Source organism: Carex rostrata, chromosome 11 (assembly GCF_964058835.1).
Source record: "Carex rostrata chromosome 11, lpCarRost1.2, whole genome shotgun sequence".
NCBI lineage: Eukaryota > Viridiplantae > Streptophyta > Magnoliopsida > Poales > Cyperaceae > Carex > Carex rostrata.
The window spans coordinates 1,466,671-1,533,874 of NC_135928.1; the positions used below are offsets into that span (position 1 = coordinate 1,466,671).

Consider the following 67,204-nt stretch of genomic DNA (forward strand, 5'->3'; position numbering starts at 1 on the left):
CAGGTTTAGCCTGATCGTGTCAGGTATACAAGGTGATCCAATTTTTTTTTTTTTTTTGATTGTAAGCCCTTAGGCAATTTTATTAAACATCAGAGCAAATTACAAGTTTATTTTAGTGTAGGTATTTCTATTACACAAAGATAGTATCCTATACACTGAATTATTTGTAAAATCTCTTATTGCTAAAAACTAAAGAGAAGAGAAAAAGTAAAACCAGTAGTTGCGAAATGTTCAGTTCGTGCCATATTAGAAAGTCAATGGGCATGTTCATTATTTTCTCTTGATATGCAATCGTGGCAGTAGAGCGAGTGCGACTACACCATGTCAACACCGCCTAGAAGAATGCGCATCCGAGAGGCACTGAATCATACTGGACTAGGAAGTAGGAACTAAATCAACCGGACCAGGATAGTCATTACTTCAGCCGAGGAGGCACTGAATCAAACTGGATAGGGAACTGAATCAATCGAATCAGGACAGTCACCACTTAGCCGACGAGGCACTGAATCAAATCAAACTGAAAACTGAGTTGACCGGACCAAGATAGTCACCTCACAGGGGGCCACAACAGTGAAAAGAGACAGAAGGAGAGGAGGGGAGGAAGGAGGAAGAAGAAAACACATCATTATCATCATCATCATCGACTACAACCATAACAATACGTACCTTATTCATATATAGTTGTATAGATACTATGGCGGGCGGAGCGAATTCACAGCACTCTCAGTCGAACCTGAAAAGTCGAAGCAGATCGATAAGCAATGACCAGATTCGTTAAACGGAAGCACCTGCTCGGTTGGAGTAAGTCGAGATGGACCGATGAGTGATGACTAGATCCATTGGACGAAAGCACCTGCTTAAACGTGAGATGGAACATTAAGTAGCGACAAAATCTTCGCTCGAATGAAGTGAGTCGAAATAAACCGAGCTGACGAGAGGAGGGATAGAGATGGCGTGGCGGAGCAGAAAAAAGAGGTGTACGGTCGACTCTCAAAACTGCTTCTTTAAAATTTTCTAATCTTTTGAAGTGGAGGTTACAAGGGAGAAGCGGAGCTTACGAGGGGAGCTGCTCTGCTGCGTACAAATAAATAAATGTGATCCAAATTCTCAACTTCAATTACTTGGAATTTTTTTTTGATAGAAATTAATAAAAAGGTAGAGAGAGAAACAGAAAGAGTACAGGTGTTTTAATATTGGTAGAAAGATCGTTACAAATTCTACCGATCCTAAAAATATGGGTACGTTTGGAGGAAACAAGGAATAGAGCTAATTTCAAGTTTGAGAATAGTAGCTAATTCAACTTTTAAGACTATGTTTGGATGTACTGAGAATAGCGCTGTTTCGATCCATCTAAACAACTCAATTGCTATTTGGAACATCGAGAATAGCATTGTTCCGCTATTCCTACAAAAAGTCGGAATAGCAATTGGTGCTCTCTCAAATGTTCAATCCAAACAACATTTTCGCTATTCCGAATAACACCACATCAACACTATTCTCACACTCTTCCAAAAAATACTATTCTCAAATAGTAGCTATTCTAGAGTGCATCCAAACGTACCTAATTGAGTTAGTAGAATAGTAAGCTAACTCATATAAGACAAACAAAGAATAGTGAATTAGTGTTATTCTTGTTCCATTCAAACATCGAATAACACAAAAAAATAATACTATTTTAAAATTAGTGTTATTCTTGCTCCATCCAAACACACTCAGATATGATCACAATCCCACAATGCAAAAACTTGTACAGTATGACAGGAAAATTTTGCTTGTCTATATTTGCTTTGAAAATTAATGAAATATGCAGTCTACAAGAAATCACAAAAGGGAGAGGCCACTCGTACAATTAATAAAAATTTCTTTTAGTAGTCACGTCAGCAATTATTACAAAAAAATTTGTTTAAATAAAAAAAAAGGGAGAGTCCGTATGTACACGGTCATATCATTTGTACGGTCAATATTATTCAATTTATACATTTAGACTTTAGAGAAAGACCGTCTGATAAAAATATATTTTTGTACGATCAATATAATTAAATGTGGAGTTAGGCTGGGTGCTATGGATAGCATAGTGGTCTCTATGCTACAGCTCAATATTTGAGTTTTCAAAATCCAAACGGTCGATCCGAACCGTTCATCTTATTTTCCATATTAATATCTGCTTGGAGACCAAATTTTACATTTTTCTGAATTTTTTTACTAGTTATTAAGTATTTTACAAAATTGTTGATCCAACGGTGGCTGCACAAAACAGTAAAACCGTTGGATCAGCGATTTTCAAAGTGGCTTAATAAATAGTAAAAAAATTCAGAAAATTATAAAATTTGGTCTCCAAGCAGATATTAATATGGAGAATAAGATGAACGGTTCGGATCGACCGTTTGGATTTTGAAAACTCGAAAATTGAGCCGTAGCATAGAGGCCACTATGCTATCCATAGCACCCCAGCCTAACTCATTAAATGTGTGCAATTAGAGAAAGAATGATATGCTTCGATTAGAGCATCTGAAATGGAACTTTTTCTATTTCTAAAAGTATTCGTAGCACTTCTTATTCTAAATTTTAAAATGTAGCGTAATTTTTAGTTTAGGAATATTTTTTTTTTTTTGGAAATCAATTTCTAATTTTTTATAGCTCTTTTTCTCTCATCCGTAGTAATAATTGCTGACGTGACTACTAAAAGAAATTAAAAATTAATTGTACGAGTTGAGATGTTTAAAAATGGATAAATTTTGCTGTAGGTCACTAAACTTTGTTATTTGTCACGAATTGGTCACTCGAGTTTGATTTGTCTCTTTTAAGTCACTCAACTTTGTTATTTGTTCCAATCAAGTCCCTCTATTTTTTCCATCCAAAATTTTAACGGAATATACTAATTCCGTTAGTATTTTGGATGGAATATGCTCATTCCGTTAATATTTTGGATGGAATGAGTATATTCCGTTAATTTTTTGAACGGAATAGGAATATTCCGTTAAAATTTTGGATGGAAAAGTGTAGAGGGACTTGATTGGGACAAATAACAAAGTTGAGTGACTCAAAAGGGACAAATCAAACTTGAGTGACCAATTCGTGACAAATAACAAAGTTTAGTGACCTACAGCGAAATTTACCCTTTAAAAATAATAATTAACTTAATTTTTATTTATTGTTCGACATTTGTTTTCAATTTATAATTAATTTTTGCCACTGAAATAATTTTTTTTTTAATATCTCACCGTAATAAACTAATCAGTATCACTTTCAAATAAGAGTTTTCTGCACCAAAAAGAGAGAATAATTTTAACATTATATCCCGTTGGGAATGATTGATGTTTTAAATTAAATTGAACGGTGTCGCATCATTATCCATTTTACCTATTTTGGAAAGAGAGAATCAAATCAAAACATCCCCACACTCTTTCCATTTGAAGGAATGGCGATGAAAAAAGAAAGAACAAAATAATGTCAAGTCAATCCCCCGCAGCCCCCCATTCAACCAAATCCCCTCTTTAGATTTAAGTACATTTTATCGAGAATATTATCTAATAAAACATGTTAAATGTATTGAGAATTTGAGATCCTTTGCTTTGATCTTTTTCATGTTTAGCATCTCATTGAACAATTTTATTACACGAAAAACTTAGGAAGGTTCAATTTTAATACGGATGAATTGAGTTATTGAGGCCCATTTTTTTTTTTTTTAAAAGTAGTATTATTTACTGAAATTTTAGAAACAAAACATCCGAGAAAAAAAAGACGTTGAGAATTATTTTTTAAATAAACTATTATGAGTGTTATTGCGGATATTTTAGTTAGTAGTGTCTAATGTAAACACATTTTGTTCATGATGTTTTTGTCAATTTTCGAGATTATTGCAAAATGATGTTATTTTTTAATTTAATTTTATTAATTTTGCGGGAAAAAAAAAAGACAATTGAGGATGGTTCAATATCCCTTTTATATTTGATTCAACAAAAAGACATTGTGCCAATTTTTTTTTTAAATGAATGCTTAAAATTTGGTGTCAAACTGTCAATGCGTGTCAAGCTTGCCAAAAGGGGGAATTTTTTAAATGAATGCACACCTTTCATCTTCCCTTCGGAGAGATAACTGGTATTAACTTCAAAACTAATTTAAATGAATCTGTTCTTCGTGATAATTTACTGATAATTAAAATGAAGAAATTTATATATTTTTATTTGATAAATTACAGTTACTTTGGAGGATGTGAGTTGTTTGTGGGGTTTGCCCATTACGGGGGTCCCAGTGACGGGGACTACAGACGGTAGGAATGCAAAAGGCCGGCTCTTCGAATTGTTAGGAATCAAAGAGCATGAGCAAAGTGGACTTATGAAAAAACGGGGGCCTGAGGGAAATGAAAGAAGCATGGAGTTGATTTTCCTGAAATCTAAGTTTCGTGAACGATTTGAGAAGCTACCGGCAGATCGTAACGATCAAACGCTGAAGTGGTAACTATATATATATTAATTTATTCGTGCTTTAGCATATCAATAATGTACTCACATTGTCTTAAATTTTTGTAGGTACGTCCGTGCATTTATCTTGGACCTGATGTCGTCCAGTTTGTTCCCGGACAGTAGCGGGGACCGGATACCGTTGTGGTATCTCGATCTAATTGTGAATTTGGACCAGCCGGTACCGGACAATTGGGGTGGAGCCATTCTTGCATATCTGTATCGACATCTATGTGTCGCTACCGAGCCCGATAGAGGATCTATGCATGGTCCGGTGATGCTTCTGCAGCACTGGTCGTGGACTCGCTTTCCAGTTCTTCGGCCCGAGCCTCAAACTAAAAATTGGGAACCTGCCTGGGGCGCTCCAATGCTTGATACATGCGCATCTTTTGCGTACAAATGGTGTGGTCCACACAAATACGTGTCATCCTCCCACTTCAAGACCCAGGGTGCACGTATCCCGCGGGGCCAGTTTCAGAGTTTGACGGAGGATCATGTGAATTGGGAGCCGTACGGGAGGGTCTACAGCAAGCTTCCGACAGTGACCCAGCAGGGAAGGGTATGTTTCAATCTATTTATTTATTTAGTTATATGTTACCGTATTTATAAATTATAACTCACATTCTTGATAAATTTATCAGCACTACTACTTGTATCGCGGTCCACTGATATTTTATTGGATCGTTGAGCATACCTATCCGGATCGCTGCATGAGGCAATTCGGATTGTTTCAAGAGATTCCGGTGCCACAACCACTGAATAGGCACACGCATGTTGAGTTGCACAAGTAAGGTTGACTCACCTTCATTTTCCTTATTTATGTTAGTTACCTTTGGGTGTTAAGTTGTTATAAAATTATGAATAGGCTCACGGTCTCTCCATAATTTGTTGTACTTGGGGGTTACCTTATTATATTTCTGCATGACGATATCTCGGATATGATTTATAGAAGAGCACACATCCCTTCTAATGGTCTTATCAATCGCAAGGGAAACCATCTCTGCTGTAAGCTGACAATGATAAGTACGTGTTGCCGATACTGTGCACGTGTGAGGATATGCTTGTTTCGTAATAATCCAAGATTCTGAAAGACCATTCTGCTTCGCGCATACCTTAAATTTACAAAAAACATCTCTGCACCCCACCTCGTAACGTCTAGGCTCGCTCCTAAGGACAATGCACTCACAATTCTTTTCAAGATGAAACTCATTGATTGCTATCCTTAGAGCCGTTTTCGACTCATAAACTACACCCTTAGCCAATGGATTATCGAATGTTTTTTTTTAGCTGCCGAAAAAATCGACATCCGCAGGCCGAAAACCGGATATGTCATTGAAACTGTCAACCGGATGTGTCATATTTTCCCGACCAGTTATCGGGTACTGTGATTGACGGGATTGTATTTGACGGGACTGTGGTTGTGACTGGTTGGGCTGTCCGATATCATCACCGGGACCCGACGACTCACCGGAGAGCATCTCATCTCCACTCGCCAAACTATCAGAATCAATTGCATCCACAGGGACATGCGAATAATCACGTACCTTCCTACGGACCCGACTGGTAATGGGTCAGGATGTGCTTGGTAGATCCACAGAGTTTCTACTGGTACTGTGTCGGGGTCTAACTGGTAGATCCACAGAGTTGCTACCGATACTGGGTCGGGGTCTCACTGGTATATCCACAGAGTGCCGACCGGTACTAGGTCGGGATCTAACTGGTATTGGGTCGGGATCCACAGGATTCCGACTGGTACTGGGTCGGGATCGAGGTTCAGGAATATGATTGGTGTAGTTCGGTTCCAATTCTACATATAACTCCAGAATCGGTAACATTTGTGAAAACGACGACACAATTCCTAAAATCATTTCGAACGATTGTTGGTCCATTACCGGTACTAATTGATAGTCACGTTGGCCATCGGTGGACATATTAAACCTGGCTTGGATTTCCAGATTTGCTTGACTAGCATTGTATCCAACAAATTTATAAATCTCATTCTGAAGATAATCAAAGTTGTGGTTCACGGTTAGCGGTAATGAGTATTTAGCTCGGGTACTGTAAAATACCCCATCATCATTGTATTGGATTTCTCCTCCAATATAAATCTTCACACAAATAGTTCTATCCATTTTTAGTTTCAATTGGTCTGGCAATTAAAAAAATAACAACATATAAGTAATTAAAAATTGTCCGGACCTATGAAAATTATTCTATATTATTTTACAATTTCCTAAATTATTCTAGCCCATTTTGAATATTCCTAACTTATTCTGCACCATTTTGCAATATCCTTAACTATTTTCGAATTTTATAAAATATTCTAAACCATTTTGGAATATTCGAAAAAATTCTAAATTATTTGGACAATATCCTGAACCAGTTGAAATGAACTAATTAATTATATTACAAATTAAAAATTAAAATAAAAAATAAACTATTTTTAGTCCAAACAATATATGCAATTAACCTATTTTTAGTTTTGATTGGCACAAATCATAAATAATTACAAATTAATGGTAAAAAATTACCTTTTTCTTTTTTATCTTTCTTTATCTTTGCCTGAGTGTCTTCCTTTCTCTCCATCTTAGTGTGATCGTGTGCTTCGTATCTGTAGCAAATTACAAAACCGGTTAGAAGAAATAATAATTAACATAATTTCAAAAAAAAGATAGATAGTTAAAAGATAAAATAATTAACATAATTTTTTATTTATTGATAGAACAAGTAATATTTGTTTACTGATTTATTTTTGTATGGATAATTGTAATTGATTGATCAGTTCTAAACAATCTAAAAATATTCCAAATAACTCTAAACAATATTTCAAAAAATTCTAAACAAATTATATTTCAAAAATTTATAAAAATTTCGACATAATTTGCATACAAAAAACTGGAAGACAAATCTTTATTATATTTCAAAAATCAATAGTTAAAAAAATAATAACTTAATTATAAAAAAAAACTTACTTTTTTTCCTTCCGTTTTTCTCGACTCTGATTCTTCACAGCAAATTTCTCGACTCTGATTCTTCACAGCAAACTATGACATCTATCTGCGGGTTATATAGCCGAGTGAGAGGTTTGCGCTCCATTAACTGGTTATTTACTGAATTTCCGGGACACTGTTAACCGAACAAACATTTCTGGCCACCGTTAACCGAACACAAAACCGGTTATTTAATAACCGTGCATATATCACATTTCCGGTTAGCAAACAACCAGTTTCATATTTTTTCCGGTTAATCCCTAACCGAACTCTTTTAATTTTTCCGGTTATCCGTTCAGCGGAAAGATGAGTCATTTCCGGTTAGCCACAAACCGGGTTGGGTACTTTTGAAAAAAAATTACAAAACCGGTTAGAATCCGTAATTTATTATTAATTTTGGATATTTATAAAAAATTCGGAAGAATTTACAAGGACTAAGAATTCTTCATGATTATTCATGATTATGCATTTAAATGCATAATCATACCAGGACTAAGAATTTACAAGCACCAGAAGAATTTTTTTTATAGTTTATAATTATTTAAATTAAAATAAAAAAATTTGAAGGGACAAAATATTACTTCAATAACTAAAAGAGTTCAGAAAAATAATGCGTGATACTTAGAATAATCAAAATGATATATTTGAAATTTTAAAGATTAAAATGATAAACGAATAATACTTTAGAGACTATTTGTATAACTATTTTATTTTATGAGATAAAATGTTATGATTAAAGTTTCTTTTAAGTCAATGTTTAAGTTACATTAATTTATGTAATATATAATTCATCTTGGAGCATAATCCATTAGCTTTTAAGTTGATGTCTAAGTTTATTTGAAAAATTTTGCACCTTAGATATTTATGTTTATAAATTAATGTTACAGTGGAATTTTTGTTTATATATATAATAATTTTTTGAATATCCGTTAAAATGAGAAATATTTTAGATTTAATTGAAGCACCAAGTTAAATGAATATAATAGCATAATTCAAGTTTAGTTATTTCCTTGTAGTTTGGTGTATGGACTAAATGATAGACTATCCGTACCAACAATAGTGTGAAAAAGTGTGCAACAAAATCTTGTTCTTACACCATCAGTCGCACGAGAAAGTGTGAAAAGTAAAAAAATTGGTGAGATCAAATGACCCATTCGGTTTGAGAAAAAACAAATCTGAAGACCGAATGGACCATTTAGTCCTTATGGTTTAAAAAAAAAAAAAATCATATTAATTTCGTAAATTTGATTTAATTATTTATGGTTTATAAAAAAAATTCAAGGGGGAAGCTTCGCTTTATACATGCTTTTTCTGCCTATTTGGATCTTGTACCGTTTCCGTTTTCCATCGTTAATACTTAATACTAAAAACTCATAGAAAAATGTAATCTTGATCGTTCAAACGCCTTGTAACAAATATTGATTAAACTGTTTTTTTAGTAAAGTTAGGATTAAATTACAAAAGATCTTTATTCCAATTTCAAATCTGCAACTTCCGAGAAGCAAAAAAAAATATCAATTTTTTGATTAAATTTTAATAAAAGTCACATCTTTGTTTAAAGGATAAATTTTGTTGGAGATTACTTAACTTTGTCCTTTGTCACGAATTAGATATTTAAGTTTGATTTGTTCTTTTATAGCCATTGAATATTTTATTTGTTCTAATCAAGTCATTTTTTAACATTTTTCATTCAAAAAATTAACATAATATGTTCATTTCGTTCAACATACTAACGGAATATGCTCATTATGTTTAGAATACTAGTAGAAAAGTTATATTCCATTAATTTTTTGAATGAAAAGTTAAAAGTGATTGAGACAAATTAAAAATTCATTAGAAAGAATAAATTAAATTTGAGTGACCAATTCATAATAAAGGACAAAGTTTAGTAACCTTGGATGAAAGTTACCCTTACGTTTTGTTTTAATGATTTTTATTTTAATAATTTTATAGATAAATTTTTTTACTAAACAAAATGTCAACCTAAGAGGTTAAACAAATTGACTGACATTTACTGTTATTTCGTAATGGAGAGGATCTGCTGTAACCGGAGAGATGTGGGTCCCACGTATCATAGAATCGAGCCATCGATCCAAGTAGGGGCTTCCATTGTCAGCTCGTATCTCGATAATTAAATATTTGCATATGACCGGTGTATCAGTTTTTTTCATTAATCAATGACCCTATGTGATAAAAAATACTTGGACTGGTTTGAGGTACGGAGAAACGGGTACAGGCACAATTTACCTCGCTAAACGTGTCTTTTTGACTTTTAAGGGGTTTCAGCTCAGACTAAACAGTCCTTTTTTTCGTTTAAAAATTCGGTCTACAGTTGTGTTAAAATCCGGTCCAACTATCTAATTCTAATAGTCACACTAAATAAACAAAAAAGAAAAAAAAATACCACCAATTTAAAAAAAGAAGAAAAGACTACCGTTACTTTCTTAAATTTCTACGGACTAAACATTAAACACACACCGGACGCAAGCGAAATTTAATCTTAATTTAAGAACACCAGGACAATAGCAAGTCGGCGGTCGAGACACCTCTGTCGCCCCCCTTCTCTCTCTGTCTATGACATTACTGCTTAAATTCTCCTCTCTCTCTCTCTCTCTCTCTCTCTCTCTCTCTCTCGCGAGATATTAGGGTTTACAAGTAGGAGCAAGCGAAACCCTTGCCTTCCCAGCTGTCTTATCTACGAATTTTGAGGTAATCTTGCTTATCTTCGAATTTTGAACTAGTTTAACTGATCAAAATCGCTGGCCTCTGGCTGCCTTTTGTGCAATCCGACAATTCGGACTCAGAATCAAGGATGGTTTTTGACGCAGTTGATATATATATTTTGGTCCTATTTCTTGACTAGTTCTTGCCATCAAATTTCGACCAAAACTGTTGCACTCTTTTCATAAAATAAATTCTCAATTTCACAATCTTCTCTCAATCGGAGAAATACAGCTGCGAATTGCTCCCGTCTAAAATCCTTGCTATTATTTCCAATTCTAATCGATCTTCTTCGTTGATTCTCAGGTTCAACTTCTTGTTCCAATTATTTTGACCCCCGCTTTCTCAAGTCAGAATTTCCTTTGTGGTCCTGTTTCTTTTATAAATTTAATGATTTGGTCCTTTTACTTTACTGATGAATTAAAAAAGTTCTTTCCGCCATGTATTATTAGTAATATGCTGTTGTAAGTACTCTTAAAGAATCTGATTTGCCCCCGAAATCCTTGTAATTTCTCTTTTTATGCAAGCGCCTCAAATAACAACTTACATTCAGTACAGTTTTCATTTTTTTTATATATGCACTATAGGCCCATTCTTTTCCCTCTAAGGTTTTTTTTTTCTCCTGTCAATTTTGATTACCATAATATGCACTTCTTCTGTCTGGCTCAGTACGATAATAAACTCTTGAAAATATTCTGTTACTTTTATGTTAGTACCTTTTCAGATTCTAAGTAGTGGTATCTTCTGCTGACACCACGCCTCGGAAACTGTGAATGTTGAGTTGGTACCAGACCAGTAAATTATAGCAGTACTGGTTTACCTAATCAAACCAGTTCTTAATACTTAACTTGGTGTTATGTTAATTATAGTTTCCTTAATTGTCCCTATGTGTCGCAATTGACCAGCCATCTTCTCCTTGTTCCTCAAATACTCATTCTGACCTCTTTTTGTTTCACAAATCTAAGTTTCACAGATTGAAGGATGAGTAGCTCTTTGAGGCCACTTGGTAGGCAATCTTACAAGAGGCGTGGGACCCGTCAATCAAAGCGCGAAAACCACTTCATCATTGACCTTAACTCTACCGTTATTGACCTCAACTCTCCAGCACCAGGTGCTGATGTCCTCAATGTAGCTTCATCTTCAGGAAGCTTCCAACATGCTCAATCTAACCCATCACCAATCTTTGTTGATGATACTGATGATGATGTGCAGATGCTCTCTGCCTCAATTGTCACAAATCTTGCACCTTCACAAGTATGTTCTCTTCTTCTTTTCTTCATTTTATTTTTTTAGTTTTCCTTTGTCTCTGTGTTGGTAGAGGTGGTGTTGTGTCTTGTAGAAAAAGAATGAATAAGAACATACAAGCACACTGTTTCAACATGCTGTGGTCATCTTTAAACGGGAATTTTTGTTTTTTTATGTGCTTGATTTTGGTTCCTTTATGAAGGCAAAAATGAGTGTAAAATCCAAGAACTAAAGATTTTGATTTTCTTGTGTTTAGAGGAGCTAAACTTAGGCTTCAATGTAGTTATTGTTAATTACTTCCAAAATCCTGAAAAAAAAATGTATAATGTGCATGTGTGTTTGCATGAATCCGCATCCTCTGCATTAACATACCATTTGAGTTAATTTCCGGACCGTGCGATCAGAATTCGGGTCAATCCGGCCCATGCCTATAATGCACGGGGCCCTTTAATATCAGTGCAGATTTAAATAAGATGGTCCAGATCTTAACTCAAAAAATTTGAGTTAACTCTCAGAGGATACAAATTCCATTTGCATGTGTAATCTGGGAGCCAAATACCATGAAATATATCTAGGCACTGTATTGCTTCCTATTGTATATTCAATGAAGTTGAGGTTTGCAGCAGTATCTAGGAAACTCTGTGTCAGGGCTATATATTTGCATGTGTTTTTAATCCATGTACCAGCTGGTACAGTATCCAATCTTGTATTGTGCATTTCTCCGGAAGTTTTGTGTCTGTCCAGTTCCTGTAGTGGTTAATTAAGATGGTATCTTTCAAATTTTACCCTCAGCTGGTATGTTTATACCTAATGAGCTTGCACATAAAACAGGACAAATGGGTATCTTGTAATCTGGTAGTTTGTTTCGGACATAACTGAAATTGAGTACAAGAATATTTTATTTTAAGCCTGTAGGCTTATTGTATAATTAATTAATGTTATTAAATTTCAGGCGTCGATGCAGGCACCGATTGTGGTACTGGATGAAGAAGAGGAAATAACTTTTGGCCCATCAGGTTCAGGTAGTTCGATTTTTTATTTTAATTATTTGTATTACATTTAGGGCCTTTCTGCGTATGGGGGGTTTCTCTTTATCTGATAAAGAATGGCTTGCTTTAGGAGCTCAATATATGTTTCTTATTATTGTTATGACTTAGCCTATCTTTTACTTTTAGGTTTTGCGAGGGAAGCAAGGGACAGAACAATTAACTTGGACCTCACTCTAGATCTTGACATGTCTGGATCTGTGGTAATTATTAGTTATTAATTGTATTTTACTGTGAAATTAACTGTGGGTCTTCTTCCTACAATATATATTCACTTCATTTATCGCATACTGAGTAACCTGTGACTGAATCCATTGCTATGTTGCAAACCAGTCAGTGTACCTCTGAAACTGGTAATCTCTTAGTGCATCTAGTACAAATTATGTGGTACGGTGGTACCATGGACATGCATCAATTGAAATAATGGGGGAAATAATTACAATTAATTAATAGTGTGCACTTTTTTACTTAACCCACAAAAATCATTAACTCCAACCAACTTCATTTAAGTCGCAGAGAATGGAGGTGGTACCAAGCACTACTCTTAATCTGATACCAATGGCTCTGATGCGGACCTCGATACCAATGGAGCCGCCACGGGCCCCACCAAAGGAGCCAACATTTAGCTGCCCGGTGTGCATGAATGCACTAGTGGAGCCATCATCTACCATCTGTGGTCACATTTTCTGCAAAGAATGCATCAAGGCATCAATCCAGGCCCAGAAGAAGTGCCCCACCTGTCGGAAGCAACTCAACATGAAAAATTTCCACCGGGTTTACCTCCCTTCGACTGAGTAAATGGACTCCTCCATTTTACATTCTTAAGTGTTCAGATTCATTTTAGTGCTCGACTTTGCCTTTGTTTTTAAAGGATGGAGAAGGTTTGATAAGGTTTGAGCAAAAGTCCAATTAGTTTTGTGTTTTGCACTTAATTTATGTAGGTTGAGCAGGTAAAGGTTTGACATTGTGCAATATCTAAATATGTTTTTGAGATCATGCTGTGTTTTTAAGTGGAGTCTCTCCAGTTTCTATTTAATATTGGAGAGACATTAAGCCTTGATTGAGTACAGAGATTGCCTAGGGACCAATATTATAATTATGTTATATAGTTTGATTAGTTTTATTCGTAGAATGTGTTGATTCTGTCATTCTGATTGTGATAACTGAACATTAGTTCCTTAACTCTTAATTCTTTGTTACCGAATAGTTCCATTACTGGATCAAGTGATCCACACCTTGCATAAATGAAATTAGGATTATTGGGAGACTGGGATTCTGAGGGAATTGGTGATTTCTTTTTTAGATATTGTGGAGGAATTGGGATTCTGAGGGAGACGGGGTTTAAGAAACGGTGGGTCCACATCCCCTTAGTATATAAATATATAATAAATGGACTGGATCCAAACCCAAAATTTCTGACTCAGGTCACTCAGCTGATATGAATTCTATGCGAGGGTGTTTATAATTAATTTGTCAAAGCAGACCTGTTTTACTCTGGGGGCATTGATTGATACCGACCACGGCTAATAGCTCAGTCGTATACTCGTATCGTATTTGTTTTATAAAAAGAGGCAAATATATATTTGTAAAAATTAACTACAACATATTTTTAAATTTATTAGTAAACAATTACATATTAGTTAATAAAAATTAATCATTAATTCTCATTAGTAAATAGAACTGAGTAATGTGGTCTTGGTTAAATATACAAACAAAATATTTTATCTTAGTAAATAGAACCGAGTAATGTGGTCTTAATATTAATTGGATTTATGACAAAATTTTAAATTATTATTCAATGTTGGAATCAAAGTTGTATATGAGACCTCTAAAGTGATTATTTGGATTTCAGAAAATCAAAATCCGGATATTCAAATTCGTTTCCGAATCTATATCTATATTCGTTTCTAACTTGCAAATTGTATTCATGTCTGTTTGAGTATTCAAATTTTCTTTTTTTGAAATCCTGGCAGAGGCTGACCAAGAGAGTATTCAAATTTTCATCCGACAAATAACTCACTACGGATCCGAATGTGAATTGATAATATTTGACTGGCGAGAAGTGTTATTTAATAATTTAATTATTATTTAAACGTCATTAGATGGCGAGATGTATTTAGAAAATTTTAACACCGAATTGTCAAAAATTCATTCAATCCATAAAATTGAAATTTTAAACGAAAATTTTAAATGCTTGAGACTGAATAATATTTTCATTTGTCTAACTTCTCACGAGTGGACATCATTCAATGTTCGATCGGACGGTCTGGATATTTTTGTCTAATTTTTTTAAAGCAGAGAGTACCCTTAACTAATATAAACTTGGAAAATAGGAAAGCAAGATGAGGGAGACCTCTAAGCTCTTCTTATAATTTTTTTCTTTTTTTTTTTCTGTGGAAAAATAAGAATCTTGCTCTTATTCTATTATGCAGATTCAGAAAGATAGGAAAGCAAGATGACGGACTTTGTAAACTATTGTCCATTATATTTTTTGAAAGCATCATAAAATATGCAGATTCAGAAAAATGGTAGTGTTATATCAGAAATTCCAATTTGCTTGTATGACCTTGTAGTTGTACTGTGCAGTCAGTCTATGCAAAATGACAGGGAATAAAATCTGCTGTTATTCAAATTTGATGCTCTCCGTGCTATCCTCTCTATCTTTCTCTTCTTTCTCTCTCTACCCTTTTTCTTCCCTCTCTCTCTTCCTCTTTTAAAGAGAGAGATAGGCACATAAATGAAGAGTAGCAAGCTGCTATTCTTCTAAGAATAGCAGCAGATTCATATCCAAATGACAACATGCATTCACAATTTCACATAGTTGTTCTCGTACCGCTTCGTGCATAAAAGTCTTTTTTAGCCCAAAATATGGAAACCCGATAGTTGGTAATATGAGGAGGGTTTAAATGCACCCAAACTTTTGTGCACCCAAATGCACCCTATCCTTTTTTTCCGTTTTCAAAGTCCGAATAGTCAATCCGAATCGTTAGATGTGATCTATATATTAAGATGTGCTTGGAGACCAAATTTTACATTTTTTGGATTTTTTTTACTATTTATTAAGCCCTTTTGAAAATCGCTGATCCAATGGTCCAGAAAATATAAAATCAGCGATTTTCAAAGTGGCTTAATAAATAGTAAAAAAATTTCAAAAAATGTAAAATTTGGTCTCCAAGCACATCTTAATATATAGATCGCATCTAATGGTTCGGATTGACTATTCGGACTTTTAAAACGGAGAAAAAGGATTTGAAATGTATGGTGCATTTGGGTGCACAAAAATTTGGGTGCATTTGAACCCTCCTCGGATAATATACCCTCTAAAATTATTAATGTCATATTTCTCCCTCTAAAATTAAAAATTCACAAAATTCAATTTATTGTTTTTTCTATTAAATCTCATTTTAAATTTATAAAGTTATCGTATTATCTTTTATAAAAAAAAAATGTAATATATGTAGTGAAACTGTTTAGTCTTCTAATTGGTCGATTTTCGAGAGCAAATGATTCATTTTATCTACTTGTGATGCATACACAGTGGTATTTTGACATACGCTTTGTTTGCACAAAGCAAGTGAAAAATGGACCTTTCGCCCCCATACCTTAGATTTCTTTTAAACAAAGAACATGTTTTCTATTTTTAATAAAGGGTAAAATTGGTAGTTTAGAAATTTAAAATGAATTTTAATTGGGAATATAATAAATTGGATAAATTTATGACATTTAGATGAGAATGTAATATTATAAATTTTAGAGAGAAAAAATATGTAATTTTAATATTTTAATAATGAAATTTCTCCTAATAAAATTGAGGAGGGTTCCAATGCCTCATGCCTTTCATATCTCATCATATCTCTCATATTTTATATCTTTGTTTTCAAAGTTTAAATTGTCGAGCAGAACCATTCAACGTGATATCCACACTAAAATATGGTTAGGAATGAAATTTTATAATTTTTGGAAATTTTTTACTATTTTTTAAGATGGGTAGAAGATCACTGTTTTTTGAACGGTCCAAAAATAATAAAAATATTTCAAAAATTATAAAATTTCATTGCATATTTTAGTATAAATATCACATTGAGTGGTTCGGATCAACAGTTTGGTCTTTGAAAACAAAGATATAAAATATGAGGTATGATGAGATATGAAAAAATAAGGCATTGATCCCCTCCTCAATAAAATTTACCTCAAGGTAAAAAATTATATAAGGAGATAACCAAATTAATAAATCAGTAACTCTCTGTTTTTGGATGGATTAACAATTTTTCTTTTAAATTATGAGTTCGGGTTCAAGTTACCCAACACACTTTCAAACTCCTATGTATATTACAGATGATTTTCTTACTTTATGGATTTCGAACTCCATTCAGATTATATACAAGAGTAATTATTAATTCAAATAAAAAATATCCACTATCTTGACTGATCAGGGTAAGGTAAGGCAATGAATCCAGTTGCGGAAGAGAGCTGAGGCGCGGAGTAGTCCAGGACGGGTAGATTTAAAGGTTAGTTAAAGGTGCTCAACCACTAATGTGATTTTAATATTTTAATTATGTATATTGAAATTTAATTTAAGTGTTTACTTATAAGTCTATTGGTTAGAGCTCTACTTTGTAAGAATAAAAATTTGAGTTCATGAAATTTAAATTTAAGTATTCCTATCAAAATTTTATAGTTATACCCTTGCTTGCAGCAATATTTGCACAATGGAACCCAATCGATGAGCTCGGATCGAATTTATGTTAAGATTTGTGTGAATTAAGTGCAAACGAATTTTGATCTAAATCAAACAACTCTAACTGAATATCAGACTGAATTTGATTCGATGTCTATCGAAACGTCTCGACTCCTTGTGCAATACTCTAACATTAGGCTTCATTACTCAATCTATCAATCACCAGTAGTATGAGGTGATTGAACATTGCTATTGGCTAGTATGCTGATAGTTAACCTTTTGTAATTATGTTTTCCTCGCAATGGAAAATATGCTTTTGTCTCTTTTAAAAAATATATATATATATTAACATTAGGTAAGTAGTCTATATTAAAAAATAATTTTCATATTAATAATTGATTGGATATGGATATAAGCTGGGATCGCGCTCGCGCAAATCCTATCAGTGAGGTTAGGTTCCTGTATCTTTAGGTGATTATATAATTTAAAAAGACAAAGACCAGATAAAGGGGATATGAATTGGTTGATGGTGGTTTCATGGTAAAGGAGATGATACATCATTACCACATATATACTTGGGCAAATAGGGATTGAAGAAAGTGAAAGATGGGAGAATGGTATCCTTAATTAGCAATTTTTCCTTCTTTTTTCTCTCTTTTTCTTTTACATTTAATGTTAGAAAAAAGAAAAAAAAAAAAAAAAATATGGAAGAAGTTGTCTATTGATCGATCACTAGAATAAGATATTGACAAAGTCATTTTAGCTTCATGCAGTGTATCATTTTTTTTTATTTATCTTTCTATTTTTTTTTTGCCTCCATCATAACTTCATTTTTTAAAAATTTAATAACTCAAAATTTTAAACTTAAAAAGTCAAAATAAAACTGTTAGATTTGATCTATGTTATTTTCTTTATGTGCTCATAAAAACCTATCACATTTTGATTTTGTTTTTATGTGAATCAATAAGTTAAAAAATTAACTTCTAAAAATTATCCACATTAGTACGTTTTTCACAAGCTCTTGATGACAACCAAAAACAAAATTGAAATGTCATATCTTTTTACACGTGTATAGATAAAATGATGTAGATCATATCCAATGATTTTATTTTGACTTTTAAGTTTGAAATTTTGATTTATTAAAATTTTTTAAAATGAAAACATGGTGGAGACAAAAAATAGAGACATTTGATCCCTCCTCTTAATACAATTACTTACAAAAAGGGTTGCCCAACTTCTTCTTATTTAACTCCACAAAGCTACATGGGATTGCGGTATATAAACTTACCACTCAAGTGTCTGAGTTTTCAATATTATTACAAATTTTAGTTTTGAACTCCAAAATTGATCTAGAAAAATAACGAAAATTCAAACTTTATCATTTTATTCAAAATAAAATATACGAATTTACCCAAGTGTTACATAATACGGATATAAGACAACTCTGCGTTCTAACATATACGGATTGTTGAATGGGACAACTCTAAATTATGTCAATAATAAAAGCAAAAATATAAATTTTAAAGCATTTGTGGTAAATTAAATATTTTAAGCGGATCATAGGCTGAGAGCAAATTTTGTATCAACTAATGCGAACTCTTAAGCATAATCCATGTATTAATTTTTAAGTTGGACAAAACGATTGTTTAATTAAAGATTGTCATCTTACGATGTTTTAGTATAGACCTATAATTTTTTTTAAAAAAAAATAAAAGCTTAGACGCATAAACGATTTTTTTTTTTATTTTTTATGAAAAGAGCATGGTCTAGCTCTAGCTTTCATTAACCATAATCGGTTACAGTGGGAGAGTTTATGAGAAGAAACCCTAGTTTGTATAAACAAATTTTATACAAAGAAATTCGGAATCTTAAACGTGGAATGTTACTTTTAAATCGTACTTAATTAGCAAAGTTTTTTATTTGACCAATTTGAAGTTATTTGAAGCAGTGTTGTAAAAAACGGCTTTAACGGTCGTTTAATCGTTAATGGCGGCCAAACCCTTATGAATACACTCAACGGATGTCTGTTTGCGGATGAAAATGATTAATCGGCCGTTTTACCATTTAATCGTCCGTTTATTTCTGTTTATTCCAATTTATTCGAGTTAATATTTATTTTCACATTGACTTTTTTTTTTTCTGTAGTAGTGTGTGATAATAAGTTTTATAAATCATGTATTGTAGTTTTATTTGTACTTGGATATACATTCAATATTTTTAATATATGTTTTTTTTCTTACTTTCTTTGAAATTTATTAATTCTTTTGTTATTTATATACCATATATTTGTCTTACTAATTACTGTTGTAATTTTTTCAATTGGTACGATATATTCATTTATGAAACTAAGTTGTTATCGTAAACTAAATCTAACTAAATCTAGTGATTTTATGTTGTATTGTTTATTTTTTAAAAATAATATGTTATTAGTATTTGAAAAAGTTTAATTCTTGAATTTATTTTTTTATTAAATAAATATGTTACTTATGCATGTAAAGTGCTTATGCATTAAGAAAAAAATAAACATAGTGTCATGTTATAATAATGAAACTAAGTTAAATTAAGTTTATTTAATAAGTTTAATGAGTTAAATAAATTAAAATATACGCATACCGTTATTTACAACACTGATACGAAGAACAATGATTCTGAGTATTGGAATTTTTCAAATGGTAATAACAATATTAGTGAGGGGTTTGTACAAAATTGTCACTAAATTACGACCGCCCGTCCTCTGCATTACATCACTGTTTGAGTTTAAATCTAAACATCCATCCCAAATATGTAATGCACCGGAACCCTTTAAGATTGTGTTAGTATATAGTGAACGGATCAGATTCAAATTTAAGGATGAGTTACCTTAGATCATATATACCTTCAAATTTTCAATAGTGTTGATATATGAATAATTGTAAGTTCAATCGAAGTCTTGGACGTAGATATTATGTTAAAACTTATGTATTGATATTTGAAATGACAGATCATGAACAATTCAGTATGTCAACTTCACTGCTAGGAGACCGAATCCTCTGCTCCCTTAGGGTAGGAAATTTCTGTCCCTCAAAGTCACTAAATTGTCACTAAATTCCTGCCCTCAGAGTCACTAAATTCTTGCCCTTAGAGTCACTGTCGGTGGACCCTCGGTTCAAAAATTAACAGTGACCCGCCTCCTTTAACAATGACCGGCCCCACTCGACAGTGACTGAGGGGCAGTATTTTCTTGCACTCCGAGGGGCAGGTGATCTCCTTCCCACTGCTAGTACTTGAAAGTCAAAATCAATGTTAGAGAATGTAAAAATCGAACAACAACAACAACAAATTATTTATAATTTATTAGTATAAAATTTAATAATAATAATAATAATAATAACTACTAGGTATAGCACGGGTTGATTCGTATTATGAATCATTATAATTATTTTTAAAATATAAATAGTCAATTTAAACAATTCAATATGATCTTCATATAACAATATGCTTGCAGACTAAATTTTATATTTTTAAGGAAAAATTCATATTTTTTTAGACATGTAGAAAATTACTACTTTCAAATGGTCTATAATTTTTAGATCAAGTGATTTTCTACATTTCTAATAAATAGTAAAAGAGATTTTAAAAGAAATATAAAATTTGATTTATATGTACATTTTCATATGATTATCATGTTGAACTGTTTAGACTTTGAAAACGAAAATATTGATCCATAATGCATACCAATTCTCACTCAAATAATTTATAACAGTTTAGAAATTTGTATAATTTGTCTATTATATTATTATTATTATTATTATTATTATTTTGGAAAAATTGAAAGCACTTTACCAATGAAAGAGGCGTTCGAGATATATTTGATCGTTGCTTTCATCAATTGAAAGCAAAATGCAACTAACCAACAATTCTATTTAGTTCAAATTCCTCATGTTTGAGAAAATTCCAAGTGAAGATTCTTTGGATAGAGGTTTAAAATTAATCTAACAAAAGGAAGTCGTATTTTTTGTGAAGCAGATCTGTTGTGGTATTCAAGTTCAACCAAGAATATTTTGTTTGTTTATGATTAATGAATAAATACACTTGAGCGCGTCGATGATTTTTACTTGTAGACTATATTAATAATAAAAACTTACATTTTATTATTTTTATGTTACATTTAGCTTTTTACTCAAACTAATGGTGCTGATTCATAAATTGGAGTTCCTTGATATGTTTTTTTTTTTTTAAATGCTGATGATTCACAGTTAACTCGAATGGTCTTATTTGAAATGAATGATTCAAATATGTGATTGAAATTAACCACATCCAGTTAAAAGAGAGTTATTTAAGAAAAACTTGCCTTCCTAAGTTCCTTTGAACATGAATTATCATTTTCTTGTACTATGATTCCATTCAATCCTACAAAAAACGAGCAAATCAAATAATAAATTTCCTAAGCTCCTCTCTCTTCCTTTTTTTGTCTCTTCTGTAACGTGTCATCTTTTTTTTTTTCTTCTTCTCAATATTCTATTAATTCTGGAAAAGAATGTTGCAGAACCGCATATGATCCACCTAGTGTTAGACTAGCTATTAGTATATGTATATAATATTGTTAATTTTAAAGTTATTTTTAAAATTCTATTCAAATCCCGAGAAAGATTTTTGACTCTTTTGTACAATAAATGTGGGATTTTATCAGAGGTCCGGTCTTACTTTTACGGTTTTATCTGTGTTGGCTGTTATTTCATTGGAATAATTAAAAGAGATCTACGATATTTTAGACTTCATTTTTTTTTTATGTGTGTGTGTGGGGGGGGGGGGGGGGGGGGGGGGGGGGGGGGGGGGGTATTGTATTCAAAAGCTAAGAGTTTGATTTTTTTTCACGACTTTGCAGTTTTTACAAAAAAATTTAAAAAGATATTTTAGACTTGATTCTGCCAAGTTCATTTCTGGTTTTAAGAATAATATAACAAACTACATTTGAAATTGACAATAATTATAATTTTAATAGAACACATACGACAACTTTTATATCTCAAGTTTTAACATGCAACAAAAATTATATAAAAGTAAATATGAATTTTGTTGGTTAATTACTACTTGGGGCTATAAATGTTTTAATTGATGTTTGGATTATATCTGTGAAGCGAATAAGTCATAAGTTAAAAACCAATAATTTTGTTAATTGTGAGAAAGAGAACAAAGGCCTCTGTCAAAAATAATAATAGAACTGTCAAAAAATAATAAAACAACTCAAAAACACAAAACTCTCATGAATCTCCCTTCTCTCCCTTATTTTTTATTTCTTTTATTTCTTAATTTAATTACATGGCTCTTACATGTCTATTTATCAATCAAAAAATATTTTGTATATCATGTCAAATATGGAAACCAATCCTTAGAATTAATGACAAATAATCAAATACTATCTATTGCCTATTTCACTAGATATGATTGATATCCTTCAATTTATTATTTCCTTCTTTTGAGTAGATATAGATCTTCTAGATGATTCGGCTTGATCCCCAAGTTATGCTGGAACCGAGTGTAATCTTAACACTCCCCCTCACGATGGTACGTAAATGTCTACCATTCCGATCTTCTCTAGCATTTCTTCAAATGGTTTAGTCGCTACCGTCTTGGTTAAAACATCGGCCACCTGTTCTGTTGATCTAACAAAGGGAAGAGAAATAATGTGAGAATCAAGTTTTTCTTTAATAAAGTGTATGTCTACCTCTATATGTTTTGTCCTGTCATGTTGCACTGGATTATGTGAAATGTCAATTGCAGCCTTATTGTCACAATACAACTTCATCTCATTTTCCATTCCCAGTTCTAATTCATTTATCATTTTTCGTAGCCATAATAGTTCGCAAAATCCCTTTCACCATGCCTCTAAATTCGGCTTCAGCACTAGATAAGGCGACCACATTTTGTTTCTTACTTCTCCATGTTACCAAGTTTCCCCCAACAAAAGTAAAGTAACCCGATGTTGATTTCCTATCCATGATATTTCCTGCCCAATCTGCATCTGTATATCCTTCAATCTATGTATGTCCATTCTTCTCAAATTTGATTCCTTTGCCGGGTGTCCCCTTCAGATATCGTAAGATACGTGTGACAACTCCCATGTGATCTTCACTTGGATTATGCATGAATTGACTTACTACTCCCACTGCATAAGCTATGTCAGGTCTAGTATGTGACAGGTATATTAATTTTCCAACTAACCTTTGGTATTTTTCTTTGTTCGTAGGACATTGGTCAGGACAAATCTCAAACTTCACATTTTGTTCCATTGGGGTACTAACCGGTTTACAATCTAACATTCCAGTTTCGGCCAAGAGATCAAGAACGTATTTTCTTTGAGAGAGAAATATACCTTTTTTAGATCGTGATACTTCAATTCCTAGAAAGTATTTTAGACCTCCCAAATTTTTCATTTCAAATTCTTTTGAGAGCTTCATTTGAAGCTTCTCAATTTCAACTTTGTCATCGCCTGTTATAATCATATCATCTACATAGATAATGAGAATTGCAATTTTACCTTCAGTCCTTTTAAAGAACATGGTGTGATCAGAATCTCCTTGATTGTACCCATAGTTTTTCATAGCCTTGCAGAACCTCCCGAACCATGCTCTTGGTGACTGTTTCAAGCCATACAATGCCTTTTCTAATTTACACACTTTGTTTTCTGATCCAATATGGTTGTAACCAGGAGGCAGCTCTATGTAAATTTCTTCTTCCAAGTCTTCATGAAGAAATGCATTTTTGACATCAAATTGATGTAATGGCCAGTCAAAGTTAGCTGCAAGGGACAATAAAACTCGAACTGAATTTAAATTTGCAACCGGAGAAAATGTTTCCTGGAAGTCAACCCCATAGGTTTGTGTATATCCTTTTGCCACTAGCCTAGCTTTATATCTTTCAATTTTTCCCTCTGCATTATACTTGATTGTATACACCAATTTACAACCAACTATTCTTTTTCCTGGTGGTAAATCAACTATTTTCCATGTACAATTTTTTTCTAGGGCTTCCATTTCTATAGTCATTGCTCTAGTCCATTCTTTACTTTTAAAGGCATCCTCAACTTTTTCGGGTATGGCGATAGAAGATAGTTGGTCTGCAAAATTCTTTAATGGTTGTGGCAATTTTTCGGTTGAGGTGTAGTTTGCAATTGGATATGTTATTTCTTTACTCGTCCCATCTTCCGGGATGTATCTTTTTGGTGGTTTGCTACGATTAACACGTACAGGATATCTAGGCTGAGTTTCAGAAGAACATACCTCGTTGTTATCTTATCGTGGTATTGCCTCAATAAGATCTATCAATGGCTTAATTTCATTTGGTGAATGACCCAACTGACCTGTTTCTATTGGATTTTGTTGCTCAGAACCTTCATCATTTTTCGAACCTGAGTCAACTGCTGCTGGACCCGAATCAACTGCTGGGCCCGAATCAACTGCTGGGCCTATACCCGAATCCACTGCTATTGGACCCAAATCAGTTGTTGCTGGACCCGAATCAGCTGCTGGGCCTGGACCTAAATCAGCAACTAGTGGATCGGATAAAAAAGTTAGATCAAAGTCCGGTTCATCATGACTGTTGCCCTCCTGAATTGGATCTTGGATTGTATTAAAAATGACTCATTTTCTAAAAAAGTAACATCCATGGTAGTATAGAATTTTCTAGTACCTGGATTATAACATTTATAACCTTTCTGATTTGCTCCCATTCCCAGAAAAACACATTTTTCAGCCTTAGGTTCTAACTTTGTGCGAAATGGTTTTTGTATATGGATATAAGCAACACATCCAAATATTTTTGGAGGCAAATTTAAGACAGATGGTATGGCCACATGAGAAGATAGGACTTGGATGGGGGTTTTATAATCATTTGCACTTGTGGGTATACGATTTGAGAGGTATACAGCAAATGAAAGTGCATTATCCCAAAACATAGGAGGTACTTTATTTTCAAGTAGTAGTGATTAGACATTTGCTAACGGGTTACCCGTGACCCGTTCCGGGTTACCCGTTACGGGTAACGGGTAGGACGGGTAAAGGGGTAGGTCGGGTACGGGTAAAACCCGTAACGGGTAGACGGGTAATTTTTCCAAAACCTCTATCCGGTCCGTTTATTACCCGTACCCGTTGCGGGTTGACGGGTACGGGTACCGCGGGTACGGATCCGGGTATCCGGGTACGGGTCCAGTCCGCCCGGTTTTTTTTTTTTTTCTGTTTTTTCCCTTTTTTCTGTTTTTTTCAAAAAAAATCAAATTTTTTTGAAGTGAAACGGGTCGGGTACGGGTAACGGGTACGGGTATGCGGGTAGATGGGTACGGGTAACGGGTACGGGTATGCGGGTAGATGGGTACGGGTAGGCGGGTACGGGTAGACGGGTACGGGTATAACGGGTTTTTTTTTCAAATTAGGTTGTCCGGTCCGTTTATTACCCGTACCCGTCTACCCGTCTACCCGTTTGTACCCGGGCAACGGGTACGGGTACCACGGGTAACGGGTACGGGCCGGGCAAAACGGGTTCTACCCGTTCTGGGTTTAGCAAATGCCTAGTAGTGATCGGGTCATTTCAAGTAGATGTCTGTTTTTTTGTTCGGCAATGCCGTTTTGTTGAGGTGTTCCTACACATGTTGTCTCATGAATAGTCCCATTTTCTCTAAAATTTTTTTGTACTCTCTGGTTCAAGTATTCTGTCCCATTATCGCTCCTTATGGTTTTTATTTCTTTCCCAAATTGAGTCTTTACCAATTTATAGAAATCTTGAATAACTTTAGAAACCTTATCTTTTGTTTTAAGTAAATAGAGCCAAGTCATTCTGGAGCAATCATCAATAAAGGAAACATACCATCTACAACCAGATTTGGAAATTATAGAGGATGGTCCCCATACATCTGTATGTATCAAATCAAAATGATTCTTACATTTATTTTGACTGCTATAATAAGTTGTTCTATGACTCTTAGATTGGATATAAGTTTCACAAACAAAATCTTTAGGATCTAAATGCAAAAATAAATCGGGTAAAAGCTTTTTCATGTATCCAAAAGACGGGTGACCTAGTCTTTTATGCCATACCCAAATTTTATTCTTAGTAGATATATGATCTCCCCTTACTATATAATTGCTACCAGTTTTGACTTCATCCAAGTAATACAACCCATCCCGTTTAGTACCATGGCCAATGATCCTTTTCGTGAGAATATCTTGGATTACACAGTGGTCAGGGAACATAAGCACAACACAATTTTGATCATTTGTAAGTTGGCTAACAGATATCAGTTTTGTTGCAAGGGAAGGAACCACAAGTGTATTTTTCAACCTTATTTGATTTGATAATACAATTTCTCCTGCACCTTCTACAGGATAAACTTTCCCATTTGCATTAATGATTCCAGTTTTATGTGAAGTGCACATGATTTCTAATTCAGTTTTTTCATGTGTCATGTGGTCAGTTGCACCTGAGTCAATGACCCAACCTTCATTTTTCCTGTTTTTGCTCAAATTTGAGATATTGCACTTATCCATGCTAGTTTTGAAAATACCATTTTTACCTTCACAATGATCTTCTCTTTTTGTTTGTGACTCAGTTCTGACTGCTACCTGCTGACAAGATTGGTTTGGTCCTGGCTGCTGCCTTGGCTCTGGTTCAGATCCAGCTGCTGCTCCTTTTAAAAATGTCGGTTGCTGCTTGCTGGTCACCAGACTGCCTGCAGCCACAGTTGTTGCTGCTACACCTTTTCCTTTCTCCTCATACTTCTTCTTCTTGTCACCTTTCCACCAATCTGGGTAGCCTACCACTTCGAAACATTGCTCCTTTGTGTGTCAGTTTTTGCCACAGTTCGTGCACCTTAATTTTGTGCTATTAAATTTTACATCAATAGCACTTGAATGAATTATACCCTCGGTCATGGCAACAGGTTGAGGTATGATTTGTGTCGCCAGTTGAGGATTGTTTATGACAGCAGTTTGCATAGCTATCATTTGAGTCATCATTATCGTCATCTGCTCAATCAGTGTAGCAATGGTGGTCGATTCTTGGGATTCAGCTTCTGACATTGTTCTACCAAGTATGGATTGCTCCTTAGATCAGTATAGCACAAGAAATTGAAGTTAAAGACAAGAAGGACAACAATTTCTCTAGCTATACCACCAGGCAACCATGCTCTGATACCATGTCAAAAATAATAATAGAACTGTCAAAAAATAATAAAACAACTCAAGAACACAAAACTCCCATGAATCTCCCTTCCCTCCCTTATTTTTTATTTCTTTTATTTCTTAATTTAATTACATGGCTCTTACATGCCTATTTATCAATCCAAAAATATTTTGTATATCATGTCAAATATGAAAACCAATCCTTAGAATTAATGACAAATAATCAAATACTATCTATTGCCTATTTCACTAGATATGATTGATATCCTTCAATTTATTCTTTCCTTCTTTTGAGTAGATATAGATCTTCTAGATGATTCGGCTTGATCCCCAAGTTATGCTAGAACCGAGTGTAATCTTAACAACCTCACTTATAAATATAGTCTAATATGTAGACATTTAAAAATAAAGATTAACTTTTTTGTTCTTATTATTTTTTTTTTGAAAGTTGGCTTAGAAAGACAACAGATATATTAATAAAAAGAGTTTATTTACAAAGTCTACTCTCTAATATGAGCAAAGCTAGGGTGTGATATGTTCACCAATAGGGTTTGGTGAGCACAACTCCAAAAGCATATCGGATCGGTTTCAAATGATGAATCCAAACCATTGAAATCCATGTATTTCATGAGTGATGCATGTACATGCAAAATTTTGAAAGTTTCGAGTTTATTTGCTACAATGTCAAGCGGTCAAAGAAATCATGAAAAATGAATATATAAAACAACTTATAAAATATTCATTTCTTTGATCGCTTGACCTTGTAGCAAATGGATTCAAAACTTTAAAAAATTTCTTTGACCGCTTGACATTGTAGCAAATGGATTCAAAACTTTAAAATTTTGCATGTACATGCATCACTCATGAAGTACATGAATTTCAATGGTTTGAATTCATCGTTTGAATCCGGTCCGATATATTTTTGAAGTTGTGCTCACCAAACACTCCCGGTGAGCATATCACACCCTAACTTTGCTCCTCTAGAGCTAGTATCTAGGTAACTCAAACTAGAAACTCAATTCGTAAATAACACAGCTAGAAGCAATACGTAAGCTCCGGCTTGATCCACCCTTCTATCCCCCGCGTCTCATTAAATAACTTGCAGTTACCGTATGATTTCATTGGTCGCGTCATTTATTATATTGAATGTGGATTTCTCTTTGCTAGAGAAATGTCTCATGTTTCTTTCTTTCCATATTACTCAAACTCCTGCCGCCTACATGATCGATTGTTGCGCTCGAGCTCTCGGAGAGCTTTGCGGTCTCGCGGATGCTGTCGAAGCCATAAGTTTCTGATAGCTTGATCATTTTGTCTCGGAGAACTTTTTTGTTGCTATTATCCCATGCTAAATTTAAAGTGAGATAAAATGATAAAATAAAAGGATAAGAGATATGATTAACAATTAAGATTACTTTCTATCTCTTTATCCTCAATTATCTTGAAGAGTTATCGTTATTCGTTAGAACAGATAGGCATTTGCTTTTCTGGAGAATATGTTTCTTTTCTTTAAAAATAAATCTACACTAATTCGTTAATTGTTAATTGTTGCCAATTTGGTCTCTTCAGTGGTGGACAACAGTCAACACTCAACAGGGGATATATGTATAGTTAAAATTTTAAATTGTTTGATGAAAGGCTAAAAATCTTTCAAATCGATCCAAATTTGATACACATCCTATTTAGCCATTTACGTATAACTGAGAGGTCATCTATACTTTTTAATTTTTGAGTTGTAATGTTTTTCAAATGTATCATAGAGTTAGATGTACCCTAGAATTATTCTTATTTAAATGTGCATTAAGAATAAATATAATTCACTGATGTGTTTGTATTTTCTTGCAGGAAGAAAACATACAAAATAAATCATATTTTTGTATGTTCTCAGAACTTTTGTGAAGTCAATTCAGTTGCATTCCTTTAATTATTTTCCTTGATATTCATCAAAAGTTAGATGATAAATCACATTATATAATTTTGTTTCACATTATGTTTGTGATTTTTTTTTATTGTCAAGTTTTGGATCATAGAAGGATGCTTTAGAAGAAAAGTACTTTGATCTGATTTCTTTCCAATTGATTTGGAAATAAAATATTACTTTATTAATTAATATCGTCCTCTCCAGTTATACATGAAATGGAGGGCCCTTCAATTCCAAGTTTCCAAGTTCCAACTGCACCTCATCTTTTTACACTCATCATTTAATGTGACACGCATTCCTTACATATAAACTCGCGAAAGATTGCAAAAGATAACAAAAGAAACCACCTCTCTCTCTCTCTATCTCTCTTTCATTAGTCATCATATTTTCACTTTTCTTTTTTCGCGCTGTTTCTTCAATTTCTTCATCACTTCATCTTCTCTCTATCCTCACCATCCTTTGCTCGCTCTAATATCTTCAAAACCCGATTCCCAGTCCCCAGATCAGATTTTATCTATTTTTAAGCAAAACCCAAAATTAGTCGCACAATTCTCTCTCTCAATTGTCAATTTATATATTAATCTCTTCCCTCTCTTTCTCCAAGATTTCATCTTTTTCACCAAATCAGAGACTCACAAAACATATATAGCATGGCAGTAGGTAATGAATGGATAAACGGGTATTTGGAGGCAATATTGGCCAGTGGGCCGGGGGGCGACCCACGGTGGCAACCCGAGACATCAGCCGGGCCGATAGGTGGCTTCAACCCGACCAAGTATTTTGTTGAAGAGGTTGTGACTAGTGTGGATGAAAGTGACTTGCACCGGACATGGGTTAAGGTCGTTGCAACTCGAGATGCCCGCGAAAGGAGCGGCCGGCTCGAGAACATGTGCTGGCGCATCTGGCACCTCACTCGCAAGAAGAAACAGGTAATGTTTGTTTTGGTGTTATAAGTTATAACAAGCCTTTACCAAGAAAATGGAATATTGCTTTACTGTTCATCACAGCATATTTTTTTTTTGCTTTTCTATTTTTCAATTTTTTGCACTCTTAGAATATTTGTAATTTGCAGAAAGACAAGACTCATTTCTGTAACGTGGTTTTAAGTGAACAATTAAATTATAGTATTAGTGTACCATCAACCAAATTAATTCAATCATCAACTTTGATAAGAATTCACAATTGAGTATTTAATTTATCAAAACAAAAAGGAAAAATAAACGTTTAAATTGTGGGCCATTTTGCACTTTCTTATGGTTCTGCAGTCGAATTTCTGTAGATAGTCGTGTACCGGGTCAGTGAACTATGGCCCCAGGGTCGCAGACAGTGTCTTTTCCTTTTTCATTTAAACAGAGTGAGAGAAAGTGGGACCTATTGGCTATTGGTATTTTGACTTCTAACACTATGCCACATTGATAGTACCACAGGGTGTTTGGACCACTTATTGCTACTTGCTTCTTCTTTTTTTCTGATTTGGGTATTGCTTTGTGTCTTTTTCTATTGTTCATTGCTTAATGTTTCTTTTCTTATTAAGGAAAGATTCCATAGAACCCTTTCAAGTTCATGACAACTTTTTGCAATGAGATTTGTATTATAACAGCAAAAGGTTACAAGTATGTCCCAGAGCACTTATTCTGCAGGAAATTGCCATAAAAAAGGAAAAAAAAAGTTTTTCAAAGTCTACCAAATATGTGCATCTCTAGTCTCTACCACATAAAATGTATCAGTGCAAGACCAACACATGTTGGTCATGCACATATTTTTACATAAATGGTTTAATAACACAGATATTGGCTACATTTTTCTTTTATTGTGATGCACTAGAGGCAAAATTAAAGTGCTTGCATCATGGTCTGATAGTGAATATTGATATTTTGTTCAAGTGAAATGATAAATAATAAATAAATAAAATGGTGGAAAAAATAAACAAGCGTACGCATATCATCAACTAAAGCACAGGCCAGAGTGTGCAATGGTTTATCTTCTATATCATGATTTTATTAAAGATGACATTTTATCATGAATGGACAGCTGGAGATGGAGGGGTATGAAAGGATGACAGAGAGGAGGTGGCAGAGAGAGCAGGGGAGGCGGGATGCGACCGAGGACATGTCAGAGGATTTGTCAGAAGGGGAGCGTGAGAAGGGCGACATCCTGGGCGACCTGCCTCAATCTGGAGAACTTGGTGATTTCACACCCCGCAAGAAGACCTTCCAGCGGAACTTCTCTGATGTCGGTCAACTCTGGACTGACGACGACAATAAGAGCAAGAAGCTCTACATTGTTCTTATTAGGTATTTTTTTTTGTATCATTTGGTTTTGTTCTATGTGGTTAGTTGTACACACTTGCACTGTTAGAAGTATACTTGGATTCTTGGAGGCTGTCTTAGAAATTGTCAATGTGAAACTGATCAGGTACTTTTATGCTCAGAGTCAATCAAAAGTTACATAAAATTTTGCTGTCTAATTCCTTCTTTTATCATGAAAATTTTCTGCTCTGTGTCATTTTAAAGAAACTTTTTGCTTAAAAATAAATGATTTCATTTGCGCACTATGACAGTTTGCATGGTCTTGTTCGTGGTGAAAACATGGAGCTCGGTCGTGACTCGGACACTGGCGGCCAGGTAGATTTTTTTTTTACAGCATTTATCAAGTAATACAGGTTCATACTCCTACATTTTCAATTATGTCATTCTTTTGTGTTGTTGGTAGCTTTGTTCTTTTTATATCTAGCTGTTGTCATGGTTCTTGAATATTGTTCAGGGCTTAATGTGACAAAAATATGTTGGCACAGTAAGGTTACAGTCTGACATTAAGTAGGGCTTGCATAATACTTGCAAGCAACATAATGACCAATTTTAATAAATGAACTTGAACAGATCAAGTATGTGGTAGAACTAGCTCGCGCACTCTCAATGATGCCAGGTGTGTACCGAGTTGATTTGTTCACCCGCCAGGTGGCATCCTCTGATGTTGACTGGAGTTATGCAGAGCCAACTGAGATGCTGACAAGCGGGTCCTACGAGTCTGAGGGTCTCGGTGAGAGTGCTGGTGCTTACATCATTCGTATCCCTTGTGGCCCCAGAGACAAGTATCTGAGAAAGGAACTGTTGTGGCCTCACCTCCAGGAGTTTGTTGATGGAGCCCTTCAACACATCGTCAACATGTCTAGGGTTTTGGGGGATCAAATCGGTACTGCAGGACAGCCTGTCTGGCCGTATGTGGTTCATGGCCACTATGCTGATGCGGGTACTTATCTTTTATTCTTAATTTTTTTTTTTTTTTTTTTGCATATTTAATACCTACTAATTCTGAATAAGACCTCAATGGTGATCACTGGTTTGACCTCAATTATCTGGGGAATTAGGCCATGAAAACTCAATTGACCACAAATTATCCTCCATTTTGTACAATAAATGAAAAAAAAGTGCCAGAAGATTGGACCTTTCCCCAGATATAGTAGCATAAGATCTGACTGGTGCACCGCTGAGCCAGTGATAATCTCAGTATCAAGCTTCAGGTTTTGGTTCCAACCAAAAGTTTTAACCACTACGATAAGATAACAAAATTTACTTAAAACAAAAATTGTTGGAGTCTCAAGTATTATAATGGTATCAACAGGGGATGTGGCGGCACTTCTATCTGGTTCCTTGAATGTACCGATGGTACTCACCGGGCACTCCCTTGGTAGAAATAAACTTGAACAACTCCACAAGCAGGGCCGCATGTCCACAGAGGACATAAACTCCACATACAAAATAATGCGGCGCATTGAGGCCGAGGAGCTGTCGCTTGATGCGGCCGAGCTGGTGATCACTAGCACACGCCAGGAGATAGATGAGCAATGGGGTCTCTATGATGGGTTTGATGTTGGATTAGATAGGAAGCTCAGAGGAAGAATGAGAAGAGGTCTTGGGTGCCATGGCAGATTTATGCCCAGGACAGCGGTACTCCCCCCCTTTTTTTTTTTCCAGTTTAGAGAATTTATGAAATTCACCTTGATTTTTCTGGACTTGTGAAAAATCATGAATTGAACCTTCAAAAAAACAAATCATGAATTGGTCTGTAGTACTAATACGAGCACAGGACGATACTGGTACTTCTATTTTCTCCTTGTGTGTGTGTTTGTGTTTGCGTGTGTTACATTTTTTCTTCCTAGTTAATAGCTCTTCAAAATAAAAAAGAAATTATCTGATTAAGCACTTCAAAGCAAATGAAATACCATTGTACCACCTACACCAGCCAAAGATAGTAGTATATTTTTGTTTCTGATTTCTAACATATTCTTCATTGCCTTTTTTTTTGTGGTCATTGCTTTTCTTAATTTTCATCAAAATTTCTGTGGAGAAGAAACAAATTTGATTTTCAATGTGTTGAACTGATTATAGGTTATTCCACCGGGCATGGATTTCAGTAATGTGGTGGTTCAAGATGAAGATGGAGACGATTTGAATGCCATTGGCTCACCTAGGTCAAACCCTCCAATTTGGTTTGAGGTATGTATCTTTTGCTGTAATTCATCAAATGAATTTCAAAACCACACCATCAGTTTCAGAACTCTAATGATTCCAAATATTTGTAGCCGTGATGAGCGACTTTTTATAGCATTTTAAATTTACCTTTTACAAAGGAACCAGAGATACATCATACATGTGACTTAGCATTTGTATTGAGGGCAATATGGGTAGGGTTGCAAACGAATCGAACCAAATCAAACTTACTCCAGTTTGAGTTTGAGTTTGAATAAGATTCGAACCGAACTGGTTCGATTTGATTCAGAACGAACTTCAATCGAATGAATTAATTGCGATTTTTTTTTAATCAAATTGATGTCAATCGAACCACAAACTACGGATTTTTTTTGGCAGCCACCGGTAGTTTACGTATTAGTTTTCTTCACGCAGAACAAAATTCATGCGGTTTCCTTTTCCTTTTACCTTTAACGAATTCACACCGATGAATTATGGACTAGCTCAAAATTCTCTTACCTTTTACGCTACTGGATTGATTAAAATCACGGCATGGACCTAGTCAAATGGAACTTATTTCCATTGTTAATTTGTTACGCTGCTGAAGCATTTTCTTATTATAAGTTATCATTATATTAACAATTTTGAGCTCCGATATAAGTTTGGTTCCGGCATTATTAAAGATTGATGGTTGAAGCCATTAGTTGTATTATTTGATATTCGAAACTAAATAGTTCACGAACCAATTTTGAACGAACTATACCCAGTTTGAGTTTTGAGTTTAAATAAGATTCGAACCGAACTGGTTTGATTTGTTTCAAAATGAACTAATTTCGAATCGAATTAATTACAAACTTTTTCCGAATCAAACTCAAATCGAATCACGAACTACGAACTTTTTGTGCAGCCCTAAATATGGGAAAGCAAAAAATTAACAAACAAAATACAATACTGTGTTTCTGCAAGTATTATAGATTGAGATAATTATTTATTGTTGACAGGTCAACAGGTTCTTCACAAACCCTCACAAGCCAATGATATTGGCTTTATCACGTCCTGACCCGAAAAAGAACATCACTACTCTTGTCAAGGCCTTTGGCGAATCACGTGCGCTTCGAGAACTCGCTAACCTTGTGAGCTCTTAACTAATACCTTATTTAAAATCTGTTTATCAGTTAACTGCTCAATATATATACTTGAATTAGCACCACAGAGTAAATGTTGCTTTGCTCGAGTTCCAATAACAAAAAGATGAAAAGAAGATTTTTCTATTAAGCTTACTTAGATTATTGGTAACTAAATTTCTCTCATTGAGTTAATTCTTCTTTTGTTTGCTGGTCAGACGCTGATAATGGGGAACCGGGATGACATTGACGAAATGTCTGGCGGGAATGCGTCTGTACTGATAACAGTTTTGAAGTTAATTGACAAATATGATCTATATGGCCTCGTTTCTTTCCCCAAACACCACAAGCAAGCCGATGTGCCGGAAATTTATCGTCTATGTGCAAAGACCAAGGTAAGACCTAAATCTGTTCATGACCAGTAGCAAATATTGCGGTTTTGGGTGGTTCATCAAAAATGTAGAGGGGACATACTAAGATTGGATCCCTAAATTGTTAAGCCTCAGTTGAACCTGAATTGATAAATAAATCTGTTCCCTACTTCCAAAGGAAAGATAAATAAATATGTTCCATTAAGCCAATATATGGCGTATTGTTTTGTCTCAATTATCCTTCTTATGTGTAATTAGTTCTCAGTTTAACCTTATTAATATCAATTGAACCTCACACTTGCAATTGAACGAGTTGAACTGTTTCAGTACCATACTGGTACTGAAATTGTTGCCAATAAATAAGCATATTTTATGTAGTGTCATATGTTCTTGTATAGTTTCATATTTTCATTGGGACTAATTTTGAATCTACTTATATGTCTCTTTGAATCTATAGGGAGTCTTCATCAATCCAGCTCTTGTGGAACCATTTGGTCTCACTCTAATTGAGGTTTTCTCATTTACCCTTTTCCTGAATCTCTACTGATAGGTGTAAAATTATTTCCTCTCAGAAAGGTAACCAAAATATATTTTTTCCCTCCGTTTCTAGGCTGCAGCCCATGGACTACCTATGGTGGCCACTAAAAATGGCGGTCCAGTTGACATCCAAAGAGTAAGAAATTTTTTCCTATTTAGTTCTCAGGATCCCAGAAAATTTCCTGGATTAAATTAAGATTATCTTATACTTAAGATAGAACATTAAAATGGATAATTTGCACTTGTAATGTAATGTAGGGATAAGTTTTTGTGAAGCTTTAAGCAAGTGAATAAACATAAGTTCAAGAATGATTTATCCTAAGTCTAAGAAAAAATATTCTCAATTGAAAATGGTAACCCTATAAAAAAATTCAAGAAAAATTGTTGCTTGGACCAGTTTGTTTAACCTCTCCAGCTCAAGCATGCCAGTTCATACCAGCAACTCATGTCAGTGAAACTGTGCTTTCATCCTTTTTTTTCATTGAAAAATGAAGAATCTATTATATGCTTATCTTTTCATGATTTGTTCTTCTCCCTGTTTCATTCCCTAGGCATTAAACAACGGGCTCCTGGTGGACCCACATGACCAGCAGGGCATCTCAGAAGCACTGATCAAGCTCCTTGCAGACAAAAACCTATGGCAAGAATGTCGCAAGAATGGGCTGCGTAACATCCACCTGTACTCTTGGCCCGAGCATTGTCGCCAGTACCTGACGCGCGTGGCCGCGTGCCGCATGCGCCACCCGCATTGGCAGAATGACACCCCTGCTGATGAAGTGGCCGCTAATGAGGAGTCTCTCTGTGACTCTCTCATGGACGTTCAGGTATGAATAGAGGTGGTAAAGCGGCATATTGGGTCAATTTTCCGAACTTATAAATTATTCTGAATTTGAAAAACATTTTATTCGATTCTTTTAGGAACTTTCGCTGAGGCTGTCACTTGATGGAGACAAGTCTCTAGAATTTCAAGAGGATGGTGATGGGACTAATGCCCATGTGAATCGGATCTTGAGACAGATGAGCAAATCAGAAACAGATGGCGGTGACCCGATAAGCGTGAATGTTCCTAGTACAAGCAAGTACCCACTTCTTAGAAGGCGTCGTAGGCTCTTTATTATTGCCTTGGATTGTTATAATGAGAAGGGAGCTCCTGAGAAGAAGCTGGTGCAGGTACTCTTTTTAATTTTCTTTATTTTGGAAGAAAAATATGATGCAAGTAGTTTTAATTTTGTCTTGTTCATACCTTAGGAGTTTCTAATTTTACTTTTTACTATATTGAGAATTCTCTTTACACAAACAATTATGTCCTCTGTAGTCTGTTTGTATTGTGGTTCAAGTCATGTTGGTTTAATTGAGTCAGAGTCCCTTAACCTGTCTATGCCATTCACAGGTTATACAAGAAATATTCCGGGCTGTCAGATCAGATCAGCAGATGTCACGAATTTCCGGTTTCGCCCTGTCAACTGCCATGTCAATTTCAGATATTGTAGACCTCCTGAAGACTGCAAAAATTCCGATCACGGATTTTGATGCGCTGATCTCTGGCAGTGGTAGTGAGGTGTATTATCCTGGTACAGCACAGTGTACTGACTCCGAGGGAAGGTTCTGTGCTGATCCTGACTATGCGACTCACATTGAGTACCGTTGGGGCAAGGATGGGGTCCAGAGAACTATAGTCAAGTTGATGGCTAGTGCCGGTGCCGATGAGGTGGCAAATATAGAGGTCGATGAGAGGTCTAGCAGTGCACACTGTGCCTCCTTCTTCATTAAGGATCCTTCTAAGGTACCTTTTCAGAATTATATACTATATATTTTGTCACTGTATTTAGTGTTTGAGTTTAATTTATGTGATTGCTTTATTTCAAGTCCATATTCAGGACCATAAATATAACTTGTTAAAATAGCCTGAGAATTTTTATCTGGCAATTTAAATGTTAGAAGTTCAAAGCCTTTGTCAAGTTTAATTGTAGATTTCTGAATTGTAGTAGAATTTATTCACTACTTTTTTTGTCTTGTTTATTATTGGGCATGGAACTTTCAATGTTGCAAGGATAGATATTTGAAATTTTAGGGATAAAGTAGTAAACTCAGTGGATATGTTGGAAGGTATCCTTCCTTGTCTTGTAGAACTAATTTAACATAAAGAAAAAGTGGGGTTAAATTAAATAAAAGAAGTATTTTTTTATAGGCAAAGAAGGTGGACTATTTGAGACAGATGCTAAGGTTTCAGGGCCTACGTTGCCACATCATGTATTGCCGCAACTCGACTAGGTTGCAAATCATTCCTCTCCTTGCTTCTAGGTCTCAAGCTCTCAGGTATTGTATTTCTATCCTCTCATCTGTGTATATGTTTGTGAGTTTCATAATGTTGTTTGTTAATTATAGTTATAACAAGGACAGTGATAATCATAACCATAGTAACAGCTTTTACCATTTTTTTCGTTGCCATCATTAAAATTATCACTAACCATAATAACAGCTATATGCGCATTAGTAAAAACATTGTTGATCTTGATATCTTAGGTACCTGTTCGTACGCTGGGGTCTAAATGTCAATAACATGTATGTCATAACTGGTGAGACGGGCGACACAGACTATGAAGAAATGATTTCAGGGTCCCACAAAACAGTGATAATGAAGGGTCTAGTAGAGAAGGGATCTGAACAACTTTTGAGAGGTCCATGGAGCTATCAAAGAGATGATATCGTACCAAATGAGAGCCCCTTGGTTGTCTATACAAGTGGAGAGATCGACTCAGATGTGATAGTGAAGGCTTTTAAGGATGCATCCAAGGTTGTTGCTTAATAGTTGTATTGACACAGTCCTTTTTTTTTTTTTTTTTTTTTTTCTGTTTTTGATATTTTTCCCTTCTCACTCTTTGGAATTAGTCGGGAGAGAATATACATTTTTGTAGATAAATATCCATTTTGGAGCTGCCTTGTATAGGCGATAGAATAACATCTCATAAATATGATGAGATATATAGTATGATCTCTTGCCTCCATTTTTGTATTGTCATTTACTGGCAACTAACTCCATTTTTGCTGAAAATAAAATAACACTAGTTACCAATATTAGATTATTAGGTTTTTTTATACAAAATGAAGCCCTTTTGTTGTTCTGTAGTCGGAGAGCCGCCTGAAAATTGTAGTACTTGGACTAAATATTATAGGGTGGATCAATCACTTTGACACATTTTTTTGTTGTTCTGCATACATTTTTGGGAATTACTCAGGTCTAGAGAGAACTTAAAAGAGTTCTTATGTATTATAATTTTTTCCTTATGTAGGCATCTTGATCAACATCTCATAAAATATTCTGAGATACAGTCCTTTTCTGTAAAAGTAACAAGTAGGGAAAAAAAAATAGAGAGAGAGTGGATGCAGTATGATATTGTTTTTCTCCTCTTTTTTTTTTCTTATGTTATCATTGTGTGTGTGTTTTTTAAATATGACTAATTTTACAATAATAAATGTTAAATTCACAATAAGGCAAAATGGTGTACGGAAATTGTATGGCAAGGTAAAGAAGTTTCATATGATAAATTTAGAGCAAGATTACAATTCAACTTCGGAGGAGCAAAACATCAAAATAATGCTTCAAGGGAAGAGGAGTTAAAGCAAATACGAAGTCAGATTCAAACCATCCTGAATCAAAAAATCAGATTAAACTTTCTTAATGCTTTGAAAAGTGGTAAAATTATACGTATAATACAAATAATTTTTTACTCCATCCTAAGAATTAGGGTTATTGTTATTTTGCTCTTTCTGACGATACAAGGCCCCAGAAAGAGCGTCACAAAATTTCCATCGAATCTTTTTTTATCATTGTAGAAGTGCCACTGCAGAGGAGCAAATACATAAACTTGAAGGGCTGTTTTGTAAAATTTTAAAAAGAGGAACTGCGCGGACCGTTATTTTGGTTGAAATCAACACGCTTGAATGACTTCATCGTACGCCAAAATTTGTCATTAAGTCGTAAAATATTATATTAGTTCAAGTTGATCTATCCGTCTAAGATTACAGATCCAATATTTCACAATACTTTCGAGTATGGAGAACTGGTGTCGAGGATTGTTTACGTGATTTTATACCAAACATTTGATGTGTTATTTGCAACTGATTCTTCAACACTTGTTCTTTTAATGATGTTTTCTTATGTTGCCACACCCCACAGGTTAAGAAATGATCAGGAAATTAATGGTCTCTCTTAATGATTCCAAAAGAGAAAAATATCTATGCTGCTTCAATGGAGAAATCATACAAGGATTTCAGCTTTCCAACTTACAAACAAAATTATCAAAATTTTCAAAATAAAGTAATGGATTGTGATCAACAAAACAAAAACCATTATTTCATCAATTAAGTTGTCTCGCGTGACTATTGCTTGGGTGCATACCACAGAATAGGCAACGAGATAAAATAGCCAAAATATAATTTTTACAAGCAAAATAAGTTAATTATACTAAACGAAAAGGTTATTCTCTTAAAAGAACATAACATGATTGGATGTGCTTCTCATTGTTCTCAAGCATCAGCCTCTTTTCTCTCAGATGAGATGTCAGCGAGCAACTCCTTGAGCTCCCCCTTCTGAAAAGCACAAATAGTAAAAACGTAAAAATACTTGGCTGAATGAAAAAAGAGAACAATAAATTGGAATTGTGCACATCATGCCCAGTATAAAATGACATCTGCAAGAACCCCAAATACTTTGGAGATATCTTTATGTACTAACACTCTTAGAGTAGTGCAATCAATAAAGCAAATTATATTTAAGTTTCAGCAATTTTACAACTTGCTCTAACTAGAGAGCTGCATCTTAAGATTGATGAACCAACTAATAACAGCTTTTGTTATTTGGCGCAAGTTGGTGCGAACAATGTTGAATGCAAATGCAATTAACTGCTTGCTTTGTTATTTGGTGCGAACAATGTCGATGCATCTTTCGAGATCAGCATAAGACACCCCAATTAATTGCCAGAGAAATTGTGGCTTGAATGGTTTCAAATGGTGAATATAACAGACAAATTACTGTTCTAATGGTTTCAAATGGTTTCAAATGGTTCACTTGAATGGTTTGCAAAGTCTTCTCAACCTGTTCTAATTTTAGATCTTTCATGTTACAATTTGTATTCTAATCTTCTAGATCTTCTTGTTTCATTTATTTTCCCTGTTTCTTTTCTTTCTTTATTTTGTAAAATGTAAAACCGACAAGTCTTTGTGTCTTCATAAATGAAACTTGTGGGCTTGACCCTTACCTTTCTTTCAAAAAAAAAAAAAACTCCGCAACTGCTTTTATTCTTTCTTTAGTGCTGTGTGCGGCTTATCTGGTGAATTAGAGTTTAGTTGATAAACATGCAAAATGTTATGGACACATCGATCAGTTGCGGCAAACTTTGAAATTAACCCTTGATATAATGTTGCAACTAATGTGAAGAATGTTTGTGTTGAAGAATATGATAAAAATTGCATCGACTCCAAAGAGTGTAAATATTGCAGCTAATGTGAAGAATGCTCATGTAATTGAAAAATACGATAAATTTTGCATGACTGCAAAGAGTGTAAATTATATATAAATATCAAATCTTAACATTACCAGCGTTATATATAAATACCAAATGTTAACATTACAAGCATTTTTTTTATTAACATTACATTTTGGTTCATAATGACTGTTATTTCATTGCCCCAATCAATTGACACTGAATTTCACCATGAGATAATTAATCCCTAAGATGTTATAATAGGATGAAAAAAAAATGTAATAATTAAGAATCCAAAACAGGGATGATGTGATCTTTTATGAACAGTATAGTACTGATGTTATATTTGTTACCACATATGAAAGCGATCTAGTGCAAATAGTGCCAATTAACACCATGATAGTGAGTCACTTTATACTTGAGGAACTATTTAAATGAACAACACAAGAATAAGTTGAAACAACAAGAGAATAAGTTGAATATACCTGATGCATACTAAGAATGATATCAGAGCCGCCAACAAATTCTCCCTTTATGAAAATTTGAGGAAATGTGGGCCAGTTACTGCCAGAAAATTGAAAAAAGAAGTGAAATTAATACATGCAATAGGTGAGGAATATACATGATAACAGTCATGGTGTAGCAGAAGTATCTTAAAGCCTGGAAAGAAAATTCTGTGCAGAAATATTTGTTATACTTTTGCTTTCAGTGTGGTTATCAAATCTGATGAAGTAAATCTGAACAACTTAAAAAGGATATGCAAATTCTGGTACATCAACTACATTACAAACAAAACAACAGACAATTATAATTAAAAAACTTAAAGAAATTGCTAAACTGCAAAAAAGTAGAAATTCCAAGCTCCCCTCTCTATTTTCATTAACTTGATTTTTATTCTTCCAACCCACCCCCCCCCCCCCCACCCCCCCCCCCCCCCCTAAATGCATTCAATCGGGAAGAGAGTACAAAGCAAGGCAAAATAGCTAAAAATTGGGCTTAATTGCACAATTACATCTAACCATGCAGAGTGCCACTCATGAGTCATTAATCAAACAAATCTGTGAGACCAGTTCGTAGCTCACACACCTATCACCAATAATTACACAAAAGGAAGTGAGTGCGCTAAGGTTCCCCATTCTCTACATTAAACCAAAAGGCCCTTAAAAATTGCATATAATTTCCTTCTTTTGAAGAAATTGAAAAGCAAACTCTGCCAATAGATTAACTTAACATCACAATCAACAATCTTAATTATGGTGATTTCAAGTATACTCTAAAGCAATTAGTTCCTTTCCTGAATAATGAGGGGCTTAAATTTTCTGATAAGATGAAATCATTTTTACATAGCAAAGGATCATTGCTGATTTCTCCAAATGACAAATAGAAGAAATAGACAAACCTGAACGACTTTACAGCATCCTTGAGTCTCAGGTCAGACAAGATATCTCTTGCACCAATGGCTACACCTATAATTTTTACCACAATAATTAATTGAAACAGGATAAAAATATAGTCTCAGATATCACAGAACAGCAGATAAAGACAATTCTTTACCCATGTTCTTGAAACCAACAAATATAGTCTGAATCAACAATGGAAAATACCTCAGCCATATAACCCAACCAATCTTACAAAAATTACCCAATTATTGACCCTCATTACCTCATCTCTGTAGAGAAGAAATCTTTTGGAAAAAAAGAAGTTAAAGAATCTACTAAAAGTACATGCAAGGTAATAACAATTTTGAGGTATTTCGTGCATGAATACTCAGGGATATGTATATCGTTGCTTGTACCTATAAGTCAAAACGATTTAAAATAATGGGATGCACCTCTGATACATATCATACACGTATCACATGGTATTGTTATCGGATAGTATCCAATACTAATATGATTGCCTAGTGAAGTATCAGGGTTATAGGTGTGTAGTAATTAAAACTTCCGTAGATTTACAATTAAAATTGCTGTAGTAAATCAAACTTCTATAAAATTACGATTAAAATTGCTCGCCATAGGGACTAGCACTCCACAACAAGTGGAGATGCTACTTATATCATTCCATTATCAATCTTCAAAACATACCTAAACTACCACTCTTTGTACAGAGACAGAGAGAGATGACAATAAAAAGAAGGGCATTTCATATCTTCCCATAGATAACAGGAAGGAATGAATTGTACAATATACCTTACATCCTGTTACTGTTCAAAAGTTTTGCAGGACTCCATAACTTTGCATAAACTGTACCAAAAAAAAGGGTATTGTACCGTATTGTTGAAGTACTTTGACAGCCAGTGCGCTGAAACCGCACCTGGGTTCATCTGGCATTCCCTTCATATATATCATGATTGGATTCACCTTTACATCCTACAAGTAATTAGAAACTCGTACTGCTTTATTTGAGTACAGAAATAAAGAAAGATGGGGCATTGCGAGAGACAGAAAATGTTCTCTTACAGCAAGCAATAACTTGGAAAGCACATATATATTTTTTTCATTTCTGTTTCCTGAGCGCCAAACTAAGTATTCAAGTATAGGTCAAAATTAAATTACCTGACGAACAATATCCTCTAGGGAGAAACCAGAGCTTTTCACGGTCGGCTGGAAATCCTCGTGAGTAGCTGAGTCTGCTGCAACTCTACTTGCAGGTGAACCAGAGTCACCTCCCATAGGGCCCGATGAGTATTTCAGCTGATTAAGAAATGATCCAACTGCCACCTGTTCTTCCATAGAAGAATTAATTCTAATCATGTATCGATCCCTTACTAAGCTGATGGTAGATGACATTTCATAGTTTACTATACTTTATTCTCCATTCTTACCTTTATTTTTATTTTCTTTTCCATTTTATATGGATGGTCAAGGGTGGCAGGTTTGTTCTTAAACTTGGGGGTGTGGGTGTCAAAGGGATTGAGGCTTAATCATGCCAGAAAAGCACCACAGTGAAGCAAGAAAACCAAAGTTTCATGGTAGTTGTTTTAATACTCTTTTTAATTATTCTTTCCTTTTGAAATGATGAATGTACGAACGAATTGAGACTTTAACAGCCAACAAAAGTATGTCAATCTTAAATACTTGAACTCCATAATATATATGAAACAAATTAATAAAAAAATGAGAACAAACCTTTGCATCCATGGAAGGGGCAAGAATCTTCTCTTGAAAGCGCATCGATGGCGCTGATAAGGTTAAGGAATTGCGCAACAATCGCCTCAGCATCGTAGATGTAAGGTTTGATCACCTATCAGGATTGGCCTGTATCTGTGTGGAGACGGAGAGATGTAGAGAGAGAGAGAGAGACGTGTATCGGCGACCGCGCTGCTGGTCTGTGCTGAAGGACCTTCGACCGCTTGAGAGCTAAACCTTCATCTGTGAGTGGTCCGGATCCACTGAGTAACTCAAAATTTGAGTTTGGATCAGGACTGTCCGATCATAACTCAAATTTTGTGTAGATTCACCAAGCCCGTTAATTTCGTGTAGATTCTGATCGGAGGGTTCAGATCCAAACTCAAATTTTGAGATACTTTAGGAGTTCCGAATTGGGCCTGGCCTCTAAAAATGTTCTTCACTTTCACGTAGGGTTAGGCACTTAGGCCCTTCGATAACTCGAAATATTACGTTGCAGTTTTGCTCGTTGAATACCCCCAATTACTTGTCTGTTCATTATCAAGGAATAGCTTCAACAAAAAAAAAATGCAATTTCAGTATAAAATAATTCTATGGAAAGATAACAAGTCAATTCTTATTTTTATTTTTAAGAAAACAATGTTTTTCTTTTTGATCGTTCATGGTGATTTATGCACATTTTAGGTTAGAGATGTAAATTCATGTCCTGTCGTGACTATTCGCGATGTGATTTAGATCATGTATTGTGTTGTGATTCAATTTGTATGATACAGTCACAACAAGTTAGTTATGATGTGATTAAATATGACTAGTTATATTTTATCATGTTTAAGACATGGTGCACTAATGATGACAAATACACGATAAAATGTTTTTTTTTATGGCTAGCTCTTATGATGAAGGGAAACTCTTGTTTGAGATATATGTGACAATCCTTACGTACGTAAAAAGAAAGACATATAGATGCGAGTAACAACACAAAAACGAATTCGGATCTTCGGTTGAGTTGATTTTTGTATAGTACAATTTAATTTCAGATCCTACAAATAAAAAAATGTATCTTTATTGTATAATTTTGATTTAGTTAGACATGTTTTCCCAGATACATCGGATTGACCAAACGTTCGTTTTTAGTTTGGACGATTACAAAGAAAAAATTAAAAAATTTAGATAGAAGAGGTTTGAAACATCAAGTGTAAAAATATATATCGTTCAATGTAAAATTTTAAAAGGAGAGTGGGATTTAAACTCAAAATTCTCTACGGTTGTGTTTGATGGATGAAGAATAATCACTAATCCGGATTAGCACTATTTCGAACTACTATTTTTCATGTGAGTATATTTGGATTAATAAATATGGACTATTCTTTGTTTATTTTTTTTTGAGTTTTTTCACTATTATACTAATTCAACATTTTGTTGGATTAGCTACTATTGTTAATCTTGAGGTTATCTCTATTCTTGCTCTATTTCTTGTTTCATTCAAATGTTTCCGTATAAAACATATGTAAAATGGCTTAATCATTAGGCTACAAGAACATATGCAGTAATTTATAAGAGAAGCTGGATAATATAATAACTTTAAGAGAATTATTTTATTAAATTTCAATATATATAATTAAAAATTAAAAACTACAAAATGACCGAGCACTCCTTTAACTTAGACAAAGATCCATCCTCGGCAATATTCAAGATCGAAAAGCAAGTCTTAGCGTGATAGCATCTGATTGGAGGAATCTGTATCCTCTCAGGTACTTGACTCAAGCAAATTATAAGAGGTACTGATAGAAACTATAAGAGGTATGTTTTGAGATTTGTATCAAGTTAAAAGAACTAATTTGGGTCGTCGGTTTGTAATTTGCTTGAGTCAGATACATGAGATGATCTGAATTCTGATCGGAGAACAATAACAAAGATACATGAGATGATCTGAATTCTGATCGGAGAACAATAACAAAGATAAAATAAAGTAATTCATCGTTAAAAGGTTGCCTACCAAATTCCATACTACATAGGCAGCTACAAACTGAATCCTCATCCTCTGTATTAACGTTTTTTTTTTTTTTTTTTTGAATTTCTGTATTAATGTATTGTTTGAATTAATTTATGAACAGTACAATTAAAATTCAGATCAATTCAGACCACGACTATAATGCACAGGGCTTTTAATATTATTGCGGATTTAAATCAGATGATCGAGATCTTAACTCAAAATTAGAGTTAATGCAGAGGATACGAATTCGCAACAAAGATGATAGAAAAATGATTGGGCTTTTGCAAAATCTTTTTTTTTAATTTTTTTTATGATGAAAACCTGGAATCTAATTGCGATTAGTTCAGAATCCGGACTCGTCTAACAGGCCCAAGCCCAACACAGCACTGCTCCCTATCCAATTTCACTTTTCGGAAATTGCTGCCGCAGAAAAAAAAAGGTCGAAACACGCACCAAAACTGAAACGCCAGGACCAGGTAGGTATCGAACCGATTTTCCCAATTTTATAACAAATTTATGTAAACGAATCCGCGTAAGAAGCACGCACCGTCCTCGGGAAATTGTTTTTACTACGTGGATCTGGATCACACGAACCAAACCCCCTTTGAGTTAATAAAGGGCAGTTGCGTCTATAAAAATAACCGGCGGTCTTTATGCGCCTAGTGCAAAGATTCATATTCTATTCTTCACGACCTGGGCGTCAAAACGTCCGCATAGACTGTATTTGCGCCGCAATTGTGTAAAACCATCTTTTTTCCGTCATCCAAACCTTCTGAATTGTATCCGACGGTGGAGGTTTTAATCCATAGGATTTACGCGCATTTTCTTTCCATTATATTACCTTTACATGTGGGACCCAGTCGGACTTGAAAGCACTGTTAAATACAATTTTGAAACTCCAGTATAAATTTGGTCATCGATTGATCCGGCTCGAGTCGTGTTTGTCGGCTTTTTTTTAATTATTTCAATCGTAAACCTATTTCCTCACCATTTTAGTATATTTTTATTTGGAGAGAGGGCCTTAGTTCTAAGTTAGGGTTTAGAGAAGAATGTCGGGATCTGGACAAGACGAAGATAAGAAGCCCGATCAGGGAGGCGCTCATATCAACCTGAAAGTCAAGGGACAGGTTCTGATCTCTCTCGATTTTCTCCTATTTTTGTTTTTCTTACATGTTTTTGTTAGTTTCCGGTCTGATTACTGGGGAAGTTTTATGTTTTAAAATTTATGCTCTTTGAAGTCACAACTTTGCATTGCTTCAGAATCTATGGACCCGATGCGGTTTTTCTCGAACTTATAGATTGTGAGGATTTTCGAGGTATATGTTTGAGATTATTTGGTACCCCTATTCAATTTAAGTCCCACTGACGGTACTTGGTACAACTGTTGATTTGCACTATCTATTACCTTCGATTATAATTACTTTGAATTTCAATGCAGAAGACATAGAAAACTATGTGCTCTAGTTATTTCTTCACCAGGGCGGTCAATTTATTATTAGCCTGTTTCAGAGGCTAACTCTTGTTCTCTATTTCGGGATGGTAAAAATATGGTTCATAAATCTCTTTTAAAAATTCTAATTTATTTTAGGCCTTTGAGAATTTCTTGCCTGACTCTGTTTAAACATGTCGTAGTATTTGCTAAATCAAAGTTGTGCATTTGAGGGGAATTAATTGCAACTTAATCCTCATACAGGATGAACTCAATACATGAATTAGTGAATTTATGAATGATAAATAATCTTTGTTGTAGAAATACGAACTGATGAATGAAGTTAATATAAGCCTAGGTCCTGGTAATTGGGGGGTTGCAAATTGGTGTCTGAACCAACCTTATTCCAGTGGGATAAATGCAGCTCCATTTTTTCTCAAGGAATAACAATCATTAGACCAGATTACTATCAGAAGTTCAGAACAAATAACTCAAATTTGAACAGTCTGCATAAGAGTATATAAAACAGTCTGACAAAAGTTGCTGTGGAATGGCAACACATCCATTTGCTTATACTTGGTTAAATTGAAGAACTGATTTATGCATATTCATGAGGTTTATTTATACATAGTATATACAAATGAGATGTTTCTAGGATTTGTATTATCTGGTTGTAATCTTTATAGTGGGATACAAATGAGAAGTTCCTAGGACTTGTATTATCTTTACAACTGGTATACTGAGTAAAATATTGTGTCCATGGCTTGGCTCGGCCAATTTTAAAAGTCGGCTTGGCTCCAGCTGACTGTTACCCGATTTACAGCCTAGGTGATTTTCATGTTGATACTCATCAGAGTCGGTCCTAATTTGTAGCATTGGCTGAGTTTTGTACGATTTTGGGGTGCTATATTGTCCTGGCTGGCACTTCTTTTGTTGGGGTGGTGTGCTGATTTGAAAATAAAATGAAATGGGAGGGGCGGGAGAAAGATCTGTTAGGGTGGGACCACAATTAGAAGAACATCTTTGTGATTCGATTGAATTGGCTGAATATACTAAAATTCCATCTTTTAGTTGAACCTGCTGTGGAAAATTAGGCCTTTTCATATTTTAACTGTCATTTAAATTTTAGCCAAAGTCTGTTCATATTTTTAATTTTCAGTATGAAGTTTGGATTTGTTTTTCATTTAATTTTTAGCAATTTATAATGCAATAGCTTTCTTATTGTTTTTTTATCCTTGTAATTTATTATGTTTGTGTATTTTATTAGAAAAAAAACTTTCCTAACTAAATTTTTCAAAATTTCTTTTTAATGTTTGTATTAATTGTATAAAATTATTTTAGTGCAATCTTTGGTCTAAACATAATTTTTCAATAAATTAATATTTAACCTATTTTTGAAACACAAAACAAGCTTTTTAGAAAAAGTCCAACTTTCTGATCTGATTGAGCCGATTTATTCTGATTCATCCGATTCCAATTCCATGGTCAACTTACATATTCTGCTTCCTATTTTTATTTTCAGAGCCATTATTGTGTCTTGTAAGTTACTAATTAACATTGTGCAATTGTGCAATTGCAAAAATTAGAAATCTTAAAGGACAAGAAGGAAAATAAATGGGGTTTTCCTACTTCCCTCTCTGCCACTGATTCTGTGATTTTTGTGGATGCACTGAATTGAGGTTGCAATTTATATCTGTGTCAGCCGGCTCGTTGCAGCAGATATATCCATAAGTTAATTCTTTGTCAGATTTTATGAGCTAGTTTTATTTGGTTTGGACTGGGGAAACCTTGCTAGAGCTATTTTTATTTAGTTTTGACTGGGGAAAACCTTAAGGGCCTGTTCGGCAACAAGGAAATTTTGTAGGAATGGGAAATTTTAATATGGGAATGGGAATGGGAATTTCAATTTATCAAAACCAAAGTTATTTAATCTATGGGAAATTTTAGAATATAGGTGTTCAGTAAATGCATGGGAAATTTGTTAGGAAGTTGATTTATTTTCTTTTTATAGAAGATGTAATACTAAAATTAAATTATATTAAGTGATTGATACTAATCACTGATTATGATTAATATATAAACTTAACTTAAAGATTACTCTTGTGTTTTGTTCAATTAAAAATTTTATGTACTTTTAAATTATATTTTGTTTAATTATTTAAAATTTTGTGTTTAACCAATCATTATTGTACTATTAAAATGCTATTTGTGTATTTTAATGACTATAAGCTTTGTGTTTCAATTTTTGGATTTATGTATTTAAACTAGTTGAAATGCTATTTGTGTATTTAATTATGTTAAGTTTTGTGTTTCATTTTTTTTATTTATGTACTTTAAACTAGTTTAACCTTTTACTGTTACAAATCATTTTATATATTTTTGCTTTTTTATTTTAAGTTAAGGTCGTGAAAATATACTCATATGCAACAATGCATAACAGTACAAATTAATGCCTTTTTGTAATTAATGTTTTCTTGATAGCAAAAATAAACAATACAATAGCTTCAGCTCTTGGGAAAAAAAACGGAGCCTTGATATAATTTTTTTTTTCCTTACAAGTGATGAAGAAAGAGAAGGGTAAAAGAACCATGTGGGTATTGAGAATGGGTATTACAACTAACGTCCGGACAGTCAGTGAGAAAAAATATGGATAAAGTCATTTTTCCTCCCAAATCCCATGGGATCAGCTACTGCCGAACAGGGCCTAAAAGGCATTTTAATACTCGTAGGTTGGGTCACATCAGTTTGGTTGGCCATTTGCCTATTCTGTTTTTAGCAGATGTATTTATCTGTATATGATGTGAGTTTTTTTTTTTAATAATAATAAGTTTTGGAATTTGGAAGGGTTGTGTTCCATTTTGTTGCAACATGTAATGCTTTCAATTTCAGTATTTTAAGTGTCTTTTTTCTTTAAAAAAATTGTATATTTACTTTTTGGTAGGATGGGAATGAGGTGTTCTTTAGGATAAAGAGATCGACACAGCTGAGGAAGCTGATGAATGCCTACTGTGATCGCCAGTCTGTCGACTTCAACTCCATTGCTTTTCTCTTTGATGGCCGCCGTCTCCGTGGTGAACAAACTCCCGATGAGGTATCTTCTTTCTCCTTGATTTGGTTGGGTTGTTATATTTCCTTTCCTATGGTGCAATGCTTACGGGCAGCAAGGATAAGTAATTTTACCCGAAAGGAATCGCCTGTTACTGAACTATGGATGTGTTACTGATTGAAATGATCTGGTTCTTTTTTTTTGCATTTAGGTTGGCCTGTTTGGTTTTCGGAGTGCATAATTGTAGGTAGTGTAATCAAGCATTGTGTTATTTTAGCCTACCAATGAAGAAATTCCAAGTTCCAATTTTCAAATTAATTAATAAAAACATTAAAAAACGGATGTAATATATGACTATATTAGGAGATTAGTGGTAGATCACTAAGTACTTGCACTGATTATTTACAAGCCCAGCTTTTCGGGAGCAAAGTTCCAGTTTGTGATATATTATGTGGAACTAGAACCATGTACATATCCTAAAAGTTAACTCTCTACTCCCTCTCTCTCAATATTTTTAGCTTGAGATGGAAGACGGAGATGAGATTGATGCTATGCTGCACCAAACAGGCGGTGGTGAGTCAATCAACTAATTGTAGAAGGGAATCACTTGCATTGTTATTTTATTTTGTGCTCAATGAAAACCAAGTAATGAATGATGAAAATTGTAAAGAATGGGTGGTATTTCAAGCTTACTATTAGTCAGACTTTGTCTGGGGGCTTTGTTGCTTTACCAGATTTGGAATCTTTTATCCTTGGTTAGTTTATAAGGCTCTCTAATGCTTTTGAATGTTCTATAGTGAGTGAGCATGTGTCTTTAGTTCAATCTGTGTTGTCTTCCATTGTATAAGGCGAGCAGCATCTTAGGTCAGTTGAATGAGTTGGTGAGTATATCGTGGATTTTGTGTTACAATAGTTTCATTTCTGTATTGAAATGTTGATGAAAACTTGCCATTTTGTACCCTTTTGTGCCTTTTTGTATGGGATTTCGTCCTTGGTCTGTTCGGCTGTCAGTTTTTAGCTATAGAAAAAGATCAATAATTAGGTAAAGATTTTAGCAGAGTAGACTATAGAATCAAAGTAGTGCTGCATGTGATTTGTGTGGTGAATGAATGCAGCGCTATGAAATCAAAACTATGTGAGGTGCATGAATGGCTATAAAGTAAAAACTGTTCTGTAAAAATCTTTACCCCAATAATTCCCATAATTCTTCAATTTTGCTGCATGTGATTTGGATCCATATCCGCTACTGTTCTTTTATCTATGTATCTCTCTTCAAAGAAGAGTAGAGAGAGAAAGAGAATCACGTGGGAGAGAGAGGAAGAAGAGAGAGAGAATAGCAGGGGGAAAATAGGAATTTGAAGAGCACCGGATCTCTCATTCCTATATTTTTACGACGCCATGTTTTATTGAACATGTGAGAAGAGAATTTATCACAATTCATGCAATCTAATATATATATTTTTTTCATAACGAATCAACAGTCATAAATTCGTATTACTGAGAAAATTCAAATGGTTCGATTAAAAAAATATACACGGAATCTCATCACAATATATACTTAAATTTGTATAGACTTGTTTAAATAATAAATAAATGTTAAATTTAGGTTTTTTTTTTTTTGTATTAATATCATCGACCTTGATCCTGAGCTCAAACTGAAATTGAGCATGAGACACAAACTACAAAAGATAAGCCTGCGTGCCAAACCAAAAACATGCATATATGTATGTATATGACACACGATGTCTACATAAATTTCTAACCAATGTAGCCATGTAAAGCTAAACAGGAGCCTCAAACATTTGAGCTTTTACAATAATACATATTACAAAATCAGGAGAGTTATGAAATGTCGATTTTCCCAAATTAATAACAAAAAGTAAACACCAAAACACACACGCACACAACAATTAGAATATATCAAGGATCTCCTGGATGAATCCATTACAGAGCGGGCAGTTGCCGCGGCTGACCCAGAGCTCCCGGGAACAAAGGCGGCAGAAGGTGTGACCGCACGGAATAAATGCAGCTCCTTTGTGCCGCACCATGCACACGCAACACACATGGTATATCCCCTCTGCATCGGCCTTCTTGTCATCGTCAATTTCCATCTCGTCATTGTCGTGGAAATTTAGTTCGTCGGTCTCTTCGGGCCCGCCATCGCCCCATTGGGTGTCTGTCTGCTCGAGCAATGCCATCAGGGACATTCCTCCCTGGCCTGATGCATCTTCCTTGGCCTGTTCTTCTTCCTGTTGTAGAGAGCACCATTTATTGAAAATTTGAAATGTAGATTGTAAAATTCTACAATTTTATTTTTTCAACATCTAAATTGTCTTTATTTTTATGTGTTTCTCAGGACCTGGTTGTAAAACTAATTTTAAAAAGGGGATGATAAATATCAAATCAATATAGAAATAATTTTTGGGAAAGGGATTAAATAATATTTGATAAATGAAATCAAACTGACAAAAAATATTATCAGTCAGGATCACCATTAAAAAATAATTTGAAAGCATGCTTTAGGAAGCAAGCAGAATTTTCTTTCAGATTTACTGTAACAAACATTAAAATATCAAATAAGTATAAAATGAAACTTTCTTATCTATGATGAAAGGTAAACCTATATTTCTCTCCGTTTTAAACCTGATTGCTTAATTACAACATTTTACCATGCTCTGCTCATAAAAAAAATATACCAAGCAAACTACAAACTATTGATGGTTATTTCTCTTTACCTTTTCATTATCTTGCTCCATCTCATCTGGGTCATCTGTGACATCGGTAATCTCTGTAATTACAATCTCCCCGACACCCGGGGCATTTCCCATAGACAACCCCGAAGAAGGTTGAACCGTAACAGACCTGGTCATGCTTCTCGCCAATGTTGTGTTACGTTTAAGCGACTGGGCACCGCCAAAAGCCGTCCTCGAGCCCCCAACACCATTCGTCAAAGAATTATTCGGGGCCGTATCTATTGGGTAACGCAATGCGGGAGCCGGGGCTTCATCTCTGGGACTGGGCACACCAGAAAAGGCAGCACCTACACGTTGGAGACGGAGACGATCCTTGACCGGTTTCCAATTGTCATCTTGTTGGATTATGTCGAACAATGTGCGGCCGCTGGAGGTTCGCAAGGAGGGGGCGGTGCCATCCCAGTGACCGGCGGGGTTGCGGTTTGGGAGGCTACGGATGTTTGGAGAGTCGAAATCTGATTCCATGGTGAGTTGCTGGGAGAGAGTAACTCGCCGGGGATCCCTGTTATTCATCTCTTTCTTCTTTGTTTTTCTTCTTCTTCTTTTATTAAGGTTGTTTATCCGTTGAACCTTTTTGGTTTTCTTGTTTTTGAGTCTAATTGCCAAAGGATTGCGCAATGTTATCTCTCTTCTTATTTCTGTTTTGGAGGGGTCAGAAAGGATTGGAGGGTTGCATAGGATTCGTTATTGTTTTCGCCAAGGTTAGTAAAGAGAGAGAAAAACTGACAAAAGAGAAGCTGGCAGGAGAAGAAATGGATGCCACAGAGACACAGATTAATCTTAGAAAGTCAAAAAAAGAGCGGTACAAATCACTGTAGCCTGTAGACAGATTAAATGTGAAATATTTTGAGCTTACCATAGCATGATTAAAAAAAATATATCGTATACTTACATATCTAAAGAAAAAAAATTAAAAAACATCTTATATCAAATTTAAAATTTTCTAATTTTAGGATCATTATACTCTTCTATTGTACATATTTTTGTTGGTTGTTTTAGAGAGATTTAAACGAGTCATGTCGCATCAAATGGTCTAAATCTGTCCTGGTGTTATCAAACCTATGGCCAGTTCGTAATCGATTTGGACCGTTTAATCTCAATTATAGATTGTTCATATTTGTTTAATCTCAATTAAATTACTGCGGTAAATTTTGTGTTCAATTTAATCTCCTTTTGCTTTTTGAAGCACTGACAGAATAAGTTGTAACAACAATTTAAATCAGCTTTTCTTTTTACTTCTTTAGATAGGTAAAAGTTTATTTTTTATTTAATTTTTTTAAGGTAACAATTTATTTGATCTAAAGATTCTGAATTATATAAAAATAACAATTTTCTACTATCTAAAAGATAGTAAAATTTTCTAAAAACAAAATTTTTAATTTTAAAGCATTTTCAGATCATGTGACTATTTAAATTTTAAAAATGAAAATATAAATCAATCGTACAAACTGACGTGCACTTTTCAAAGTATCAGCCTCACCATATTGAAATACTATTACTTAATTGCAAATTTTGTCATCTTATGGTTGTCTATTTGAACTTTTAGTGAGAAAAAAAATAAAGCAATAGTACTATAGTAGCCTCTAACTGAAATTTGTATTTTTCTTATTGAGAGGTACTGGTACGCGGTACGCCATTGCCAAATTCAATTTTTTACTGAAAAAAATAGCAAATACATCCATGTACAACTTAAGAAAATATGAAACATTTATTCTAACCCAATTTTTAAATTAGGGTTGAGAAAAATTAGGGTTCATCTCTCATGTACCCTTCAATAATTCTTCAATTTTTTATTTGTTCTTGTACTCTTCATTATATTCAATATATTCCTCAATCTTTTCTTTTCTTTCTTATTTGCTTACGAAATTAATTATTCATATTTAATGAGTCATTTTATACTATTATTGCCAATAATACCCTCATGTTTATCTCTCTGCTTCAATTATTTTTTCGCTCCATTGAAACTAGGGGTGCAAACGGGTTGGATATTATCCGACCGTATCCGACTCCGTATCCGAAAATTTAATACGGATATCCGATATCCGAATATCCGTACGGATACGGATACGGATACGGATATGGTTTTGAATTTTAATTATACGTATCCGAATAGAAGATATATATTATATAATTTAATATGAATTATGAAAAAAATTATGTTATTCACTATTATAAAAAACGGATATCCGTATCCGTATCTGAATCCGGAAAATAAAAACAGATACGGATATAGTTTTACCACTATCCGATCCGTATCCGATCCGTTTGCACCCCTAATTGAAACGTCTAATTATAACACCTCTAAAACCAGGCTTCACAACATTCTTAAAAATACGAAATGCAGCTGCTTTCGCCTCCCATTCACTCTAATCAGCTTATTCTTTTGTTCCTCTCCATTTTCAAAATTCTCAATTTCATCAGATAATATCGATCCTCATCACATGTATCAACGCCTTCATTGTCCAAGCCAAAACCTTCTCTTGAGAAGCAACCAATAGGATTCTCTTGAGAAGCATCCAATGGTATAAAAGGACGAATATCACAGGCTAAACTCTGTAGTGTTACTGTTAAGTCAAAAAGGCTCTCAAGATATGCCATCATTATTTGATATTGTATCATACTCATAGTACCTATTGTTTGTTAATACTACTTTTGAGAGAAAATTTCAATTTTTTTTTGAGAGAATTATTTTTTGTCGTTGAACAAGTGATTTGGCAAAAACACTCAACTGGTTATTAAAAAATACAAAGAATGATTGGCAAAATAAATTATCCATAGGTATTAGGTGCTTCAATGAAACGAAAAAAATAATTGAAGGAGACTTGTGAAAATGAGGGTATTATTGGCAACAGAAAATTTAAATGACTCATTAAATATGAATAATTAATTTTGTGGGTAAATAAGAAAGAAAAGAAAAGGTTGAGGGATATATTGAATATAATGAAAAGTACAAGAACAAATAAGAAATTGAAGAATTCTTGAAGGATACATGAGAAATTAACCCAAAATTAAACTAAGTGAACAATACAACGTTGTGATATTTTATTATCACCTAACTGTATGAAAGAATTTATAGCACGTACAATAAGAACTGAAGTACAACTATTTGATGGTCAGATACAAGGCGGATTCAAGTGTAATGAGGATGTAGGGCAGAACCAAGGGGGTGCGAGCAGGGGCCAAGCACCTCTCATAAAATCTGATTTTTTTACTGGATCTACTGTGCACCAAAGAAGTAATGTTTATGTGGCACCCCTCAAACTTATCAAATGACGGCCTCCTGGTTCCGCCTCTATGTACACTTGTCTATTTTCTGCTCAAAATATTTCTGTTACCATCATGTTGTGGCTAATCTGTTGAAGCGCCAAGTTATTTCTGTAATGGCCATGCAAAATATTATGCGCTATAATCTAGCGTTGATTAACTGTTAATTATTGTGTTTTGCACAACGATCCTATTGTTAAAAATAATTGCTATTCAATCCAAAAACTAAGCCTTCCTGATTTCTTAATTTGTCAAAAACTAAAAAAACTAACCAATTTATGACCATTTCTATTAAAAATTATTTTAAATTTATAAAGTTCCAATTTTATACTTTATTAAAATAAAAAATGCAGTCTATTTAAAAGAAATATTAGGTCTTCTAATTGTCCGATTATGAGAGCAAAAGGTCCATTTTCTTACTTATGATGTGCACACAAGCATATCCCTAAATGTTACTGTATATGCATCACAAGTAGAGAAATGATCATTTCTCTCAAAAACAGACCAATTAGAAGAATGAACATTTTCATTACAAATATTGAATATTTTTTGTTTTTTTATTAAAAGATAATATGAGAACTTTATAAATTTAAAATGAGGTTAATAGAAAGACAATAAATTAATTAATTTGTAAATTTCTTAATTTTAAAGAGATAAATATGATATTATGAATTTTAGTGGAGAAAATACATATGTTCAAGATTTTCGAGAGACATAAAATTCCCCCTTTGATAAAATTGTTTTTTTTTTTAAATGATATACATGGCCTGCATTTTAGTGGGTCCGGATCCTCTAAAGTAATTCAATTTTTGAATTTTGAATAAAGACCGTCCGATTCGAATTTGTCGCTTGAGATTACTTCGAAATTCGAATTTCTTGCTCGGGATTTGTGCGCTCCACTTCAGATGGATTGTCACGGATTCGAATCGGACGGTCCAGATCTGAACTCCATTTTAGTTCCCCAAATACCAAATCGGGCTTCGAGATTTTGGGCTCAAAAAGCCTTTTATGTAAGAAGCGGTATGACAACTGTGTGAAATTGAAATTGTGAATGCATGCTAATATGCTATCATTTTGCATAGACTGACACTGACTGCACAACAGCACAAGTGCTGAAGTGCACATTATTACTTGTGGCTACATTTGGAATTTCAGATATAATACTGTCATTTTTTCTGAATATGAATTTTTTATTATGGTTTCAAAAGTAATATAAATATAATACAAGAGGCGTTACGACTTACAAAGTCCGTCGTATATACTGATATATAAATATTTCAAATCATTTGAAAGATAAATTATTGATAGAATTAATTGGGGTGTAGTTTTGTGAATTATTTCACCGAAACGTAATATAGGGTATAAAGTTAGGCAAAGGTTTCTATGGACATAAGGACCTATTTGTAAAATGAACATATTTTTATTTTCAAAGTTCAAACAGTCGATCCGAACCGTTCATTTTGTTCTCCATATTAATATGTGCTTGGAGACCAAATTTTACATTTTTCTGAATTTTTTTACTATTTATTAAGATGAGTACAAAATTCAATGGTCTGAATTTGATATTTTTTGTACCCATCTTAATAAATAGTAAAAAAATTCAGAAAAATGTAAAATTTGGTCTCCAAGCACATATTAATATGGAGAACAAGATGAACGATTCGGATCGACTGTTTGAATTTTATTTAGGATGTTCATTTTACAAATAGATCCTTATGTCCATAGAAGCATCACTCAGTTAGTAGACACCATTACCATAGATTTAGTGCTGCTACAATTTGGGGAAAAAAACTTATTTGTGATGTAATAACTGTTTTTTTAATTTAGGAGCAAATTGAAGATTGTATGTGTATTTGTTGCTAGCAAATTGAACTTGGGTGACTAGGCAGGCAGTAAAATTCTTAAAAGTTTCTTTGTATTGTTTATTTTTTTTTTTAGTTTAAATCGTTATGCAAAATTTTGCTTCTTAATTTCTTCACTTTCAAAAATGAGTTGCTCTGTATTTCTAAACACGCAACTTTATTATACTAATAAGTAATAAGTGCAATGCAGTTTGATTTTTAAAATTATATATTACAATAACAAATTTAATATATAGCCACAATATACACAATTCTTTTTCCAACATTTGAATGTACACCTTGTTGTTCAAAATTAAAATAAGTCAGATATAATTTTACAACAATAAAAAGAAAATATTATACCATATTTGTTTAGAAAAAAAAATTGAGCCACCCTTTGACGAATCCAGCAAATTTATGTTCGAAACTTTCTTTTTGTGTCTTGTAATTTGTATTTGAAACTTACTGAAGAAGAAAAGTGAGAGATGTGAAAATCTTGTAGTGCGGATTCTAGTAATAATAAATTTTGTCTATGTATAAAAAGATATATACTAAATTTCACAATAAACACCTAAAAAGAAATAGATGTTAGGAATTCATGAGGTCTTTTTTTGTAAATAAAAACACCACTAATTTTATGAGCGAGTTATAAAAAGCTTATTACCATGGAAAAGCAAGTATTGAAAAGTTCAACAATTGCAGAGTATTCGAATGCTACCAATTACAGGGGAGTCGCCGAACAATAAATTAGTAGATTCCTCTCGGCACGAGGCTGCAGCGCGCGGGGGTCGACACGTCTCCTCCGTCCTTTCCATCTTCCCATTGACCGATTCAATCGCGTCTTTTTATAGTCGTCCCCCTCACAACAACAACAACAAAAAAATGGAAAAGACACAACCAAAAATAAAAATAAAAAAAGAGAAAAGAAGGGAAACAAAACTCCCCTATGAAAGAACGGAGGTATTAGAAAATTGATTACTATTAATTGATCTATGATTTTTCCTTGCGATACCTCGTCGATTTTTGTTCAGGTGAGATTATTTCTACTAATTGCTGTATGAATGATTGTTTTAACGAGAAGACAGTACCAGGTCGAAATTACATGGGGGACAAAGTTAGTGTTTAATTGTTGGATTCTTTTTTAATTTTTTTTTAATTTTGGAACTCCTTTTTTATTGCCAGCTTTAAGCTTTGCTAGTTCATTAGATATTTAGAAATTATCAGACGCTAGCTGTTTTGTAAAATCATAGTTTAAGGACACTATAACTGTTTTATTAACCCGCCTATAAAGATGCAGGATCATTTTGTAAAATCATAGTTTAAGGACACTATAACTTTTGCCAGGATCATTTGGTATTCTTATATATGTTCTTTTTTTTTTAACCTAATCTTAGGTTTTGTTGGTCCAGGCAGGTTTGTTCTATAAGTGGAGCCATACATTAGTACGATTTGTGTTCTTTTTAACAAAAGTATGATTCATGCATGTTTTGATTAGCTGTTATGTTCACACTTCTAGTCTTTAGATGTAAATTCAAACATATATCAAATATGGCATTAATGTAAGAGGAGAAAACATCTAGATATTAGTGTCTTTAAATTTTATGACACATAGCAGCACCTTCATTTTTTACAATTAATCAAACAAATATTGTACCTTTGAGTTACATTCTTTCTTTTTTTGAATTATTTGATCTAGAGTTCTATTCATTACATATTTTTTAAGAGGAGGGTTCAAATGCCTCCATTTTTTGTGTCTCCATCATGCCTCCATTTTTTAAAACTTTAATAACTCAAGATTTAAAACTTAAAAGTCAAAATAAAACCGTTAGATGTGATCTATGTTATTTTCTCTATGTGCTCATAAAAAATTATCACATTTCAATTTTGTTTTTATGTGAATCAATAAGTTCAAAAATCAACGTCTAGAAATCATCCAAATTAGTGCATTTTTTACAAGCTCTTGATGACAATCAAAATAAAATTGAAATGTCATAATTTTTTACATGTGCATAGATAAAATGATGTAGATCATATCCAACGGTTTTATTTTGATTTTCAAGTTTTAAATTTTGAATTATTAAAGTTTTAAAAAATGGAGTCATGGTGGAGGCACAAAAAATGGAGGCATTTGAACCCTCCTCATTTTTTAAATATCCATGATGCATATTGTAAAAACTTGTGTACTAAAAATGTAAATGTTAATCCTTTTGACTTTATGCCTTATCATTGAAGAGCAAAGTCCTAGTGTCATTAATTGACTCATTTTCATGCATCATAGGGAACATAATAATATTGTTTGCTTTTGTTCAATCCATTTGTTTATTATTAAAAAAGCTTACTAATTACATGATGCATTGTATGGATTAGGTAATTACATAGTTAATTTTCTTTTATCCAATCCATATGATTAGTACTTAAAAGCTGAACTTTTTTTATTAAAAGCATGCTGTTAAGATAGCCAGATCTGTGATTTTTCTTACAATTATAATTGTAACACAGTACTTGAATGCTCAGTTGTGCTTGTTAGACACTTCGTTTAGTATCCACAGTGTAAAGTAAATATAACAGGCATCTTGCATTTCTTTGTTGAACTGAATTTCAATTATTCTTTGATGAGTACTTGGGTACATTCACAGTTTAAAATATCGTTCAATTCAAATATTCTTTGTCTGGTGAATTAATGTCCTTGTGAGCTTCATATCCCAGGCAAACCTAAGGTTTAACCTTTTCTTTTTAACCTAAAATAGGTGGACACAAGAAAGTGCAGTATCTTGTGAGCGATTCAGGAAAGGAAGGCACTAGTTGGGTTGACAACGAGAGAGAGCACGCTGGTCGGCATTCATACAGAGCTAGGCATGGTTGTCTACCGGTGTGCTCTTTCCCGTTATCATCACACTTTATGTAACACTTCCATTTCTCGGCACAATTTCAGGTATGGGGTTTTATTTTCTTGTTTCTTAATTTTGTTGTTCACTTGTTTATTCGTCTTTATTAATTTAGTGACTTAATTTATGCATGTATGGTAGGTAAGAATGAATAATAGTCAGTTGTATCAGTCTTCATTTTTCTTTAATACCTTTAAGTGCCAGCTGTGTATTGCATATATACATATTAATGTTTTAATTGGAATTTGTTATTGGGGTCTTACTGCCAATCTGTCGATGATTAACTTAATATGTTCATTTGTTGTATAATTACCATCGGATGCTCTTTGTTTTATCCTCTTGGTGCAATATGAGTTACCTACTATAGGAGTTACTAGCTCTGGATGGCAGGAGACAGAAACAGCTAGCGTTTATGAAACTTTTAGATAGCATGGATTGCATTAGGAAGTCAGGTAGATAATGAAAACTTGATTAAGTCTGCAATTTGTGTTATAAACTCTACATATAAAATAGACTCCATCAAACTTAGCAAACGGCTTCATAATTTTAGTATTAATTCTCATCATGGCTTGAAATATTACAAGAAAATAATAACTCTTTAATCTGTCTTTGAGTTCTCAATTATGAAAAAAAAAATTATACTGTTTTTTTTTTTTATTGTGGTGAATAATTGAGGTTACTTATGTGAATTGTGTAGTGTTTACATTTGACTTTTTTTTCTGAAAGAATTTTCGTAGTCCTTTCTTGTAATATACTGTTATTATCTACTCTCAGCAGCATAAAATTACATATCTAAGATGGGGGCACATAAAGTTAATACAAAGAAAAGAAAAACACAATTGAAGTACTTGTTGTAAATTTTAATTAGCATTAGTTGTAGTGGTGCCAAAGTGATTTAGAGTGTTCCTTGCTTTGTTCAGTGTCAGAGGGATTTAAAGTTTGTAGTGATAGCCAGTTAGTCAAAATTACTGGAATAGTGAGAATTATTAGAAAATAGTAATTGAAAGGGCATTAACAAGAGGAAATGACAATATATAACTGACAAATGGATATGATACGTCAGAATCAAGGCAATGAATACGAAGGACGTAGGTTTAGGGTTTAGGGTTTTGGTTTAGGGTTTCTTGTAATCTGTCTTTGAGTTCTCAATTATGAAAAATAAACCCTAAACCCTAAATCCTAAATAGATGGGCATACAATTCAGTTCATTTATAGTTTCTTGACTGAATAAAAGGACAGATATTTTAAATCTGCTATCCTACTTATTTTCACAAAGTACTTGCTAGTTAGTTTCTTCTCTTGTAGGGGAGGGGGCAAGGGTTTGAATCTTCTCTCTCTGTATATTATATTTTTTCGACTTCTATTTCCGTTGCTTATGGTTGGCTCACTTACTAGTGGTGCAGTCCACATGTGCGAGATTAACGGTTAGGTCACTGTCATGCCCAATCCATGTGAACCCAAACACCAACCTGTATCAGTTCAGGAAATGTTGCACATAGATCAGAACCTATCAGTTCAATCTCTGATACAGGTTGGGTTGGCCTGTTGGGAAGAATAGAGATGTCAATCCTATGTTGGATAAAAAGCGCCCACTAGTTGCAAAAAAAGAAAGTATAAGCAAGAACGAATAAATGTAGAAATCTGATTTGCGTGGTTTACTTGAACATTGTAAAGCTTTTGTGAAAGCTAGGGTTTATGAAAGCAAGTACTAGTTTGTCACTAATTTTTTGCGACCTTTTGCTTAAATTCATTTGTCCGGATATTGCTAGACTGTTGGTACAGGCCTGAAGCTGATCATGGGACATGCCATACTACAAAAACTTCAACCAGGTAATTTTTTTGTTTTTATTTATTTCAAAATCACTTACCATTCCATAGATACAATTTGAATGCTGAAATTTATTTTAAACTTTTATAAATCACCATGGAATATTTGATGTCAGGTACTATATATAATTTTGCATTAGAGTGAAATGTACTTGATATTTTATTCCTTCAAATACTTTTTCAGTTTCTATTCTCATCTGAAGTTCTTTACCTGCAAACCAGTGAGCACCTCACCATAATTCTGGAAAGAGAAACATATTTTGTTGTATGGTATTGATATAGCAAGGTAGTGAATATGATTTCTTGATGATAATTTCTGGTTAGTAATCTACCTCATGTGTACAATTAAAGTGTTTAATTTTTTTGTTTCGTTTTCTGTTTTTCACATCCGATCCAGTCATAAGCTTGCTTCTTCAAATTCACTATTCAATATAGTTGCAAATATTTAATCTATACTGGAATTAGAACCTCAAATTAAGTTCAAATGCTAAAGGGGAAGGGCAAATCGACAAATCAACTGAAGCCCTGACTTTGATTATTCATCTTTTTTGTTTGTTTTAGATAGGAACCTAGTGTCATTGAATTATTTATAATCAGGAGGTTGCTAGTCAATTCCTTTTTAGCATCCTTTGGACCTTGCATTACCAGCTTGAAAGTGTTCATGTAGAGACTTTTGATGTTTCATTATAAAAAATGCGGAAAGTGTTCGTGTGTGAGTTGAAATTGGTGAAGTTCGAAATGTAGATAGGTTGTTGGTAGGGATGCAAACGAATCGAACCGAATTGAACTTACTCCAATTTGAGTTTGGTTTGAATTAATTTCGAACTAAGTTTGGTTTGAATTAATTTTGAATCAAATTTTTTACGACAAGGAAGAGTGATCATAGTTACCGAAAGTGAGAAGTGAAAGTCGTCTAGGGTTTTAGAACTGAGAGCGAGAGTTATGACTTATGAGTTATGATTTATGACTGGACGGCCTTATTTTTAACTTTTAAGTCATCAATGAAAATCAACGGTTCACGTTACTTTGAGATTCTAACTAGAATAGTTCGCGAACCTATTTCGAACGAACCAGGTCCCAGTTTGAGTTTGGTTTGAATTAATTTCGAACTATTTCAAATCGAATTTTTTACAAACTTTTACGAATCAAACTCGAATCGAATCACAAACTACACATTTTTTGTACAGCCCTAGTTGTTGGGCATCAAAATTTGGATGAATTTTGGAATATTCATTACAGTAACCCCCCCCCCCCCCCCCCCCCCTCACACACACACACACCCCACCCCAATTTTAGAAATTAGAACTCACTTTTGACATATGTAAATGGATGTACTATTAGAAATGTAATATTGTAGGCTTTAATTAATAGTTAATTGAGTATGGATTAAGTCTTTTTGGGCTGCATCAAAATATGGGCCCGAAATATCTGTTTTTCTGATATGATCTGATCTAATTAGATAGACATCTCTGAATAGGTGCGAATTGAATGGATGCAATCTGAATGGGTGCAATGTATTATATATACATGAACTGTTCATTTTCGGATAAGTGACAGAAAACTGAAAATATGAGATATTTTCGGATAAGAAAAGAAAGAGAAATAGATACAGAAAAATCGAAGAACAATATTTTTGGTTTTATTGGATGAAACCGAAAATTTTATCTGTCAGAATTCGCACTGAATCAAAAATCGAGAGAGAAAAGAAGAAAGACAAGAAGGGGACTGTAAGTTGGCGCTAGCACTTTGACTTACAGTTGTTTGTCAACCTGTTTGTGTGGATACTGATAGAGACGTGGCTGCGGTTGTTGTTACGTGGATCCGACACGAGATGTACGAAGTGAAGAAAGTTACTACTAGGGCTTGAAGTTTCCGCTGTGCATCTAGTGGTAAACTCTATATTAATTTTGGAATTAATTTTATATATGGATTTTGGTTTTTAGGTAGTGAACAAATTGATGAACTGTAACCTACCCGAAATCCCTACATGTACTTCAGAAGGTCGGTGGTGATTTCAAGTGGCCAGAATCTTGTAAGTATGAATTTCCAATTTTATTTACAAATTTGGCCAATTTGAATTCAGATGTGTAAATTTAATTAATTAATAGTTCCAATCAGCTGAAAAGGTTTCATTGCCTTTGTACTTGTCTGTAAACGTTTAAATCTTTGCAGGAGTTGTTGGATTTTTCTCGTGGAGATTGGTTAGAAGGTTTGATGCTTCACATTGCTTCAGCTCGTTTAGTTGGTTCTATTTATGGCTTAATTTTCTTGTAACTAAAGAAGACAAAACTATTGCAAATTAAATAAGAATCAGGTTTTAATAATATATATAGAGCAAACTAGAATCTGTTGCCCTCACTAAGAGGGTGATGAAATGAATTTGAAATTTTGCACTTTTGTTTTGTTTAGTTTTGCTTTGTTTTGTCTGTCTGTTTGTTTGTTTGTTTGATTAAGCAAGGCATTAGTTTCTAGACTTCTGTTTTTTTTCTTTGTGTGTTGCTTTGTAACACATTTATTGCGGAGTTGTAACATGTAATTTCATTATTAATGAATACAAATCCTTAGCAGCTTTTGCTAAGTTTCTAAAAAAAAAAAAAAAAAAATTGCAATTTTCAAATTCATTTAGTACAAATGAAAAAATTGGATTTTGAAAATTTTGAAGATTTCGAATTAAAAAACTTATAAATTTTTCTATTAAATCTCATTTTAAATTTAAATTTTTTTTATTTTTTTCTCTTTATTAAAAAATAAAAATATATTATCAAAAAAAAAATATTGTCTTCTAACTAGTCAGTTTTAAAGACGTTTGTTTTATTTTGTTAACCTGTGGCCTATGTTACTCGGATACAGCCCTTAGGGCTCCGTATCCGTGTTAGGTGAGTATCGGATACGGATACGCATCCGATACGGTCTCGATATGTATCCTTCCTCTCTTTATATGGTCTCTAATACGGGTTGTTTACGGGTTGATTCGTCTGGATACGTCTGAGATAGTGTATTGAAATAGCCCACCCGGATCGAATTCAGACCGGATCGCTCGTGGTCTCTACCCGAACGGACAGTGCCCGTGGTCGGGTTTGGAATGGGTAGGTAGGTAACCCAGGTCAGGGTTAAAACGGGTCGGGATCGGTTTTTTGGAAAAAAAATCCCAAGCAACCCGTGCCCGTGCCAAACCCAGACCGGACCGCCAACCCGCCCGCTCGTACCTGCCCGGACCCCAAAAAAATTCAAATAAAAAAATTGTTTTAAATTCATTTTTTTAAATAAACTGTTTTAAATTGATTTATATTTTATGTATGTATGTATGTATGTATGTATGTATGTATGCCGTGGACCTGGCGGTTGGAGCATTTTAAAAAAAAAATCCAATGCAGGGTTATTTTTAAAATTAATTTTTTTTAAGAGTATTAATAAAAATGACCGCAATTATGTCAAATGAATTTTAGTTTAAATGAATTTTGATTTATATTTTATTGGTTTAAAAAGAAAAAAAACAGAAAAAAGAAAAAGGAAAAAGGAAAAAGGAAAAAGGAAAAAAAAAACAACAAAAAAAAGGGTCCGGACCGGACCCCTACCCGCTCGAACCAACACGCGAACTCGTGCTACCCGAGGGTTGAGCCGGACCGGGTAAGGAAAAAAACTTCAAATATGCAATCATGTCAAATGAATTTTAATTTATATTTTGTTGGTTTAAAAAGAAAAAGGAAAAAAAAAACGGGAAAAAACAGCAAAAAAACAAAAACAAAACAAAACCGGTCTGGATCGGACCTGTACCCGCCTGACCCAACCCGCGGACCCGTGCTACCCGGGGGTTGCGCCGGATCGGGCAAGGGTTTTTGAAAATA

At 34.0% G+C, this 67,204-nt stretch overlaps 6 protein-coding genes across 9 annotated transcripts; 4 read left to right on the forward strand and 2 right to left on the reverse strand.

The window, feature by feature from the left end:
• Positions 1-4,061: 4,061 nt before the first annotated feature.
• On the forward strand, positions 4,062-5,251 carry LOC144561908 (serine/threonine-protein phosphatase 7 long form homolog). Its single transcript, XM_078311011.1, has 4 exons — positions 4,062-4,098; positions 4,199-4,454; positions 4,530-5,019; positions 5,102-5,251. The coding sequence occupies exons 1-4, from the start codon at positions 4,062-4,064 to the stop codon at positions 5,249-5,251; spliced, it is 933 nt and encodes a 310-aa protein (XP_078167137.1).
• A 4,720-nt stretch (positions 5,252-9,971) lies between these two features.
• LOC144561798 (uncharacterized) lies at positions 9,972-13,591 on the forward strand. Of its 4 annotated transcripts, none has more exons than XM_078310895.1 (5): positions 9,972-10,159; positions 11,137-11,425; positions 12,369-12,432; positions 12,592-12,665; positions 12,979-13,591. In XM_078310895.1, the coding sequence occupies exons 2-5, from the start codon at positions 11,153-11,155 to the stop codon at positions 13,258-13,260; spliced, it is 693 nt and encodes a 230-aa protein (XP_078167021.1). In that variant the 5' UTR covers positions 9,972-10,159; positions 11,137-11,152; the 3' UTR covers positions 13,261-13,591. The 4 variants fall into 4 exon arrangements, with proteins under 4 accessions (XP_078167021.1, XP_078167019.1, XP_078167018.1 ...); XM_078310893.1 differs by having other exon boundaries at positions 9,983-10,159; positions 12,973-13,591; XM_078310892.1 differs by having other exon boundaries at positions 9,986-10,159; positions 12,369-12,438; positions 12,973-13,591.
• A 15,953-nt stretch (positions 13,592-29,544) lies between these two features.
• Positions 29,545-38,782, forward strand: SPS3F (sucrose phosphate synthase 3F). Its single transcript, XM_078310352.1, has 15 exons — positions 29,545-30,138; positions 31,241-31,503; positions 31,770-31,833; positions 32,089-32,458; positions 32,831-33,156; positions 33,598-33,705; positions 34,680-34,811; positions 35,021-35,197; positions 35,631-35,684; positions 35,784-35,846; positions 36,262-36,534; positions 36,629-36,880; positions 37,101-37,493; positions 37,899-38,026; positions 38,234-38,782. Exons 1-15 carry the CDS (start codon positions 29,860-29,862, stop codon positions 38,514-38,516), a joined length of 3,165 nt encoding a protein of 1,054 aa, XP_078166478.1. The 5' UTR covers positions 29,545-29,859; the 3' UTR covers positions 38,517-38,782.
• Positions 38,783-40,009: 1,227 nt separating this feature from the next.
• On the reverse strand, positions 40,010-44,557 carry GRX4 (glutaredoxin 4). The gene is made up of 6 exons (XM_078310353.1): positions 44,322-44,557; positions 43,749-43,913; positions 43,463-43,562; positions 42,593-42,659; positions 41,679-41,757; positions 40,010-40,300 (listed from the first exon to the last, which is right to left on the reverse strand). The coding sequence occupies exons 1-6, from the start codon at positions 44,412-44,414 to the stop codon at positions 40,238-40,240; spliced, it is 567 nt and encodes a 188-aa protein (XP_078166479.1). The 5' UTR covers positions 44,415-44,557; the 3' UTR covers positions 40,010-40,237.
• A 2,632-nt stretch (positions 44,558-47,189) lies between these two features.
• LOC144561528 (small ubiquitin-related modifier 2-like) lies at positions 47,190-51,716 on the forward strand. The gene is made up of 3 exons (XM_078310496.1): positions 47,190-47,441; positions 50,685-50,834; positions 51,308-51,716. The coding sequence occupies exons 1-3, from the start codon at positions 47,364-47,366 to the stop codon at positions 51,377-51,379; spliced, it is 300 nt and encodes a 99-aa protein (XP_078166622.1). The 5' UTR covers positions 47,190-47,363; the 3' UTR covers positions 51,380-51,716.
• A 768-nt stretch (positions 51,717-52,484) lies between these two features.
• On the reverse strand, positions 52,485-54,222 carry LOC144561928 (uncharacterized). Its single transcript, XM_078311034.1, has 2 exons — positions 53,525-54,222; positions 52,485-53,038 (listed from the first exon to the last, which is right to left on the reverse strand). The coding sequence occupies exons 1-2, from the start codon at positions 54,053-54,055 to the stop codon at positions 52,700-52,702; spliced, it is 870 nt and encodes a 289-aa protein (XP_078167160.1). The 5' UTR covers positions 54,056-54,222; the 3' UTR covers positions 52,485-52,699.
• Positions 54,223-67,204: the final 12,982 nt, after the last annotated feature.

Coding starts and splice junctions, on each gene's coding strand:
- LOC144561908 (XM_078311011.1), top strand. CDS start 4,062: ATGCACACCTTTCATCTTCCCTTCGGAGAGATAACTG. Junction 4,099..4,198: donor TCCCTTCGGAGAGATAACTG/GTATTAACTTCA, acceptor GATAAATTACAG/TTACTTTGGAGGATGTGAGT. Junction 5,020..5,101: donor CAGTGACCCAGCAGGGAAGG/GTATGTTTCAAT, acceptor TAAATTTATCAG/CACTACTACTTGTATCGCGG.
- LOC144561798 (XM_078310892.1), top strand. CDS start 11,153: ATGAGTAGCTCTTTGAGGCCACTTGGTAGGCAATCTTACAAGAGGCGT. Junction 12,439..12,591: donor TTTTGGCCCATCAGGTTCAG/GTAGTTCGATTT, acceptor TTTTACTTTTAG/GTTTTGCGAGGGAAGCAAGG. Junction 12,666..12,972: donor TTGACATGTCTGGATCTGTG/GTAATTATTAGT, acceptor ACTTCATTTAAG/TCGCAGAGAATGGAGGTGGT.
- SPS3F (XM_078310352.1), top strand. CDS start 29,860: ATGGCAGTAGGTAATGAATGGATAAACGGGTATTTGGAGGCAATATTG. Junction 30,139..31,240: donor TCACTCGCAAGAAGAAACAG/GTAATGTTTGTT, acceptor ATGAATGGACAG/CTGGAGATGGAGGGGTATGA. Junction 35,847..36,261: donor GTCCAGTTGACATCCAAAGA/GTAAGAAATTTT, acceptor TTCATTCCCTAG/GCATTAAACAACGGGCTCCT.
- GRX4 (XM_078310353.1), bottom strand. CDS start 44,414: ATGCTGAGGCGATTGTTGCGCAATTCCTTAACCTTATCAGCGCCATCG. Junction 43,914..44,321: donor CCCCTTCCATGGATGCAAAG/GTTTGTTCTCAT, acceptor ATGGAAGAACAG/GTGGCAGTTGGATCATTTCT. Junction 41,758..42,592: donor GATGCTGTAAAGTCGTTCAG/GTTTGTCTATTT, acceptor ATTTTCTGGCAG/TAACTGGCCCACATTTCCTC.
- LOC144561528 (XM_078310496.1), top strand. CDS start 47,364: ATGTCGGGATCTGGACAAGACGAAGATAAGAAGCCCGATCAGGGAGGC. Junction 47,442..50,684: donor ACCTGAAAGTCAAGGGACAG/GTTCTGATCTCT, acceptor ACTTTTTGGTAG/GATGGGAATGAGGTGTTCTT. Junction 50,835..51,307: donor GTGAACAAACTCCCGATGAG/GTATCTTCTTTC, acceptor CAATATTTTTAG/CTTGAGATGGAAGACGGAGA.
- LOC144561928 (XM_078311034.1), bottom strand. CDS start 54,055: ATGAATAACAGGGATCCCCGGCGAGTTACTCTCTCCCAGCAACTCACC. Junction 53,039..53,524: donor TGGAGCAAGATAATGAAAAG/GTAAAGAGAAAT, acceptor TCTCTACAACAG/GAAGAAGAACAGGCCAAGGA.